Source organism: Ascaphus truei, chromosome 6 (genome assembly GCF_040206685.1).
Source record: "Ascaphus truei isolate aAscTru1 chromosome 6, aAscTru1.hap1, whole genome shotgun sequence".
Lineage (NCBI taxonomy): Eukaryota > Metazoa > Chordata > Amphibia > Anura > Ascaphidae > Ascaphus > Ascaphus truei.
Genome location: NC_134488.1, coordinates 40,110,670 through 40,182,758, shown reverse-complemented (window position 1 = coordinate 40,182,758; position 72,089 = coordinate 40,110,670). Strand labels below are relative to the sequence as shown.

Genomic DNA, 72,089 nt, shown 5'->3' with positions numbered 1-72,089 from the left:
TGTCCCCTCATCTGACTCCGTTCCTCCGGTATCTATTGCTCTACATACATTTAATGATTTCTGCACCTTGCAAGATATGAATGATCTTTTGTCTGAACAGACTTTTGATGATATTAGTATTCCTACTTTCTCAGAATGGAACTCGGGCCTAAAAAAGAGCTCTATCTTCTACCCCACTCATGTTAAGGGTCAATTTCTGACTATGTTTGAAAATCTGGTCATTAGGGACCTCCGTCTTCTAGCTCAGGGATTTTCCGTGGTAGACATTGTGTGTTTCGAATCATTGTCCTGGAAGAAACGGTGACCAGCTGAGAATTCACGTTTAATGTATTCATCAATCTCGGGAACTATTTGCTCTTGGAAAAATTCTTTATTTATGATTCCTGTAACAAGAAAGAAAAGTGCTCCAAATACTGTACAGTGCATAAGGTCATAGCATGTGACTTTGTGCATTATTTTACCTTCAAAGATGATGATGCATCCTGGTCCATGTCTAGAGATTGCACCCCACACATGCAGCTTCACTTGGTGCTTGGTACATGGCTTCAGAGCGTCCTTTTTTGTGGAATGCAAAAGTGGCAAATCTCTCAAGCGATACAGTTGACTCGTCAGTAAAGATGCAATCCTGAAAAGTCTCTCCACTTTCGTTCCATGCCGTGCCTGATCCACTCTTTTGATCTTGTTGGCTTCCCTTATCATAGGATATGCTCTGTGATGACAAGGAATAATTTTAGAGGTACTGTACAGTTAAACCACACTTTTACTTACTGTACCGTCTAGTACTAACCTTACACATCCATATTTCCATCCCAATTTGCGTCTCATGAGCCTGATGCTGGTCTCAGATGCGGTTATATTGTGATTTTTCTCAAGAGCGTTCTTGACACTTGTGGCACATCTCTCATCATTTTCTTCACTTATTTGGTCAACCAGAAGTGTTGTCACCCTACAGTGTAAAGGAAAACACAACAATTTGTTACAATAAGCCACAATTTCTCTAAAATAAACTGTTTAAACTGCTATTATTATAATTTCCTCTACTGTATTCTTTGTGAAGTGGTGAGTACACTTTTGGCGCTATATAAATATAACATTATAATAAAAAAAATTAAATAGGGACACAGTGTATAATAGGTGTGTGTGTCATACACAGTATATAAATATATATAAATATATATAAATATATATATATATATATATATATACAGTATATAGACATATAGACATATAGACATATAGACATAAACACACAAAAAGACTGAGACAATCCCCAAAATAGCACTCTAAATATACCACAGAATAACTAATCTAATATAAAGAAAAAACACTTGGATTCTGTGAAAGAATCATTGACAGGAGGGCTATGGAGAAGACAAAGGGTCTGGGGTTATTGGTCTTTCATCTTGTCTCCTCTATTGTATGTGTGTATGGTTGATAAGTGTTTATTGGTCATTCTTTATATATGTGATTGGGCAAGTTTGTTCTGAGATTATCCCAGATAAATCATGTACTCCCTAGAAATTTGGGAGAAACAAATTATGGAATGGTTGCAATGTGCAATGTGGAGCTTGTGGATTGGATGAAGGGATAATATATGCATATAAGATAAGGGTTAAATGTAATGTATAAATACTGAGACTGGGATGACCCCACCTCACATCACACTGAAACAGCTGGTTGAGGTGTCATCTCCTTGTGCACTCGTAAATAAAGATTCCTTGATACTCACTGAACCTGCCTGCAGTTCTTGGTACCAGGGGTACCCCAGAAAAGGCTGCAATTACAATTCTAAGTCAAAATAGAAAAAGGAAATGATTTAAATAACGAGCAATAAGACACACTAACATTAAAAACAAAAACACACTGTAGGCAGCATAACAAAAATAAAAAAGCTGCGACTAGAAAAATAATACATTTAATATCGCTGGAAGTAAAACCAAGAGTTTAAATATATCAAAAGTGTAATAATATACCTTTCAAAAATATGAGGTGATACAAATGAGCTAAAGGATTTCAACACCCCCTAAGGATCTAGCTACAAATAATATAACTAAACCCAAAAGAAAAAATAATTAAGTATATACAATGAATAAACTTATATACACAATAGTGAACATAAGAAAAAATAATATATCTTAAACCAAGGGGGAGACACAGGGGAAAATAAGATGAAAAGTACTTAAACCCTGTGCAGCAATAACCAAAAATAATAAAAATATCAAAAAACATGAGTGCAAAACATTCCTGTGGATTCTGACAAAAAGGCAAAACACATGGCTATATAAGATGAAAAATAAAGCCAGTACTGGATACTCAATCAAACAAGTGTTTGCCTACATCCCACAAAGGGGAAAGGACTCAAAGCTGCAGAGAAAGTGATACTCAGCTGTCCATAATTATGTATGAGTCAGTCCAAGGGAGAGTAATTCCAACATAGATTGCAGTCTCTCATATCGTCCACAGGAGTTGCATCATGAAGCAAAGGTCACGCTGTAGAAATCATGTATATTGCCGTCAGTGAACACTCTACGCGTTTCAGCCAAGGGGGCCTTCTTCCCGGAGTGGTATATATAATATAAATATATATATAAATAAACACACACAGTATACACTGTACTGTGTATACTATAGTGCCGAGGTGGGCAACCCTGTAGCCAATAGCCACAAGTGGCTAATTGACCATCAAAGTGTGGCTAATTGGAGTTTGCCAAAAAAAGCTTAAAAAAATGTGATATATATCTGATAAAACTAGCTGCTATTACAACGGACGGTGCACCAGCAATGATTGGAAAAAAAATCAGGATTTGTTTCTCGAATTGTTGATGTCAATTTGGAGGCAGAGATAAGAAGTGCATCGAGTACAGATAGTCAGCCAATGTTTCTGCAACTTCGCATTAACTTGTCTTGCATTTTTAATTTGAAGAATTGTCATCATTTGCGTCTCAAGCAGTTGTACCTGAGTAGTCAAAGTGTACATGTTTTGAATGAACTTGTTCAAACAGTGCGTGTTGTTTTAAATGTTCGTTTACTGTAAGTAGCCTTATTTCTCAAATTTTACATGGTGTGGCTTTTTTCACTTCTCATTCGCCACACCTGTGGATACATTGAAAAATAGGTTGCCCACCTAGGCTGTAGTGCATGGGGGATATAAGGCGCTATACAGTATTCTGTAAATATAACATTGTGTGGGGTAATTGAGGTACTGTGGGGTAAACTGAAGACTGTGACGTCACCCAATCTGCGCCGGATACACGAGAGGTACACGCAGTACCGGAACGGACTTTCAGTGACTGAGGCGGCTGTGTTGTGTGTGCTGGGCCGAGCACTTCTGTATTGTATTTATACTCACCTTCTCTTGTGAGTATTTTTATTTGTGTTTTTAGGAAGGCGTCATTAAAGTTTTTACTGTGCTGCGCAATCTTCTGTCCATTTTCTGTTCCCTAACGGAGAAAAAGGTGCAGGACTCCTTAAAGACCGGATTTGAAGAGACAGCTTTTCAGGACCTACGGAGGCCAAGGATACCACGAGGGGTTCGTGCCATAACCGAGGCTTCCGGGACCAGGACGGCTTAAAGAACAGTTTCTCTCCCCTGCATGTGATCTAGCCACTTCTAGTAAGTAGGCATTCTAGATAACTCAGCTTTTTGGAATAACCATTGTCTGTTCAAATACACTGCGCAATGTTTTCTCTCTCTGCTTGATATTTTATATATGCAGGATCAAGTTCATCCTATGAGAAGAACTGCTTGTTGCCCCTATGAACTGTGAACTGAGTTCGTTTCTCATCGACCACTCAAGGTTGTAAATTTGGAACTATCATTTCATCACAATTATTTGGGACTTTTTCACACATTTATGCGCCAGGTTATGTATCTATTTTTGTGTTTATACAGTAATTGACTTGATGGATGGAGAGGAGAGCGGGGATGCGTGAGTATGGTGTCATGGGTGTGTGTTTGAGATTTACTGTTAACAGTCAAAATTAAAATGTATTGATTTTAAGAATGTAAATCTTGATCAAATGTGAAAAACATGTATAGAAGACGTTATTATTCATACTTTACGGCAGAGGACAATAATTGCTAGGAAAAATGTACTGTTAAAAACACTGTGCTGATTTAAGAATATCCTGAAAACCTGGCCTGTTTGCGGCCCTCGAGGACTGGAGTTGTGCGGCCTGCACTAATGCATTTCATGAGTAAAAGGGTAATTACAGTACATACTGTACAGTAAAGGAAACAAAAATACTTACTCGGTAGTGGCAGTGGGGATCCGCTTGACACTTCTGGCCTTACCATGGGCATGATAGCTGATAGTGCTTGCTGCTAAAACGAGTCCTGAAGTATTTAACCAGCGTTGTATCTGTGAAATTTGGCGAGCGATCATGTTATGAGAACCGTGAGAGACTCAATCAATGGCCTTTTGAGGCATTTAAAGGCTCCTCCCTAGAAGGCCAGCCCGTTTGGGACCGACTTTGCTGTTTGATTGCACCGTGCTGTACAGTACAGTAGTTCAAAAGTTATAGAAAAATGTTTTTACTCAACAAAAAAAAAATAGGATTGTTTCATTGGTTCATGTTTTTAATGCTTGGTATGTCTGTATAATCATTTATTTCTATTTCTGCTTTGCATGTGCATGTCTGGAGGTAGGTGAAGATAAAGTGTAAGAAATCCCCCCCCCCCTTCCCACCTCCCCCCAATTCTGGCAGGTAAGACACTGTGCTCCAATATAGTGATACACTGTTAACGCAATGCCTAACAGCAAATGCCCTTTTAATGCACTCATTTTTGCTTTTCTTTTCAGAGCTGGCTGCTGCACTAAAAAAAACGAAGGAGTGGGGGGCATGTGTAAATGTATTGTACTGTGTGTACTGTATATTGTAGCAGTCTTTAATTTACACAACCCCCCCCTCTCTCAATGACAAAATAATTAAGAACTACTGTACAGACAGAATGCAAATCAGCCAGTACGAAGAAGATAAAGATTGAAAATTTGTATTATTCATGATTATATTTATTTTTCATTCTTCACAGATTATCCAGATGAAATAAAAAAAATTGTTAACTTTGCAAAAACATGATTCGTACTATGGTTAATTTAAATCAGTCCTTCAAAAAGGGATGTCATATTTATTTATTTATTTTAAACTTGAAAATCACTTTGAATGTGTGGTGGATTCTCCAAGAAGGGCTTATCAATCACAGATGAATTGCTTTGGGGAAGGTGTGGATAAGCATTTCTATTCACGTTGGTTTGTTAGGCTGTGTGTGAAGTGGTGGTGGGGAGAGGGTGGGGGGAGGTTCTACAATAGCAATGTGTGTGAGATTAGTGGTTGGTTCTGAGAAATCATTTTCCAGCAACTGCTGGCCAGCAGTTAAACTCATCCCATGTCGGGAAAAAACAAAAAAAACAAAGGAATGTCTGTGATCACACGTGCGCATGCATGTGTGGGGGTGAGTGAGAGTGCTGTATGATGGATTATTAGTTCAAAGAAATATTTTCAACAGGTCATCATAATGTTTTGAACCGCACACCCCCAAATAAAAATCACAGTATGCCACCCACCTCATAAAGTACAGTAAAGCTGGTGATTGATTCTCAGAAAAGCAAAAATTGTTATGCAAGCCCATGTTGAGAAACAAAACAAAAAAAGGTTTTTTTTCCACACTTGAAATTCACATTGAATGACAAGTGATTCTCGCCAAAGCCCCAAGAAAGTCTTTTCACACGTGCAGTATGCATGCACGTTTGAACCTGGGCGCAGGAAGATTACTCTAAGCCAAAAAGTCTCTAATTACAAATGAATGGTTTTGGGGGAGGTGTCGATAAGAAGTAGAAATACTTTAGCCGTGTGTGGGGGGAGGGGGCTGAGGGGGGAGGGCTGTATGCTGGATTATTAGTTCAAAAAATTATTTTCAACAGATCATCATAATGTTTTGAACCCCACACCCCCAAATAAAAATCACAGTATGCCACCCCACCTCATAAAATACAGTATAGTGTAAATGACTAGTGTAGAATTAAAAAGCTAGTGATTGATTCTCAGAATTGCAAAAATTGTTATGCAAGCCCCTGTCGAGAAATAAAACAAAAAAGGTTTTTTTCAGACTTGAAATTCACATTGATGAGAAGTCATACACGCATGCGTCTAAATGTGATGACACGCATATGCGTTTCAACAAGGTTCCAATGAGACTTACTGTACACGCATTCGCATAAAATAACAACAGTATGAAAACAAGAGAAAGCCTATCAAAAGTTGAAAGTATTGAATAATACATATAGAATAAAAGATATACATTTTTATTTTTGAGGTTTCTTAAAAGAGTTAATTAAACATGCAAGTGTATTGTAATTATACTGCAAAATACAATGTCAAACAGCAGTGATGATTACAGTACAAATAAAAAAATATTGAATATGAAAACAACAGCATACTGTTTAAGGTTTTCTACTTTATAAAGCTCACAATTATTCTATCCTAATCAATAAAAATTGCACTGTCACTAAATTGTTGCCTACAGTACTTGGATTTTTAAATCAGATTCACACTGTACAAGCAACGTTTCAAAAAAGCGATATTATACTGTACAGTAGATCCATCGAAATCCCTCCTTTTGCCTTTTTCCGCTTGATGTCAAAGTTTATTTTCTAGGGAAAAATAACATGATGCTATTATTTCCGGTATTGCGCATGCGTCAAGTCGAGTCATTGGGAATTAAAGCAGCAGTTCAAATAACTTCTGATAGGTTCTTGAGCCCCGCCCTCTCCCTAGCTGTCCACCAATTGTATCTACTCTAGTAACTGCTCTGTCAATCATATTGCAGGACAACATTTTCAATAATTAATTATGCAAGAATTAAATAACACTGGGCTAAGCGATTGATTAAAGGAGAACGGACCGGTCTGCAGCTTATTGTAACTAATCACTTGTCTGTGTGCATAATGTATTGATGCACATACTGTATGTACTGTACAGTACAGTACTTTAAAAAAAGAATATATTTTTTTTAAATACGGCAGTTTGAACTGCAGCTGTAAACTTAATACTGTACTGTATAGGGTAACACAGGTAGTAAATTATATTTATCTTCATTATAGACTTTGCCAAACGTGTGGTGATGAGCCACCATCAGTCCCGTAGTCTTCATTATACAGGTAGTTGACAGTTGACAGCGGGCCTGCTACACCTGTACTTGACAGCTGATGAAGCTGGAAATCTTTTTGGTACATGCAAGCTTGCTGGAAGTTTTGTACGTATTCTGGCGGGGACAGATAGCAAGGATTGCCGTTCACCAGGTTATCCCTGATGGTCGGATCGTTATTATAAGCCAGTGCAGGCTCCGGTGCATGCGCCATTGAATTGCTGGATTGGGATTGACAAATTTTACATGGATTCAATCCGGACTTTCTCCTTTTGAAGTTTTCATGCTCAAACACAATTGAAAAATCTGGTATAACACACCAAAAGCCTCTTTCATCTCTACGTGCCGGGTCAATACGAAAAAAAATGGATTGCTACTTATCTTTTTTCTAATCGCACGCTTCCACACATGAGGGGCAGGTGAACATTTGTTAAAATCATAGTTCGAAGTGAAATATTCATAAATTTCGGTAACAGCCGCCATGTTATCTGCTGGAGCATTAATTGCAGAACAAATTAAAAATGCATAAGTACAGTCAGGTCTTTTATACAGTGGTGTACTCATAGGGCCTTATTCAGAGAACATTCATAAAAAAAATCGCCAGGGAATGTAAAATGTTTATTTTTTGGGCGTTGCTATCACGGTATTCAGAAAGGCTCAAATACCAGTGATAGCAAAATGCCCACAACTGGCGAGTTGCTGCCAGCGAGAGCCTCGAGCCTCTGAAAAGGCAAAAACTAGCGATTCATTTCTGCTGCAGAGAGAGCGGCTTTGAGAGAGCCGCCTCTCCCAGCTGAAATGTCGCCCGAAATTTATTTATTTAAATATCAATTCCTTTAATAGTGTAGAGGTGCAGGGGGTGTCCGGAGCTGAACCACGTTGGTTTTATGTCCGGGGACCCCCTGCTTCCCGAGATACAGGCCTTTTTATGGGGTGCCGGTATCTCCTATGCAAGAAAATGTCCCGGTCACGTGACGCGGGACATTTCAATGCAGAGGGATGCCGGCACCCCATAATGGGGCCTGTATCTCGGGAAGCAGGGGGTCCCTGGACATAAAACCAACGTGGTTCAGCTCCGGAGACCCCCTGCACCTCTACACTATTAAAGTAATGGATATTTAAATAAATATTTTAAAACAGATCAATACACGCCCCCCACCTCTGCCCAAACCCATACACTACAGTAATGGGCAAAATAATTATTATCCAGATATGGATAATAGATTATTTGCCCATTATTAAACACTGCATTAGCATACATAAATAAAATAAATAAATACATTTATAATTACCACACAGCAGGTCCCTCTGTCCTCCGTTGCCAGAAAGCATATATAGAAAATAAATACATTCTAATTGCCCCTAACCCCTTAATCACCTTAGTGGTTACTAACCGCTACAGTCATTAAGGGGTTAACCCACCCTGACCCGGGAGGCCTAAGCACCCACCCCAGACTGACTATACCCACCCTGTACCCATTGAGTAGTATAGTGGTACATCATACCCATATAATAATAATAATATGGGCATGATAAGCCTCTGTAGCACTCAATGGGCACCCTAATAAAAATACAGTAATACACAAGACACACAGTAATAAAACCTAACTATACTCCCAATAAACACACTTCACTAAATAAAATCAGTAGCCAGCTAATCCAATCAATAGAAGCAATTACAACATCAACAATGAATTAATTAAACCATTACCCAATCAAACCAATTAATCCCTAAAGCAACTCAAAATGAATAGTAACACTAACCAATGTAAACAATGAATTAATCCTACATTAATTAATGTAACCATTAAAAGACAAATAAATACATTAAAACTATCTCTGAAGTATCCATAAAACACATTAGCTAACATAATACAACTTTAAGTACAAGCGAACACCAATCGCAAACCTTTTCTTACATTAACCATAAACAAACAATTACATCCAAATCAATAAATGCAATAACAAGCGAGAAATGCCCCCCAAATATTGCCATAATAATGTATTAATCTGTACCCTAAAGAGGTACCGATTAATATATTAGCAGTCAATGTGCCTCCCCCCCAAAAAAAAATCACATCCAAAGAATACACCTGTAAAAAGAGACATTTACAAACATTGAATATCTTACTTACCATTAGAAGCGGTGGACCTCTGACTCCCGGGGTAATAGGAAGCTCACGTACCTTGAAGGCCTCCAACAGCAACCGATGCTCCCGCCATCAGGATCCGGCTCAGGTACCCCAATCTTCTTTTTTCTTTCTTTACTCACCGTCTTCTATCTTCATCTGTAACCATTTCTTGTTGTTCTTTATCTTCTTTCTTCATCTGTCAATCCATAGAACCCCATGTTAAATCCCAGCCGATGCTGTCTCGTCGGCTTCTTGGGCTTAAATGAGGCGTCACGCCCTTAAATATGGCTTGTGACGTCACATTTACCCTCACAATGGTTAACAGCCACCTGATTGTTTACATTGTTTAGTGTTACTATTCATTTTGAGTTACTTTAGGGATTAATTGGTTTGATTGGGTAATGGTTTAATTAATTCATTGTTGATATTGTAATTGCTTCTATTGATTGGATGAGCTGGCTACTGATTTTATTTAGTGAAGTGTGTTTTTTGGGAGTATAGTTAGGTTTTATTACTGTGTGTCTTGTGTATTACTGTATTTTTATTAGGGTGCCCATTGAGTGCTACAGAGGCTTATCATGGCCATATTATTATTATATGGGTATGATGTACCACTATACTACTGAATGGGTATAGGGTGGGTATAGTCAGTCTGGGGTGGGTGCTTAGGCCTCACGGGTGAGTGAAGGGGGTATTAGCCCTAAGGATGGGTGTTTAGACCTTGCGGGGGGGTAGTGGTTGAGTAAAACCCTTTATTACCTTAGAGGTATTAACCGCAAAGGTAATGAAGGGGTTAACTCCCCCCGCAACCCCCCCCGCAACCCCCCGCAATGCCTAAACAGCCACTAAGGGCCAAAATTCCCCCTCACTCACCCCCGCTAGCCACAGTATTGCATTGTACTGTATGTTTATTACAGTAAGCCTGGCACGGATGTTTAACCCCTTCATTGCCTTAGTGGTTAGCCGCTAAGGTAATGAAGTTGCTGTACATGCATGTTTCCTGCCTCGGATGCATGCCGGGGGGGTCCGGTGCTGGTATTAATGGCTATCAGCTCCGGAGACCCCCGGCATCAATCCGAGGCAGGAAAGGTGCCTGATTTTTTCTAAGTCCCGACCCATCGCAGCTCATCGAGGCATTTCCCCACCAATTGTCCAACAATTTTGTGGGGAATTGGATTTGGGGAGAAAATCATTTTTTAGGGCTGCGATGGGCCGCAACACCCGACTCGCGGGTCTCTGAATAGTGGGAGTTTATCAACCCTCCGAAAATGGTCGATAAGGGCCTGATCGCTGCTTAGTCAGCGAATTTCGGACGGAGATAAAATTTTGTGTCGATACAGGCCGTTATCGAGCACTTATCGAGGCAATCTGAATACCAGTAGCCATTTTGGTCGATAAGTGCTCGATAAGGGCCTTATCGAGGCTTTCTGAATAAGGCCCATAGTGTCCAGTCTGCAATGATGCAGGAGAAAGAATGTAAGATAAAAAAAAAAAGACACAGAGCATTGAGTTTAAGAGTTTTAATTACGAAACGCCTAAAAACGCCTTGTATTCTCTTGCTTGCTTCATTTTCTCAACACCTATTCTCTTCTAGAGCTTCTACAATCTGTCTTCCGCACTGCTCTCTCCACGGAAACAGCCCTCACTAAAAAAACTGATGACCTCCATGCTGCCAAAAACAGAGGTCATTACACTATGCTCATATTACTCGACCTCATTGCCACATTTGACACCATGGACCACCCTCTTCTCCTTCACATTCTCCATACTCTTGGTATTCGCAAAAGAGCTCTATCCTGGATCTCCTCTTACCTCTCCCAGCGTACTTTGGGTGTCTCTTTTGCTAACACCTCCTCCTCCTCTATCGATCTCTCTGTGGGGGTACCACAGGGCTCTGTCCTGGGACTCCTTCACTTTTCTCTTTACACACTCTCTCTAGGTGATCTTATCACATCTTTTGGGTTTAAATATCACCTCTATGCTGACGACACACAAATTTACCTTTCAACCCCTGACCTTACACCTGCTATAGAGACCAAAGTTTCTGAATGTCTCTCTGGTATATCATCCTGGATGGCCATTTGCCGCCTTAAACTCAACATTCCAAAAACAGAACTCCTCATACTTCCTCCCAAATCTGGCCCTACTACCTCCTTTCACATTACTGTTGGAAGTATGATCATTCACCCAGTAGCCCAAGCACGCTGCTTAGGGGTCACACTCGATTCCTCTCTCACATTCTCCTCTCACATTCAAAACGTTTCTAAAACCTGTCGCTTTTTACTCCGCAATATCACTAAGATACGCCCATTCCTCTGTTGCTCGACTGCTAAAACTCTGACTCAGGCCCTCATGCTCTCCCATCATGATTACTGTAACCTCCTGCTGTCCAGCCTTCCTGCCTCTCACCAGTCTCCCCTACAATCTATCTTAAACGCTGCTGCCAAAATCGCTTTGCTCTTTCCTAAATCTGTCTCTGCATCTCCCCTCCTGAAATCCCTCTCCTGGCTTCCGATCAAATCCCATATCTCACACTCAATTCTCCTCCTCACTTTTAAAGTTTTACACTCTTCTGCCCCGCCTTACATCTCAGCCCTAATTTTTCGTTATGCACCATCCCAACTCTTGCGTTCTTCTCAATTATGTCTTCATTCTACCCTCTTTGTATCTAAAGCTCTCTCCCGCCTTAAACGTTTTCCACTGACTGCCCCGCACCTCTGGAATGCCCTTCCCTTTCAATACCCGACTAGCACCCACTCTATCCACCTTTAAGACCCACCTTAAGACACAGTTGCTTAAAGAAGCATATGAATAGCACTGTGGATAATACTGGTCACATGATACATAAAGCTTAGCCCCTGCAGACACACTTACCAGAACTCCCTCCTACTGTCTCTGTAATTCTCCCTACCTACCAATTAGACTGTAAGCTCCTCGGAGCAGGGACTCCTCTTCCTTAATGTTAATTTTATGTCTGAAGCACTTATTCCCGTGATCTGTTATTTATATTATCTGTTATTTATTTGATTACCACATGTATTACTACTGTGAAGCGCTATGTACATTAATGGCGCTATATAAATAAAGACATACAATACAATACAATACAGTACAGTATACCGTAGTTATACTGTAGTTTGACTGTAGTAACTGTGTAGTTCAATATAGTGATACAGTACAGTATACTCAAGATACTGTAACTTCTTCAAGGTCAATTCACAATGAACCACTGTGGCAGACATGGTTTTTATCTGTTTTTTAAAACACCTGCAAGTCGACACAGTACCGCAAGTACTGTACACATTAAAATTCATTACAATTAATTAATTTCTGCCACCTGGCAGATACGCTAAAAATTGCACTCAATTAAATCCGAAACCATTAAATTAAACAGACCAACCGCGGATCAGCTGGGCGGCGTGAATGCGGGATGAACGTAGGAATGCAAAAGTAATACTGTGTGGAATAATGAAGAGACAACGACAACGGCTGTGTGATCTTTTACAAATACGGCCGATACAGCTCTAGAAATCCCTGCTCTCTGAATGTTTTTCGGGCATTATTCATTTAGTAATCCCTGACATTAATAATAAAAAAAACTTCCTAATGTATAACTGCTAACAGTAAATACCCCCCCTTGTCCAGCTGCATCTCCGCTCAACTCCTTTCACCCAGCACAGCAGCATATGCAGGCTCTTTCACAGCTGCTAGGGCTGTCAGAAGCTGGTGGGTCCCAACTAGTAACTTTGTTACTTGCAACAAAGTAATGTTTCTTCCACAACTTGCATAGCTTTTGCAATTTTTATTTGTTTTTTTTTAAATGTAGATTGTAGTTAAAATCACTGTCACCTCCACTTCACTTCCCCATCTCCCTTAACCCACCTCTCCCTCTCCCATCTTCTCCCCTTCCACTCCCCCCCAAACCTCCAGTTCCCTACATAGCCTCACTTCTCCCTCTCTACCCTCTTTCTCCCCCCTCTCTCCCCTTTCTACCCCCTCTACCCTCTTTCAACCCCTCTCTACCCTCTTTCTCCCTCTCTCACTTCTTTCTCCCCCTCTCTCTCCTCTCCCCCCTCACATCTCTTACTCCCTCTCTTCCCCCTCTCCCCCTCACCTCTCTTTCTCCCCCTCTCTCTCCTCTCCCCCCTCACATCTCTTACTCCCTCTCTTCCCCCTCTCCCCCTCACCTCTCTTTCTCCCCCTCTCTCCCCCCTCACCTCTCTAACTCCCTCTCTCCCCCTCTCTTACCCCCTCTCTTCTTCCCCCTCCTTCACCTCTCTCCTTCCCCCTCACCTCTATCTTCTTCCCCCTCCCTCACCTCTCTCTTCTTCCCCCTCCCTCACCTCTCTTCTTCCCCCTCCCTCACCTCTCTCTTCTTCCCCCTCCCTCACCTCTCTATTCTTCCCCCTCCCTCACCTCTCTCTTCTCCCCCCACCTCAATCTCCTCCCCTCACTTCTCTTTCTCCTCCCCCTCACCACACTCTTGTCCCACCCCCTCATCTCTTTCTCCTCCAACCCCCTCATCTCTCTCTCTAGTCTCTCCCCTCACCTGTCTCCCCCCACTCCCTCACCTCACTTCCCCCACCCCCTCACCTTGTTCCCCCACCCCCTCACCTCCCACCACCCTCACCTCTCCATCCCCACTTCTCCCTCCACTCCTCACCCCTCTTCCTCCTCACCTCTCTTCCCCCCTCCTCCACCTTTCTCTCCCTCTATCTCAATCCCCATAACATATCTCTTCTACCCCACTCTCACCTTTCTCTCCTCCCCCTTACCTCTCTCTCCTCTCACCCTCTAATCTCTCTTTCTCTTCTCTGACCCCTTCTCCTCTCTCTCCGACCCCTTCTCCTCTCTCGCTCCTCCTTCCCCTTCACCTCTCTCCCCTCTCATTTGCTACTTTACTTCTTTTTCCTACACAGGTGCATCAGCATATTGCCGATTTATATACCTATACAAAAGTGTCTATTATTTTATGAAAAAAGCCTACATTTAGCCTATAAATGTAATAATCCCCTCAGAACAGGTTGTTACTGGATAATGCCCTGGCTGAATTAAAGTCCCTTGGCTTCCGCTCAGGCTTCAACTAAATATCTCTGATTAAGCAGTAGCGAAACTAGTTAGATTTGGACTTGCAAGCCACGGTAGCTCCCTGTGACATGTGACATATGACGTGTGGATTCCCCTTTGCTTTGCTGTTTGATCCATGGATACCCATGTGTGGATGTGTCACGCTGTGCAGCCAGCAGACCAGACCAGTCCCTTGTACTGAGGTGGGATGTAGAGTAAATGCACCGACAGCAGAGGGGGCATGTCTGGGATGTGGAGTAGTAGTGTAGCCAGGCCTGGATATAGATAAAGAATGGTCAAGTACTTGCCGAGACTGAGGATATAGAAAGTTCCGTAGTCAAAATCCATAGAAGAGTCTGAGAGTCTTAGAGGTTAGAGTAGTCTGTAGGAAAGCCGAGGTCAGGAGCCAGAGGGGTATTAAGATGAGCTGGGTCAGTAGCTGTAAGGAATAAACACAAGAGAGCACGACACAGGTTCCAGGCAACACAGGTAGCAAGGAGCTATGCAGAGCAAGGAAGTGAAGGCAAAGCAGGATATTTAAAGTGACAGTGACCTATCCGGATGAGGGGCATGGCGGAGGCGTGTCGAGGAGCTACTCGTGAGTGGCTGAGAGACCAGGAAATAGTTGGGCACAGCTGAGAGTCTGTAACACCAGTGCCAGAATCCAAGATGGCGGCGGCAGAGTTCAAGGTATGCACTGAGTGGCGGCATGGGTAGCAACGGGGGGGGGGCATGGGCACAAGCCGCTGCAGTACTGGTAGTGGGTAAGGAGGGGTCACGCCGCAAGGGATGTGGCCCCCGATTCCTTACAGGATGCTGCTGAGACACTGCTGTAACATCTTGACCGTGCGCAAAGCAAAGGGTTGCAAGCGAGGTGCAGTATCTCCCCTTATTAAAACTGAGGTGATCGACACAGGTGACACATCACTGAAGGTGGTTGTTGACTCCGTGAACTCTGGTGTGAGCAGGACTACATAACAGCGGAGAAGCCAACTACCACACGCTGGGACGCTATCCAAAACGCTGTTTTAATGCATATTGGCTGTAAGTGCAATATTGTTCTAACCAATCTCTTGTTAATAAATTTATTGTGCCATGATTCTTTTCTCTCTTTTTCACTTTTATCCATTGCCTACTCTGAATACATTGGAGACCTAGCATTTCCTGATTAACCCCTGCTACTCCGAATGGGAAGAAAAGCATCAGTACAGGCCATATCTTATTTACCTAGCCTTTCCTGATTAACTCCTGCAATTCTGGATGGGATGAAAATTATCAGTACAAGCCACATCTAATATGCAAGTGCAAGTACTTTATTATAAGTGCTTTAGTAGGTATATAACCTTTATTGATATATTGTTGTCTTCTTTTGGATTTATCTGGACTATCCTTATACTTGAGTCAACGCGCCGGAGGACACTTTTATCTTCTCTCCTCACATTTGGAGGGACGTGGAACTCCCTCCTGGACTCTGGCTGCTGGCTAATTAAGTATACTTATATTGGACTCTTTAATCTTCCTATATTTACACTTTTGTGTTATATTAACACTTGATTTTTTTATTGTTTAATAAATGATATTAGGATAGTGAGTATCACTACTTTTTCTTTTTTTAACATTGGATTCATGGATTAACTAAAGAAAAATCAGATTCAGCCAATATTAATAAGCAATATATTGAATAAACTCTGAAATATAATGAGAAACTCTGGTCACACAGTAACTGCAATGTTGGGACAGTAAATACTCCCAGTGCTAATAGCATGTGATTCCTCTACAGTCATCACAGCATCTTCAACCTGATGAGGAATTACCCAACATGGATGAGCTATCTCATGATATTGTAGAGAAGAGGAAGCAGGCACATGTCTTAATCAGCAGTGAAAAAGGTTTAATGTGCCAAGAAATCCAATGTTTCGGCAGTAATACTGCCTTTCTCAAGGTGTAGGCTCAGTATTACTGCCGAAACGTTTGATTTCTTGGCACATTAAACCCTTTTCACTGCTGATTAAGACCGTGTGCCTGCTTCTTCTTCTCTACTGGATTCTTTTGGGGACTTCAGGAGCTCCCCAGAACCAAAGCACCGGCAGCAAACTACCTCACTATCACCTGAATTTCTGTGCGTGCAAAACCCTCTTTGATATTGATACCCTGACATGATATTCACATGATACAAGCTAACTATTGTGATCAAGATGTGTCCAGGACTGTTAGCAGGACTGCTCAATTATCTTTAATCATAATATTATCTATTAACATTACAATAAAAATAAACTGGACCAGACCAATTATGTTTTGGTGAAACCAGAAGCAAATACAAAACACAATATTTTTTAGACACAAAACCACATCCAAAACAATGCAATTTTAATTTGCAAAATAATTAGTGCATATAGACTTGATGATTCATTGACCACAATAAATGCACAAACTTGTTATCGTGCAATGTCAGATGGATCATTTCAATAATCCTAATGACAAATCATTATTCAGCCTACAACATTAACAAACACGGATCAGCACCATCCCTCATGTATATTTGTACAGAAGCTTATCACATGCTCTGATAATTGCTGAAATACTGAGATGCCAACCGAGCTTCTTCTATTCTACCTTCTCAAGCTGCAACTTTAGGCTTCTACACATGCAACATAGAAGTAACAGGATCGTTACACCAAGGAGACGCACAATGGATTCCAGTCTCCACAAGCATTACCATGATAAAGAGTTTGATCCCAGATGGTTAATAGATACATATTGCTATAATGGAACTAATGATATGTTTGAGGAGACAATTGTATATCCGATTAAACAATTGAATAAATGTTTCTCTTCAGGTACGTTCATTTATAGTTGTTATTGAAGTTATTGTAAAATATTATCTACATTTTTGGGGAACTGCAGCATGTGAATAAGCTCTTATATTTTCTTCAATACTTTGCTAATTTGAAAAACAATATTATCCTATTTTCTAACCATTGAATGCAGGTCGTGTGAGAGGGGAAACCCTGCTCGATGCTACCATGGGACCACTCGCTTTCCATCTCTTAACCGCCTGTGATTTCTTCAAAGAGATCAATGTGATAGAATTTACTGACGCAAATATCAGGGAATTTGAAATGTGGAAGAACAAGGAGCCCGGAGCTGCTGACTGGTCTCACACTGCAAAAATAGTTTGTGATCTGGAAGGAAAGAGGTAAAGTATATTTCAGGAAAAATTATCATCTTCCAGGAGAGAAAAATTAGACCTCGAGGAAGCAGAAAAATCAAACTAAAGAATCTCAATGCTCAATATTAGGCATGAATGTGTTTAATATGTATTCAAGTTATAGAAAGACAAGAGAGACAATTCTACAAATGCCATGTTTGTTATGAAATTTTCATGTAAAACCACTGACAAATGTGACAAAGTGACGGTGTGAAAAGAAGGCGCTAAACACTAAATGTGGTCACTAACTATAAAATGACAATCAACAATAAACAACAATTTACATACTCTCGTGAAAGATAGTGACAATCAATGTGCAAAAACAGTGATGTGAGTTTATAAATGTTGCAACTCCCTGCTCAAACCCACTGGTAGGGTTTGTCTTCACTCGTCCCCAAAATGTAGAATTAGCTTCTCAAATTCCAGTGGGAGCATGTACTGTAGGGAGAAAAACAAGAAAACACAATGAACTAAGTGTAGACCACAATATTGTGTGGATAAAATTCTGTGCAATCTTGGCTCTCTTGTGCAGCCTACTCACAAAATATCAGTGGTTTTAGGGCAACTTCAGTATACTGTGGTGATTGTGTTCCTCTGAAGTGTGGAGATGCAAAGAAAAGAAATGCATCCATAGTGCAGATCAATATAGTAAAAAGTATAACATTTATATAGCACATCAAAAATGCACACTTACAGTACAATAAAACAGTCTAAAATCAGCATGTATCACTCAATGTGAAAGAAGAACAGATCGACCGGTGTTTGCCTTCCTCTGGGCGGTCTCACTCTACGTGTTTCACCAATAGAGTATGCGGCTTTCTCAGGAGTGTGATGCCCCCTCCCCAAATGTAGCTTTATATACCCAATCCAATTAAAACGTGATATACTCGTCTGTAAGGATGTTGGAAACTCCTGATCTAACTTTGTATTCACATTATTTGAAAAATCAATATAAATATATCTCTACTCCAAGGTCAATCCAATTGATTGATAAAGGGATAAGGGCACTTATAGTGCTATAGTAATTCTAATTAGTCTCTGTTTAATTAGCCAACTGACTTACAAAGATGCCTTTAGTATCGTCCAAAAAAGGAACCACTGCAGACATGGATAAAGGGGGAATAGATTAACTCAGTGATGTTTCAATGTTAGTGCAAAAAAATTATTATTAATGCAGACAACTTTCACTGGGATATATTAGCAAAAAAATGCTAAATAATGTGGATACAACTTCCAATTACCCTATTTCCTCAATTCTAAGACGCACCTTTTTTTCGATTTTCACATGTCTGAAATTGGGGTGCTTCTTAGAATCAATGTATTATTTATTTTTTACATGTTTTAGGAGAGATCCCATGTCAGCGGAGGACGAAGTGTGTGGCGGCAGCAGGAGAGGTCCCACGTCTGCAGATGGTTGAAGATGGACAGCGGGCAGCAGTGCGGTGGCAGCTTCAGGACAGGTCCCAAGTCTGCAAGTGAATGAAGATAAGAAGACAGCGGTCATGCGGTGGCAGAGGCAAATAGATCATAATAGCAGGAGCAGAGCGGCGTAGGGGAACGGCTTGGGAGGTGCACACTGTAACACCGGACGTTGACCGGTGTCTGACTTCCGGTTACAGTGTGCACCTCCCAAGCCGTTCCCTTATGCCGCTCTGCTCCTACTCAGCTCTCCTGCTATTATGATCTCCTGCCGCTGCACCCCACCGCACGTCCTCTGTCTTCTTATCTTCATTCACCTGCAGACTTTGGACCTGTCCTGCAGCCACCCACCCACCTGCTGTCCATCTTCAACCATCTGCAGACGTGGGACCTCTCCTGCCACCGCCGCCAGCTTCATCCTCTGCTGGCATGGGACCTCTCCTGAAACATGGTAAGTGAAAAAGTAATTTTCCTCGATTGTAAGGGCCAAATCGATGGTGCGTCTTACAATCGAAGGCGTCTTGCAATCGAGGAAATACGGTAGGTTCTTAGGTGCCTGTGCACCAATACAAATATCAGTTACACAATAACCAATTGTAAATAATAATGTGTTATAAATGACAACAAATCTATCCTATACACAAACATAATATACTGCAGCATCACACAAGGGGTGAGTATAGTTATACTGTATATGGGTTACTGCTTATAACATGATTATGCATCTGTGTAAACACAATACTAAATACCCTGTATGAGGCGGGAAGAAAAGAGCAAAAAGAGAGAGGCAAAAAATGTCAGAGATCATTGTTATTCCTGGGATTTTTAATTCTAGGTTTTAATAGATCCTCTCTGTTAACCAGCTCCATCTTTTGCATTGCCTCATCCAGTGTCTCTCTCCTATAGTTCTTCTCCAGAAATCTATCTTGTACTTTCTTAGCCTGAGAAATAAATATATTCCCATCACTACAATTTCTATTAATCCGATTAAACATGGAAATTGTAGTGATGGCAATAAATTTATCAGGCTAAGAAAGTACAAGATAGATAGGGGAGAGACACTGGACGAGGAAAAACTCGCATTCCTCACGAGTTATAGCAGAGAGGCAAATGATATCAAGAATATTATTAATAAACATTGGGGTAATCCGATTAATCGCATTTTGCCCCAAAATCCGCTTCATGGTGTAAAATCCTCAAACGGATTTGGTCGGTTTTAATCCGTGCAGATTCATAAAAATAATGCCATTGGATACAACCCCTGGATGGATTTGTAGAATCCAATACGCGGATTCTGCAATCCGTTGGCACATTCTTAAGAATTGGATTCTATAAATCCGTCCACGGGTTGCGGAAACCGCGGCGTGTATTGGTAATAATAATACAAAACCCGCAAAATGTGAATCGCCCTTTTTGAGGTTGATTCGCTAATTATACAAAACATTAATTAGAGATGTACAACACACTGTGTGTAAAAATTAGTATATTCAAGAATCTGATATTCCAAACCCACATACAGCCGTGGCATGCATTACAAGAGAATGGTTTGGGAGAGGTGTCGATAAGAAGTTGAAATCTTTAAGCCTTTAGTGTGTGCTGGGGGGGAGGGGGAGAGCGCTGTATGCTGGATTACTACAGTATTTCAAAGAAATATTTTCAACAGTTCACCATAATGTTTGATCCCCACATAACCAAATAAAAATCACAGTATGCCACCCACCTCATAAAATAAATACAGTACATGACAAGTGTAGAATTAAAAAGGAACAGTAGTGATTGATTCTCAGAATATCCAGAATTGTTATGCAAACCCATGTCGATAACCAAATTTATTTATTTTTTTTGCTTTTTTTAAAAACTTGAACTTCTAATTGAATGGGAAGTCATACACGCATGCGAATGTGATGCCATGCTCGGGAAGATTCAAGCCAGAAAGCCATCCATTACAAATGAATGGTGTGGGAGAGGTGTAGATTAGAAGCTGAAATACTTTAGCCTTATGTGTGCGGGGGCAAGGGAGAGAGCACTGTATGATGGATTATCAGTTCAAATAAATATATTCAAAAGGTCATAATGTTTAATGTGCAGAAATGTGATACTGTAACACGCCTATGTGTTTCAACAATGTTCCAATGAGACATACACGCATGCGCATAAAATAAAAACAGTATGAAAAGAAGAGCAAGCCTAGTAAAAGTATTGATTAATAAATAATACATATAGAAATGTGATAATGTTATTTTCGGAAGAAGACGCGACGTTATATTTTTGTAATTCTGTACTTCTTCTCCCAAAGGAGCCTCATACTACTACTGTATACAGTATGAACTCGGAACGTTAATTAATCTCTGCTTCAAATATAAATCTACCAATTTACAATTACTGCGCACGCACACACAGACCTGCAGAAATGTACAGCTGTACTGTAGGTTGAATTGCTATTAGACTTTTAAGACAACAGCTCGCGATCGCCCACCTGAGTTTCTAGACGGTATTGCAGTATTGCAGACCACACCAAAAAAAGTGCACTAAAATAATGAAAACCGCTCAGAAAAATAAGAAAACAGAGCGCGGCTGGCCGTGGTTATGAGAGCGGCGCGGCTTAGGCTGATTTTAGAATTTTTGAACCAGAACCAAAACCAGAATCGGCTCAATGTCTATAGTTTTCCTCACTATATATTTTAAGTTTTCAATTACATTATTTTTAGAGATTGGCGCACCTGTCAAAAGGTGATCCACAGATTTTCCATGGATTTTTTAACCAAAATGTATGTATTGTGACAGAAACCAGGGGATGGTAATAAATTCCATATATAGGGCTCCCAGGATACTGAACAGTTTCTATCCTGTCTGGCCTGGGAGTGCAGCCTTATAATACATGCACTCCATCCCACAGTTTTGGGCAAGCGCTGGAACTGAGGGATTTCTGTCACCTGTCATGCTAATTAGAAATCAGGTATGTAAGACTGATTTCCTGTTTGCTCTTGTCTCTTCTCCAGAGCCTGGAAGGCTGCTGAACACAGTGGGGAGAAGCCCCTTCCCCACACAGGTTCAATTGTTCTATTCATTTGGCTAACTCTGCAAAAGTACCTTGTTTTGTTGTTGGAAAGTGGAAAAGCCACTTCCACCCTGAGTTAGGGAAATCTAAGTTAAGTTATCGCTCAGGTGAGCAGCTTTTGTTTTGATGTGTTTTGTTGTATGCACTGTGGCAGTCTCAGTGCCTGGGACTGAATAAACCAGGCCCAGCCTGTTTAAAGGAACAGTACGTGACGCCTCCTCATTTAACCTACCCCAAAAGACCGTGTTCTAACCGTCCCGGACAAGCAGCGGAGCCCCGGAGTAAGCTGTTTGTCACATATGGTGGAGAATGCGGGCAGAACACTAAAAGGTCTGGGGGTTAAAGAACTTTAAAAAAAAAAAAAAAAAAAAAAAAAAAAGTTTTTTTTCTCTCTCTCCAAACAAGATGGAAGACGTGGTGAGTGCGCTGGTACGCAATGTCGCTGTCCAGAAAGACGCGAATGAAGCCCTGCAACAGGCGAGTGAAACCCAGCGACAGCTGTTAATAAACCAGCAAGAGACTAATGCAATCCTGCAACAGGCGAATGCAAACCAGCAAGAGACAAACCGCTTGCTGAGAGAGGAGCAACAGCGGTTCGCTCAGGGCTTACAGCAGGAACTCGAGATCCTGAGGGGGACTATCAGTAACCTTCCACTGGCAGCGGCAGCCCCAGTTCCGAAAATGACCAGGGCAAGCCACTACCTTCAGAAGATGGGACCCTCGGATGATGTGGAAGCCTATCTTCTCACGTTTGAACGCACGGCACAGAGAGAGGGATGGCCAGAAGCTGAGTGGGCTGGTCTAATCGCACCCTTCCTAAGCGGCGAACCCCAGAAGGCTTACTTTGATCTAGAGCCAGCCGAAGCTAACGTCTATGCAAAATTGAAGTTCGAGATCCTCGCCCGCCTCGGCGTAACCACGGCTGTTCGCGCCCAAAGGTTTCACGCATGGTCCTTCACGATGGATAAAGCCACCCGAAGCCAGATGTATGACCTCATCCACCTCGCCCGGAAGTGGCTACAACCCGAGATCAACTCAGCAAGCCACATCGTGGAACGGTTGGTCATGGACCAGTTCTTGAGGAAACTTCCCTCTGCCTTACGCCATTGGGTCAGTCGGAGTGACCCCCACAATGCGGATGAGCTTGTGGCCCTCGTAGAAAGGTACAATGCAGCAGGAGAGCACCCGCAACCCCCAGTCGTGGAGCAACCCCACTACCCGAGGTTCCAGGACTCTTCCAGAGACGGTAAAAGGGTACCGGGGTTAAGGGGAGCTGAAGAGCGGCGACCACCTTCACGCGGCACCAGCAACAGTGGTTCGCACACTAAGGGCAATAGCCAACATGGGGAGCCGGGAAAAGGCTCTAAGTGGGACACAGACTATGTACCTAAATGTGTAAATTGTCATGAGAGGGGCCACACAGCAAAAATCTGCCCACTAAATGATGAGCCCATGCAATGCAACAGCGTGGAACCTTATTCGCTGTTGTCCCAATGTATGCGCCCTAGCCCAGAGGACCCCTTGAATAACCATCTGTGGGCATTTGTAAAGGTTAATGGTAGGAGGGTTCGGGCACTTCTGGACTCTGGGAGCATGGTCACACTAGTGTCCGAATACCTCTTGCCCATTAAGAAGAAACAGGGAAACAGTTCACAAAGAATGGCAATTTGTTGTATACATGGTGATAATCATGAATATTCCACTGTTGATGTTTTTTTTGAAACAGAGTTTGGTTCTTTAGATTTCAAGGTGGGTATTGTACCCAAACTGGCACATGATGTGTTAATAGGGACCGACTTTCCCCATTTTCTAAAAATGTGGTCCCCTGCTCAGAATAGCGCCCAGAGTTCAATAGCGGACCATAACGAAGTATTAGAAGAAATAAATCCTTTCCCGTTTTCAGAAATGGAGGTTGACGAGGGCCCAAATAAGAAGGGGGAAAAGGAGGAGTGCTGTAAAATTCCCTTCCCCATCACTACTTTGGTAGGGAATACCCCAAATCAGGATGTTGATCAGACACTTACCACCCCAGAACCGGATAAGACCCTCGCTGACCTAGAGGTCAGTCCTGGGAGTTTTAAGAAGGCCCAGTGGGAGGACCCCACATTAGAGGTAGCAAGGGGAAATATACGGGACCTGAATAGTACTCTTGGCCAACCAGATAGGTCGCTTGCTTACCCCTACTTCGAGGTAGAGAACGACCTAGTATATTGGGTTGATAAAAGAAAATCAGTTACAACTAAACAATTGTTGGTACCACGGACATTCCGTAATGTAGTGTTACACCTCGCACATAGTCATCCATTGGGGGGACACCTAGGGGTGGAAAAGACAAAAGAAAAGGTTCTCCGAAGCTTCTATTGGCCTGGGGTTCTGGCAGAAATTACGAATTATTGTTCCTCATGCCCAGCATGTCAGATCACCGCCCCGTTCAAGGCGTACCGCAGCCCATTGGTACCCCTTCCCATAATAGAGGTACCATTTGACCGGATTGCTATGGATCTAGTAGGACCCCTAATAAAGTCTGCTAGGGGACATCAGCATATATTGGTAATATTAGATTATGCCACCCGATATCCGGAGGCAGTTCCCCTACGTAGCACCTCTGCCAAAAACATAGCAAAAGAGTTAGTAGTTCTGTTTTCCCGGGTTGGAATTCCTAAAGAGATTCTATCTGACCAGGGAACACCGTTTATGTCCCAAGTAACAAAAGAGTTATGTAAACTCCTAAAAATCAAGCATCTCAGAACCTCAGTCTATCATCCACAAACAGATGGTTTAGTGGAAAGGTTCAATAAAACCTTAAAGAGCATGTTACGGCGGGCGGTCGATAAAGATGGGAAAAACTGGGATTGTTTGTTACCGTACCTGTTATTTGCCATTAGGGAAGTTCCCCAATCATCCACAGGCTTCTCCCCGTTTGAACTATTGTATGGCCGACACCCAAGGGGCTTACTGGATATAGCCAAAGAGACTTGGGAACACGAGGTTACCCCTTACAGAAGTGTAATAGAGCATGTTGCCCAGATGCAGGACCGCATTGCTGCAGTCCTACCCATAGTGAGGGAACACATGGAGAAAGCTCAAGAAGCACAGAGGAATACGTATAATAAGGGTGCTAGGGTCAGAATTTTTTTTCCAGGTGATAGGGTACTAGTTCTGGTTCCCACCGTGGAAAGTAAATTCCTTGCTAAATGGCATGGGCCATATGAGGTCTTGGAAAGAGTGGGAGAAGTAAATTATAAGGTAAGACAGCCAGGTAGGAGGAAACCTGAGCAAATTTACCATATAAACCTACTCAAGCCCTGGAAAGATAGAGAAGTCTTGTCAACCCTAGTAACCCCAGGTCCGTCAGAGAGTCAAGAAACTGACCCAGAGGTTAGCATAGCTGAAACCCTGTCCGTTCATCAGAAACAAGAGGTTCAGAATTTAGTGAGCAGAAACAAAGAAATCTTCTCTACACAGCCAGGTAGAACTAGCGTAATTGAACATGACCTAGTCTCTGAACCGGGGGTCCGAGTTAACCTTAAACCGTACCGAATCCCAGAGGCCAAAAGAGAGGCTATAAGTTTAGAGGTTAAAAAAATGCTAAAACTAGGCGTAATTGAGGAATCCCAAAGTGGGTGGAACAGCCCTATAGTCTTAGTCCCAAAGCCAGATGGTACAACAAGGTTTTGTAATGACTACCGGAAACTAAACGCGGTGTCAAAATTTGATACTTACCCTATGCCCAGGGTGGATGAACTTGTAGAGAGACTGGGCAAAGCCCGATATCTCACAACCCTAGACCTAACAAAAGGGTACTGGCAGGTTCCCCTCACAGAAAGGGCAAAAGAAAAGACAGCCTTCTCAACCCCAGACGGCCTCTTTCAGTATAGGGTGCTGCCTTTTGGCTTACATGGAGCTCCCGCCACATTCCAAAGAATGATGGATAAAATTTTAAAACCACATGCTCGGTATGCTGCTGCCTACCTGGATGATGTGGTAATCCATAGTGAAGATTGGCAATCCCACCTTCCAAAGGTCCAAGCTGTGCTCGACGCAGTTCGGTCTGCTGGACTAACTGCTAACCCCGCTAAATGCACCATTGGTCTGGAGGAGGCCAAGTATCTGGGGTATTCTATTGGCAGAGGTTTACTCAAACCCCAAACACTCAAAGTGGAGGCGATACAAGGTTGGCCAAGGCCAGTTACAAAAAAACAAGTAAGGACCTTTTTGGGGTTAATTGGGTACTATAGAAGGTTTATTCCCAATTTTGCGACTAAGGCAACCCCACTAACCGACCTCACAAAAGCAAGAGGACCACTTATGGTAAAGTGGTCCCCCGAAACCGAACAGGCCTTTAGAAGCCTGAAAGAAGCTCTCTGTGCCCAACCAGTGTTGGTCACACCTGACTTCTCCAAAGAGTTCGTAGTCCAAACCGACGCATCTGAGGTAGGGCTGGGGGCGGTACTCTCCCAGGAGTCTCAAGGTGAGGAACACCCCATCCTTTATTTAAGTAGGAAACTAAATCCCCAGGAGAAAAATTACTCCATAGTAGAGAAAGAGTGTCTCGCAATAAAGTGGGCTGTAGAGACGCTCAAATACTACCTGTTGGGGAGAAAATTCCGGTTGGTCACAGATCATGCACCCCTTACCTGGATGTGTCAAAACAGGGAAAAGAATGCTAGAGTGACCAGGTGGTTCCTAAGCCTACAACCCTTTAAATTTTCTGTGGAACACAGGTCAGGGCACAAACATGGCAATGCTGACGGGTTGTCAAGGATGCACTCCCTAATATCCATGGTCGCTCATCCCTCAGGGTCTGAGCTGGGGGGGAGGATATGTGACAGAAACCAGGGGATGGTAATAAATTCCATATATAGGGCTCCCAGGATACTGAACAGTTTCTATCCTGTCTGGCCTGGGAGTGCAGCCTTATAATACATGCACTCCATCCCACAGTTTTGGGCAAGCGCTGGAACTGAGGGATTTCTGTCACCTGTCATGCTAATTAGAAATCAGGTATGTAAGACTGATTTCCTGTTTGCTCTTGTCTCTTCTCCAGAGCCTGGAAGGCTGCTGAACACAGTGGGGAGAAGCCCCTTCCCCACACAGGTTCAATTGTTCTATTCATTTGGCTAACTCTGCAAAAGTACCTTGTTTTGTTGTTGGAAAGTGGAAAAGCCACTTCCACCCTGAGTTAGGGAAATCTAAGTTAAGTTATCGCTCAGGTGAGCAGCTTTTGTTTTGATGTGTTTTGTTGTATGCACTGTGGCAGTCTCAGTGCCTGGGACTGAATAAACCAGGCCCAGCCTGTTTAAAGGAACAGTACGTGACGCCTCCTCATTTAACCTACCCCAAAAGACCGTGTTCTAACCGTCCCGGACAAGCAGCGGAGCCCCGGAGTAAGCTGTTTGTCACAGTATGTACATATTGTACAGTATGTCTTTACTTATATAGCGCCATTAATGTACATGGCGCTTCACAGCAGTAATACACGCGACAATCATATAACTAACAAATAATACAAATAACACATAATGGGAATGAGTGCTTCAGACATAAAAATAGCATTTCGGAAGAGAAGTCCCTGCTCCGAAGAGCTTACAATCTAATTGTAAGGTAGGAAGAACGCACAGAGAGAGTAGGATGGCATTCTGGTAAGTGCTTCTGCGGGGGGCCAAGCTTTATGTATCATGTGTATAGTATTAGCCACGGTGCTACTCATATGCTTCTTTAAGAAAGAGTGTCTTAAGGGGGTCTTAAAGGTGGATAGAGAGGGTGCTAGTCAAGTATTTTGTGGATGGGCATTCCAGAGGTATGGGGCAGTGAGTGAGAAAGGTTTAAGGTGGGAGAGGGCTTTAGATACAAAGGGTGTAGAGAACAGACATCCTTGAGCAGAACGCAAGAGTCGGGATTGTGCATAATGAGAAATTAGGGCTCAGATGTAAAGAGGGGCACAAGAGTGTAAAGCTTTAAAAGTGAGGAGGAGAATTGAGTGTGAGATGCAGAATTTGATAGGAAGCCAGGAAAGTGATTTCAGCAGGGGAGACGCTGAGACAGATTTAGGAAAGAGTAGAGTGATTCTTGCAGCAGTGTTTAGGATAGATAGTAGGGGAGGCAGGTGAGAGGAAGGAAGGATGGACAGCAGGAGGTTACAGTAATTGAGACGGGAGAGAATGAGGGCATTATTCAGAGCTTTAGCAGTCAAGCAACAGAAGAAAAAGTGTATTTAGTAATATTGCAGAGGATAAAGTGATATGTTTTAGATACATTTTGATTGTGAGAGGAGAATGTGAGAGAGGAATCGAGTGTGACCCCCTAGGCAGTATACTTGGGCTACTGGGTTAATGATAGTACTTCCAACAGTAATGTGGAAGGAGGTAGTGGGGCCAGGTTTGGGAGGAAGTATGAGGAGCTCTTTTTTTGCCATGTTAAGTTTAAGTCGGTAGAGGGCCATCCAAGATGATCTCGGAGAGACATTCAGAAACTTTGGTCTGTACAGCAGCTGTAAGTTCAGGGGTTGAAAGGTAAATGTGTGTGTTGTCAGCATAGAGGTCATATTTAAACCCAAGGGATGTGACTAGGTCAACTAGAGAAAGTGTGTACAGAGAAAAGAGAAGAGGTCCCAGGACAGAGCCCTGGGTATGCCACAGATAGATCGATAGCGGAGAAGGAAGTGTTAGCAGAAGAGACACTGAAAGTACAATGGGAGAGGTAAGATGAGATCCAGTATAGAGCTTTGTTACAAATACCAAGAGTATGGAGAAGGTGAAGGAGAAGAGGGTGGTCCACGGTATCAAATGCTGCAGAGAGGTCAAGTAATATGAGCAGAGTGTAATCACCTCTGTCTTTGGCAGCATGGAGGACATTAGTTATTTTAGTGAGGACTGTTTCAGTTGAGTGAGCAAAACAGGATCTGTGCATGAAAATCAAAGGTAGATTGGGCACTAAATTATGCTGTGACAGTGGTGCTAAATAGCAGCGTTTTGGGATTCCACAGTAATTATGCTGCGCCTGACACATTAATCTTTTTCTGACAAAGTGACTTATGCTTGTCGATATACAGTAGTTCTTGCTGATATCCTTTAAGGAAGTGTGGGCTGCAAGTCATTTAAATATACTTTAATATCCCAGTGTCTAAGGTTTTCTCCATTTTTAGGACAGGTGTCTCTACCTATGTTATTTGGAGGGAGGTTTAGGGGATATATATAGTGTTTGGGACTCTACCTAAAATAGGTCAGATGAGAAAAATACATAAGGAAAAGTGCATAATACATGAAATGCGTTGAAAGTACAGTATCTAATAAGGCTAATTAAAATTAATATCTTAAATACTCCTTAATTTGTGATTATGTGAAGGCTGTCATCTTTCAATGTCTCATTAAGAGTACCTTAAAATTATACTTGGTCAGTGAAAGAACTTTTGTTTCTGTGTGGAAGGTGTAAAATATGTCAGGAATTGGTACAACCTGATAACGTTAAAGTCCATTCTATACTGCACTGACAGATAGGGATATATTTACTAAGCAGTCTTTTGCTTATTTTCACTGCTTTATTGTTTTTGTCATTTGAGTGACACATGTATATTATTTTCTACATGTACCACTGTTTGCTCCAAAATTGCCATGTGATCCCTTTTTCATTTTGTCATTTCAGCGAGGAGTGGCCAGGAAAGGAAGACAAAGCAAGAAGAGCAGTGAAACGCATTGTCAAATGTGATTTAACCAAAGATAACCCTTTAGAGCCTGTAGTCTTGCCACAGATGGACTGTCTCCTCTGCATGTATGTCTTACTTATTGTTAGCAAGGACCACCAGGCTTTCCGTTGCAATCTGAAAAAACTAGCGTCAATGCTAAAAATTGGGGGACATATGTTACTGGTGGGGACATATAATCAATCCTTCTATACGATTGGTGAGCACAAGTTCTTCTGTCTGTCATGTGATGAGGAGTTTGTTAGAGAGGCCGTTTGTGATGCAGGGTTCATCATTGAAAATTTGGAAACATTGTCTAATAAATCTACCAGGGATTTAACAGATATGAAGCATGTTTTTTTTATAATAGCTCGCAAGGAGAGGGAGGTGTAGTCAAATAATTCTGAAAAAAGAAAGACATACAACAATTTATCTGATACTTTACATACTTAATGGAAAAGATGCAGCATAAACATCAGTGACTGCTTATATAATAAAATTAATTGCCAAATTTCTAGGAATTGTCATTTTTTTCAAACTTTGTTTACTTTGTGTTTTTTATGGGATACAAAAAGAAAGGTACAGGGAAGACACAGATGTGCAGTAAAATGCATTGTATAATAACTTTTTATTTATAGCCTTAAGGGGATGATGGGAGGGGGGAGGTATGGATGGAAAGAAATAAGACTTTAAGGAGAAGAAAACATATTGAAGAAAATTAAATCATTACTGGATCCATCAGCCCACTTGTGGCTCTACTACAACTTATATAAGGAACCAATTGCCCATATGCACATTGCTGCTGCTCACCATATAATACAGGGGTAGCCAACTCCAGTCCTCAAGAGCCACAAACAGGTCAGGTTTACAGTAAATCCCTGGTTCAGCACAGGTGCTACTGTCATAATGACTGAGCCACTTGTGCTGAAGCAGGGATATCCTGAAAACCTGACATGTTGGTGGCCTTTGAGGATTGGAGTTGGCCTCCCCTGGTCTAATACTGTATCTCATATCATCTAGGAATTGTAAACGTTTATGTGTAGCTGCAGTGACATAACAGGGATGTATGTGTTTATATTTGTGTACATACACTATATATGTACATGTATGACAAGACCTTTATTATGTATCCTTTACATTATCTTTACTAATATGTTAGAATTAGAATAAGGTTATACAGGTGAACCCCGTTATAACATGGTGCTCAGGGTCCACATAATGAGACTGCTTTATTACCGGGATCGAGGTATTAGCGGGATTGTGAAATGGCTGCCACGATCAGTGAGGACTTATTCGGCATCTGCAGCCCTTTCCTCTCCCTGCTTCACCATGCTGCGTCCCTTTGGTGATGTGTTATAGAAGCTAGAGAATTGCTACTAGCACATGAAGGGTCGTGGGTTCGATTTCTGCATATGTATTATATAAAATGTATTCACTGTTTGGCTTTTATTGGTCAGAGAAGGGTCATGTGCGATCGAAAATCAAATTGAAAGCCGCGCACATGGACGCAGTCTTTTGACTCAGGAAGAGGAGAGAGCCGCAGATACCGGGTAAGTCAATAGAGCATTGAATTTTATTAAAAAAAAACACACTTGGAAATTTTTATAAATCGGGAGCCACACATCCGTGTTATATGCGGATCCGCATTGTAGCGGATCGCGCTATAGCGGGTTTGAACTGTACTATAAAAATGTAACCCAAGCTAGCAATGAACTTAGAAAGAGTCAGCTGCAAGAAAAAGAAAAGGCTTAAGTCATCTTGTTATGATAAGGGTAATAAGGGGGACAAGATCCTAGTCAATAAACTTAGAGGGTTAGGGTCTAAAACACAGATTTCAGTGATTAAACTAAAGAATACTGAAATTACGTATTACGATAAATATCCTCAATCCAGACATTATGTTTAACCCCACACTGACTCACAAATTCTACTCTAAGATACTGGATATAATCTGGACTTGGCAGACCCAATGTTCAAACTCTCTAGCGCTGAGTTATTAATGGGCACATACAGTATTTGATGAAATGTAATCTACCAAAATTGTAAAAAGATGATCTTAAGACCCCAAATATTAAAATAAAAAAAAGAAAATTATTAGAAGTTATCAAGGCATTCAAATCCTTGAAGACCCCAGAACCTAATGGCTTATCAAATACTTACTACACAAAGTACATTAATATCCTTTCCCCAATCTTAATAGATCTTTTTAATACATTTTTGGAGGGAGTGCAGATCCCGGACCAGATGACTGGAACAAGCATTGTGATACTCCATAAAGATGGTAAAGTCCCAATGAGCTGTGGCAGGTACAGGATGATTTCCCTGCTTAACACAGGTCTTAACATATACACTGGCGACACACTTTATTCGAGCTCGGCTAGTCCCACGAATTCGGGTATACCCGGGTGTATTGAGGTTTGTGACTGTTTTCTGCCCGAGTGCATTGAGGTATTTTCCAAGCAGGGATTGAAGCATTTTATTCCCTCTGGCTGCAATACTGCACAGTATATAAATATATAATGCATTACAATTCAGGAATTTATGCCATCTGGTAGACACGCGAAGCATTGCAGCCTATTAAATCCTAATCATTATCATTTAACAGATCAGCCGCCCGTCAGCCAGGCATGAACCCAGGCTGGGAAGGCAAATGCAACGGGGCTTGTCAGAGGTGAGGAGTGGCGCATTCCAGGTATCTGCCAGGTACATACCGGGTATTTGCTCGAATAAAGTGTGTCGGTGCAGTACAGTATAGTAAGATCCTTGTCAATAGATTAAATCCAATCCTTCCACGTCTAATACACAATGAGCAGGTGGGGTTTATCAACGAGGAAAGGCGTTGAATAACATTAGGAAACTTATAAATATTTAAGATTATGTGAACTTCACTAGACTGAAAGCCATTCTATTAAGCCTAGACACAGAAAAGGCGTTGGATAGGATGAAATGGAGATTCCATAATAAGAGCTTTGAAGCATTCGACTTTGAAGAGTCATACCTTAAACTCCAAGGGGTGATTTTAATCAAATAAAAATCACTAATGGGGCAAGGCAGGGCTGTTCTCTTGGGGACTTGTTTACATAGTGCAACGTGCAGTCACAATCAGAGAGGGTACCAATATTCAAGGTATTAAGATAGGAGACGAGACATATAACCTACCACTGTTTGTGGATTATATAATTTTGACTATTTTGAAATCTGTTCACATGTCTCCAACCTACAAGCTGCACTTGCTGAATTTGGCAGTCTGTCATGGTACCAAATAAATATGGATATGACGGATGCTCAAAATGTAACCATTCTAAGTCACAAAATTCACTTCTTGAATTTCAATTACAAATGGAAGTAGACATTTAAAATACTTGGGCATATTCTTAACTAAAGACTATCAATCCCTATTGAGATAAGTATTCAGATCTAATCACCCAAACGAAGAGGGAGTTATAAATATGGAATAAATTACATATTATGGCTGTGTACCATAATCTCAGTAATAATGAATATTCTCCTTTCAAGACCTTACCAACTTAATTTCCACTTAAATATAAAACAAATATCCAGAATAAAATAGTGCGATTTATTTATCAGGATTTAAAAAAAAAAAAAAAAACAGAGATGCTAAGGCAGTCCTACTAGCACCAAAGACAAAATGGGTATTAGCAGTGCCTGACATTTGGCGATATTATCTAGTGGCACTCCTTAGCAGTGGCGTAACTAAATTTTTGTGCCATCCTACACAAACACACACAATTTCTTCTCACACACACACACTACATTGGGGACACGGCTTGAACACAACTTCCAGTGCCGTCCGGCACTGTGGTGTTTAGCAGCACGGTGGTTATGCCACTGCACCGGAGACAAATTACATGTTGGTATTTGGGAATGAGGCGTTGTCGTTGGGTAGACATAGAATCTGCATTTATTAACATTTGCATTAAAGACTTACCTGTGATTAGAAAATAATTAAAAAAAAATATCTTGGCTGCACTTTAATGTGGAGGTGATAACGTTTTCTCTCACAGTCCACGGGGAGCATATAGGGAGAAAAACACCAATACAAAGCAATCTAAGTGTAGATGATAATGCTTGTGTGAATGAATTCAGATGTTATCTTGGTATGATAAAAAGTATTTATGTAATAATCTCCAAAAATGCATACTTACAATATAACAAATTAAAACCGGCATGTATCACTAATGTGAAAGCAGAAGAGATCTCCCAATGCCGTTGCTCACCACACCCCCTCCGTTCGCATTCACCGGATGCTCTGCGTGCAGTCACCTGCCTCTTGATCAACTGCAGGGGCTCAGCTAGGTCGTGGTCTCCGGGATAGTATGTCACTTCCGGTTTGGTTTCCGTGGTTCGTCGGCAGCGCATTTCTCTGCCTCGCAGTGGTAGTCTGGGCAGTCCCACTCTACGCGTTTCGCCAATTGGATTTGCGGATTCCTCAGGAGTGCGACACTCCTCAGAATAGCAAAAATTGTTATGCAAGCCATGGGTGATATCTCCTGCTTTCACATTAGTGATACATGCTGGTTTTAATTTGTTATATTGTAAGTGCACATTTTTGGTGATTATTATATAAATACTTTTTATCATATTGATCTGCGCTATGGATTTATTTCTTCTCTTTGCATCTCTGTTCTTCCCTTCTTCGCCGAACAATGAGCTGAAATACATCCTACATGAACCTAGAGGAATTCATATACTGATGTTACCCTATTTACATATAAATGTTTTGAGTGGGCTATACAGAATAGCCAAGATAACATCTGAATTCATTCACACAAGCTTTTTCATCTACACTTAGATCGCTTTGTATTGTTGTTTTTCTCCCTATACGCTCCCCCTGGACTGTGAGAGAAAACGTTTCTACATACAACCTTTATTTATATCACACTGTTTTTGCACATTTGTTTTTGCACATTCATTTGGATTTGAATTCACTTATATTTGTGTTTTCACCTAATTAGTCACTTTATAGTCAGTGACCACTTTTAGTGTTTAGCGCCTTTCTATTTGAACCGTCACTTTGTCACATTTGAGGTGATAACGATAACATTGAAGATAGGAGATTTGTTCATCAAAATGAAGGATGATGTCATCCCCATCCAGACTTATTCACCTATTTCACAACCCAAATTTCACTCGGGATACAGCACTATTAAGTACAATGTTTGGAAAAAAAACAGGAATATTCTGGATAATGGAAACGTGCTATCTATGGGAAAATAATAAAAATTTGTGGCATTAATTTAGAAATATTCCCTAACAAACGCTGAATAATAGGTATCTTCAAATTAGACATTTCATCATCAACAGTTTTTTGGGGGGCTATGTAGAAATAAGAGCTACCAGAAAGGGATAATAATGTTATATGAGGAGTTAGTCCCCCTTGGGGACTGTCCAAGCCACAATTATGTGAGCAACTGAGAAACTGATCTCCAAACCGATATTTCAAATGAGTGAGAATGCATTAAAGGCCTCTATATGTACAGTACCACAGCTAGGGAGAACTTATACAAAGTAATATTCAGATGGTACCTTATGCCCAAAAGATTAAGGGCCTTATGCAGAGAGCAGCGAGAAGCTGTGTTTCGCCAGCTTGCAGCGAAATATTTCATCCAAAAGTAAAGAACTGGCGCAAATGAGGGGAAAAGAGAGAAAAGCGCAATTTTTTTTTGTTTGAAAAACGCGCCGCGCGGTTGGCGAGACCCTATATTTCTGCAGTCTTTAAACCGCCGTATGCAGAAAGACACGATCGCCATCTAGTGGCTGTTCACGCCATTAAAATGGAGAGAAATTGTACTATTTGCTCCGCCAAAAAAAGTTAGCTGGAAGCTGGAGCTCACCGGCGAGAGGGAAAAGAAGAGAAAAAAAACGCGTTTTTTTTCAAACATGTTTCCCCAGCGCGCATCTCGCCGGTTGAAAGTCTCCATAAGCACACATCATTTTAAATGCAGTTTTCGGGCCTTTCTGCATATGGAGATAAAATCACGCCATAACAGGTACAATTTATTAACATCTCCAATTTATTTTAGCGCTGCTCTCTGCATGAGGCCCTAAGCCAGATATTTACACATGCCATGGGTCGGTGCTGGAGGAACTGTGGTCAGATATTGTTCAAGACCCATTTGTGGAGGTTCTGTCCAGAGGTAAAGAGATACTGGGTTAAATTATTCTCCCATATCCTAATGGCAGCCAGATGCTATATTTCAGCGGCATGGAAAAAACCCTAGTTACTTTTCCAAAGGACGGCCACACAGAGAATCAATGTACAGCTAATGGAGAAACTCATATGTTTAAGAATTTCCATAAAGTTTGGGACCCCTCGGTCAATAGATGAAAAAGCACCAAGAGGTTTTAGCCTCATACAGTAGTTCTGCTGGGGACACACTAGTTGTGAAATGGGGACACAAGATTTGGCCGGATTGTTAAAAACCTTGCATTGGTCATTCACTGTGTTATCCTAATCTATATTATTAATGTTTTATAACTGGACATCTGGTAGGTGGGGGTTACCCTCCTCCCCCCCCTTCTGTTTTTTGGTTCCCCGTTTATCTCATTCTTGAAAAAGTCATTAAAAAATAAGTAATAAAAAAAAGAATAAGGTTATATAAATATGTGTCATATTATTTTACTTTATAATAAGGTGTTTGCAGGTTATTATTGGCTAAAGCTGTAAAATGCCAGGCATTCTAGAAATCCCTGCTCTCTGATTGTTTACAATTTCGGGCATTATTCATTCAGTAATCCCCAGCATTAATAAATAAAAAACCTTTCAAATGTAAAACTGCTAACAGTAAATACCTCTCCTGGTCCAAGCTCCAACTGCATCTTCGTTCCTCTCTGTTCCCTCCCCCCCTCTTCTCCCCCCTCTCCTCACTCTTCTTTAAACCACTCATCTCTCTCTCCCACCCCCTCTTCTCCCCCCCACCTCCCTCTTCTCCCCCACCCCCTACCTCTCTTTCCACCCCCCATACCTCTCTCTCCCCTCTCATTTGCTACTTTACTTCTTTTTCCTACACAGGTGCATCAACGTAGTTCCGATTTATATATTTAGACAAAAGTGTCTATTAGTTTATGAACAAAATAATGCCCTGGCTGGGTTAAAGTCAATCTGCAATTGGCCAATAATGCCCTGTTTGTCGGGGATTATTACATAATTATAATACTTTCATGATAGTACTAATACTAATCTTTATTAAAGTACTATAGGTAAAAGTTTGCAGAGGGAACAATATCGGAACTGCTAGAGGTATATTATACAAGCTTGGAGAATGGGAAACATAAGATGTTTTTTGTAATAAGCCCATCAGGCATGGTATAAGGGCTGCACACAGTACTGCAAATATCTATTGTCCTAACCAAGAAAATCCTCTTGAATGTTTCACCATTCCACAAACTACTTAAAACTTAAACTACTTCATAAGAACCATTTCTCCTCCTTTGCTCCAGGCTGTTAGTAGGGACTTGTTCTGTAAAAATGGACCACACACCATGTAACCATTAAGAACTGTGATTATACATGAATTGACAATTTCAGTATTTATGGTAGGACAGATTATAGGAGAAAACCAAAATGGCAAAAAGAAGAATAAGTAAAGACACAAATAAGCCACAAAGTCAACAGTTGTTATACATTAATCGATGTGCTAATAATGTGTTAATTAAAGGTTTAAGAGCCAGACCCTAAGCTTCAACTTCACCCATACTGTAAGTAAATGTATTTCATCCAGCACCACAAAAGATTACACCAAGCACATACCCCTCTTGCTCCTCGAAGGATTACAAAGGAGCAATAATATGTCCTGCCACCAACATTACATGCAGGGGTTAACTAAAGAATCATCAGATTCAGCCAATATTAATAAGCAATATATTGAATAAACTCTGAAATATAATGAGAAACTATAGTCATCCTGTAACTGCAATGTTGGGACGGTAAATATTCCCAGGGCTAAAAGCATGGGATTCCTCTACAGTCAGCATAGCATCTTCTAACCTGGTGATGACTAATTTAACATGGATGAGATATCTCATTATATTGACATTATAAAAGCTAACTATTGTGATCAAAATGTGTCAAGGGCTGTTGGCAGGACTGTTAAATGATCTTTGATCATAATATAATCTATTAATATTACAATAAAAATAAACTAAACCAGACCAATTATGTTTTGATAAGCAAACACAAAACACAAGCAAATACAAAACACAATATTTTTTAGGCAAAAACCACACCCAAAAGAATTAGTGTATATAGATTTGATGATTCATAGACCACAATAAATGCACAAACGCTCTTCCCTCTTTCTCCCCCTCTCTCCCCCCTCTCCCACCTCACCTCTCTTTCTCCCTCTTTCCCCCTCACCTCTCTTACTCCCTCTCTTACCCCCTTCTTCCCCCCTCTTCTTCTCCCTCTTCTTCCCCCTCCCTCACCTCTCTCTTCTTCCCCCTCCCTCACCTCTCTCTTCTTCCCCCTCCCTCACCTCTCTCCTCTTTCACCTCCCTCACCTCTCTCTTCTTCCCCTCCCTCACTTCTCTCTTCTTCCCCCTCCCTCACCTCTCTCTTCCCCTCGCTTCTCTTCTCTTCCCCCTCACCTCTCTCTTGTCCAGCCCTCATATCTTTCTCCTCCAACCCCCTCATCTCTCTCTCTAGTCTCACTCCTCACCTCTCTCCCCCACTCTCTCACCTCACTTCCCCCACCCCCTCACCTCCCCCCCACTTCACACCCCACTCCTCACCCCTCTTCCTCCTCACCTCTCTTCCCCCTTTCTATCCCTCTATCTCAATCCCCATCACATATCTCTTCTCCCCCCACTCTCACCTTTCTCTCCTCCCCCTTTCCTCTTCCCCCTCACCTCTCTCTCCTCTCACCCCCTTATCTCTCTCCTCTCACCCTCTAATCTCTTTCTCTCCTCTAACCCCTTCACCTCTCTCTCCGAACCCCTCAACTCTCTCGCTCCTCCTTCCCCTTCACCTCTCTCTTAGCCCCCCTCACTTCTCTCCCCTCTCATTTGCTACTTTACTTCTTTTTCCTACACAGGTGCATCAGCGTAGTGCCGATTTATATACCTATACAAAAGTGTCTATTATTTTATGAAAAAAACCTACATTTAGCCTATAAAAGTAATTATCCCCTCAGAACAGGTGTTTACTGGCCAATAATGCCCTGGCTGAATTAAAGTCCCTCGGCTTCCGCTCAGGCTTCAAATAAATATCTCTGATGAAGCAGTAGCGAAACTAGTTAGATTTGGACTTGCAAGCCACAGTAGCTCCTGTGACATGTGACGCATGATGTGTGGATTCCCCTTTGCTTTGCTGTTTGATCCGTGGATACCATGTGTGGATGTGTCACGCTGTGCAGCCAGCAGACCAGACCAGTCCACTGTACTGAGGTGGGATGTAAAGTTTACGCACCGACAGCAGAGGGAGCGTGTCCGGGATGTGGTGTAGTAGCGTAGCCATGCCTCGATGTAAATAAAGAATGGTCAAGTACTTGCCGAGTCCGAAGATATAGAATGTTCCGTAGTCAAAATCCATAGCAGATTCCGAGGGTCTTAGAGGTTAGAGTAGTCTGAAGGAAAGCCGAGTTCAGGAACCCGAGGGGGTATTCAGATGAACCGGGTCAGTAGCTGTAACGAATAAACACAAGCGAGCACGACACAGGTTCCAGGCAACACAGCTAGCAAGGAGCTATGCAGAGCAAGCAAGTGAAGGCCAAGCAGGATACTTAAAGCGACAGTGACCAATCAGGATGAGGGGAATGGCGGAGGCGTGTCCAGGAGCTACTCGTGAGTGGCTGAGAGACCAGGAAATAGTAGAGTACAGCTGAGAGTCTGTAACACCAGTGCCAGAATCCAAGATGGTGGCGGCAGAGTTCAAGGTATGCACTGGGCGGCGGCATGGGTAGCGACAGGGGGCGGCGGCACAAGCCGCTGCAGTTGTAGGTAAGGAGGGGTCACGCCGCAAGGGACATGGCCCCCAATTCCTTACAGGATGCTGCCGAGACACTGCTGTAACATCTTGACCGTGCGCAAGGCACAGGGTTGCAAGCGAGGTGCAGTATCTCCCCTTTTTAAAAACTGAGGTGATGGACACAGCTGACACATCACTGAAGGGGGTTGTGGACTCCATGTACTCTGGTGTCAGCAGGACTACATAACAGCGGAGAAGCCAACAACCACACGCTGGGAAGCTATCCAAAACGCTGTTTTAATGCATATTGGCTGTAAGTGCAATATTGTTCTAACCAATCTCTTGTTAATAAATTTATTGTGCCATGACCTTTTCTCACTTTTTCTCTTTTTTCCATTGCATACTCTGAATACAGTAGAGACCTAGCCTTTCCTGATTAACCCCTGCTACTCCGAATGGGAAGAAAAGCATCAGTACAGGCCAAATCTTATTTACCTATCCTATCCTGATTAACTCCTGCAATTCCGGATGGGATGAAAATTATCAGTACAAGCCACATCTAATATGCAAGTGCAAGTACTTTATTATAAGTGCTTTAGTAGGTATATAACCTTTATTGATATATTGTTGTCTTCTTTTGGATTTATCTGGACTATCCTTATACCTGAGTCAGCGCGCCGGAGGACACTTTTTTTCTTCTCTCCTCACATTTGGAGGGATGTGGAACTCCCTCCTGGACTCTTGCTGCTGGACTTAAGTATACTTATATTGGACTCTTTAATCTTCCTCTATTTACACATTTGTGTTATATTAACACTTGATTTTTTTATTGTTTAATTAAAGATATTAGGATAGTGAATAGCGCTACTTTTTCTTTTTTTAACATTGGATACATGGATTAACTAAAGAACCATCAGATTCAGCCAGATTAAGCAATATATTGAATAAACTCTGAAATATAATGAGAAACTCTGGTCACACAGTAACTGCAATGTTGGGACAGTAAATACTCCCAGGGTTAATAGCATGTGATTCCTCTACAGTCATCACAGCATCTTCTAACCTGATGAGGAATGACCCAACATGAAGAAGCAGGCACACAGTCTTAATCAGCAGTGAAAAAGGTTTAATGTGCTGTGACAGAGTGAAGTCAACTCCTATCAGTTACGCCTGGGAGACATATGTCTGAGTGCTTCATCCAGCACTCATAAGGGTTAACTTAGGTAGTCAGGAAGTAAGCTGACACCTGAGAGCCAGAAAGGTAGAAAAGGATCTTGTTACCAGCAGTAGCTGGCTCTCTCAGACAAGAGCACATGGATAGATGTGCTGCTAGCCAGAAGGATACAACACTACTTACTGCAGCCAAAGTAAGATTTGTTTCATTTGCTTTCATGACTGCTTAAAAGACTCTGAAGGTTTGGTTATGGTTTAGCCAGCCAGCCTGCTAGATAGGTCTGCTGTGTTAGTCAGTTTTTCTCCCATCATGGAGCAGGATTTATGTTGTTAAAAGGGACAGTGTACCCGCATGTTATGTTACTGTGGAGAAATAAAGCCATTGAACATTTTTCATTATCCTGAAACTACACATGTGGACTGTTCCCTGACCTCGGCTACAGGCCATCCTGCCACAAGTGGTGTCAGAAGTGGGACGTCGGACGGCCCCTGTATCTGAAGGGCCACACAGAAAAAAAAAATGGAGACATTTTTTTCTCAGTTCCTTGAGCAACAGCTCCAGCTAGCAGAGAAACAAGCTGAGCAACAGGCCCAGCAAAAACAATGGCAGGCCAAGCAAGCAGAACATCAAGCCCAGCAAGCTGAGCGACAAGCCCAGCAAGATGAGCGACAGGCCCAGCAAGATGAGCAACAGGCCTGGCGGGAAGAAAAGCTACTCCAACTGCTAGTTGAAGGCCCAGCCCCAGGCAGACCAGCTATTCCAAATAACCCACCGGTGATGCTGCATAAAATGAAGCCAACCGAAGACCCAGAGGCATTTCTCCTCACTTTTGAAAGGGTAGCCACGGCCCACGGGTGGACAGTTGATCGCTGGGTAATGACTCTGGCTCCACTCCTCATAGGGGAAGCTCAGGCAGCCTACCAGGCTATTCAAGCAGACGAGGCCATGGACTAACAGAAACTAAAGGCTGCTATTCTGGATCGCCTAGGCCTCACTCCAGAGACCTACCGACAGCGGTTCCGGACAGTCAAATATGCAAACAAAGACAGACTCCGGGTCATAGCCCACCGCTTAGTAGACTTATGTACCAGGTGGATACAACCGGAGAAGCATACCAAGGAAGAGATCATTGAACAGTTTGTGCTCGAGCAGTTCATACAGATACTGCCCCCCTCCTCCCGCTCCTGGGTAAAAAGACACGCTGCATTTTCCCTGGATTCAGCGGTCCGCTTGGTGGAAAACTTCCTGGGCGACGACACCCAACAGGATAGCTGGAAACGGCCGGTGCAAACACCAGTTGCTTCCGGTGATGCTAGAGTCAGGAGAGCAGACAATCGAGGGGTCTACAACCCGCCAGCTCGGGAGATCCAATCAACCCGATCGGAAGACCCTTTCCAATCTCGGAGGGTTCCTGGTACAAACTCCCGCAGAGACGCCCAACCTGGGTCCGAGGCCACTGGATCACTCAAGGGAGGCCGCCACCCACAGTATTCCCCGAGAACCTGGACTCCTGTCACCCACCCGGTGGAGAGGATAACCCCACCAACCAGAAGGGAGGACCCCATCCAACAGCGGAGAGGTCCAAACACCGAGCCCCGTCGAGAGCTTCCGCGGACGACCGAGTTTACGGACTCAGGAGATGAGGAGATGGACTGTTCATATGGCAGAACCACTGCCACAGCTTGTCTCCGAGGGGACCACAATCCGTGGTTAGTGCCAGCATCTCTTGAGGGGACAAAAGTAAATGCCATGCTGGACTTGGGCTCTGGAAAAACCCTGATCCTAGAGGGCCTAATTCCAAGCAATAGACTATCTTATGACTCTCCTTGGAATATCGAGTGTATCCATGGGGATACAAAGAGATACCCGACGGAGAACGTTCTACTACAGTACGTATCCAGGATCAAGAGGCTAGCCTACTAGTGGGAGTTGCTCCCTGGCTACCTGCTCCTGTTCTACTTGGCCGAGACTGGCCCTACCTTGAAACATTGTTGGCCCCTACTCCTAAAGAGACTATTTCTCTGGTACCGGAGAAGCCCGGAGACTTGTTTCCTTTTTCCCCAGAGATTTTCCCCCGTAGATACCATGTCCCAAAGACACGTAAACAGAGACGTGCGGAAAAAGAGGACTGGTTAAGAAAGGCTGGGACTTTTGGTAACATTAGTCAGCCCAAAGGACTGCAGGTCATGGCCGGGGATGACCAGGGTAGGGAACAGATAGATACGGGAGTGTTGCCAGCCCTGGATCTTCCTGACTTTTGTCAGAGGCAGAGGGAGGACACCAGCACTGGCTAGACAATATGAGAAGGTGGTACAGGTCAACAACAAGATAATAGATGAACAAGGTGTAAAAGTGTATCCACATTTTGAACTGTTGAATGACATACTATATCGTGTGAATAAGGTTACACAAACAGGGGAGGTCATTCGACAGATGCTAGTCCCTAAAGGGTTGATTAAAACAGTGTTCACCCTAGCCCATACTCTCCCATGGGGTGGTCATTTGGGCAGAGATAAGACCACGGACCACATCTCATCCCGGTTTTACTGGCCAGGCATACATAGTGACATCATGAAACTATGTGAGACATGTCCTCAATGCCAGTTAACTAGCCAAAAAGGACAGAAGCCGGCTCCCTTGGTTCCTCTGCCCTTGGTAACCATCCCATTCCAGAGAATTGGGGTAGATCTGGTCGGACCTTTAGAACCCTCTGTGAAGGGACATACATTTATACTTGTTGTTGTTGATTATGCCACCAGATATCCTGAGGCCTTCCCTCTGAGATCAGCCACTGCTAAAAAGGTTGCTCACAGGCTGTTAGAACTGTTTTCTAGGGTAGGACTAATGTAAACTGACCAGAGAACAAATTTCATGGCAAAGTTAATGCAGGATGTCCTGAAGTTATTGGAGGTAAAATCCGTCCGGACCTCGGTCTACCATCCTCAGACTAATGGATTGATAGAGAGGTTTAACCGTACTTTAAAAACTATGCTTAGGAAGTTTGTGGACACTGAAAAGCGAGCTTGGGATGAACTTCTCCCTTTCCTGTTGGTTGCGGTACGAGAAGTTCCCCAATCATCCACAGGCTTCTCCCCGTTTTGAGCTCCTATATGGACGCTAACCTCGGGGTATTCTCGACCTACTGAAGGAATCCTGGGAGGAGGAGCCCTCCCCCTCCAAGAATACCCTTCAGTATGTCATAGACCTTAGAAACCGCCTAGACATGATAGGTCGGTTTGCGAAGGAAAACCTCAAATCTGCTCAAGAACGTCAAGAGAGGCAGTACAACCAAAATGCTCGCTTGAGGGTCTTCCAACCTGGGGACCAAGTGATGCTACTACACAGGCGGCACACTTTATTCGAGTACGGCTCATTCCGCAAGCCGGGATATGTCCCGGCTTGCGAGCCGCACTCCCTCAGCGTGCCGCGCATCACCGATGCACGGTCACGCGTCATCGGGTGCCTGTGCCGCCTGTACGCGTGCCCAGGGCTCCCCGAGGGAGCCCTGGTGTCGCGCGGATGTGAGGACGGCGGCGGGATGTTCCGGGGGACCCGGCGGACCCGGTGAGGAGAGGGGGAAGCCCCGATTGGCGGGCCTCTCCTCCGAGGCTTCGGCGCGCGCCCGGCACCCTCCGGCGCGCGCCAGGTTACTGCTGCGGCCGAGAACGGGCAAATGCTCAAATAAACTCGGCCGCAGCAGTACTACCGACATCAGAGAGTAAACTCCTTGCAAAGTGGCAGGGTCCTTTGCAAGTTCTCCGCCGCACCGGGGAGGTGAACTATGAGATCTCTCAACCAGGGTCCAGGAAGGGTAAACAAATCTACCACATAAACCTCCTGAAACCTGGAAAACTATGAGATCGCTGTTCATTCACCCTCAGGAAGGAGAGACGGATTTGGGTCCAAAGCTTCCAAAGGGTAGTACGTACACTGACCATCAGGTTCCCATGGGAGAGCAGTTAACAACAGAACAAAGGTCAGACCTACTTGATGTATGTGACCAGTTCTCAGATATTATTTCTGAGCTGCCAGGGCAGACTGATTTAGTGTCCCATAGGATTGAGACAGAACCTGGCGTAAAAGTACGGTCCCGTTCCTATAGATTGCCAGAGGGCCGAAAAGACCTGGTAGAGAGGGAGATAATAGACATGTTGGAATTGGGCGTGATCGAGGAGTCCCACAGCGAATGGTGTAGCCCTATCGTGTTGGTCCCTAAACCAGATGGGAAGGTGAGGTTTTGCGTAGATCTGGGAAAGGTAAATGCTGTATCCAGATATGATGCATTCCAATGCCTAGGGTGGATGAATTGCTTGATTCGCTTGGTAAAGCAGAGTATATCTCCACCCTAGATCTCACGAAAGGATATTGGCAGATACCTCTAGCGGAAGAATCCAAATGCAAAACTGCCTTCGCCACCCCTCTTGGTTTATACCAATTCGTCACTATGCCATTTGGGTTACATGGGGCTTCAGCCACGTTCCAAAGGTTAATGGACAAGGTACTATGACCCCATAGGGCATATGCCGCGGCCTACTTGGATGACATTGTCATCTATAGCAGACACTGGCAGTCTCATATAAAAAGGTTAAGGGCAGTCCTAACATCCTTAAGAGAAGCAGGGCTCACTGCAAATCCCAAAAAATGTGCCCTGGGTAAATCCACTACAAAGTACTTGGGCTATGCCATTGGGGGAGGCATAGTAAGGCCACTAGCTAGCAAGGTGGCCGCCATAAAGGAAGTCCCCACCCCACAGACAAAGACACAGGTCCGCTCCCTTTTGGGGTTAGCAGGGTATTACCGGCGGTTTATCCCCAATTTTTTGGAAATTTCTGCACCCCTAACAGATCTGACAAGAAAGAGTGCCCCAACTCAAGTTAAATGGTCTTGGAAGTGCCAAGACGCCTTTGGGATGCTAAAAAAGTGCCTGTCAGAAAGCCCCGCTCTTCGGAGCCCAGATTTTAAAGAGCCCTTCATCATCCAGACGGATGCCTCAGAGGTAGGACTGGGAGCAGTGCTGTCTCAGCAATTTGATGGTGTTGAGCACCCCATACTGTTCATCAGCCGGAAGCTGTTCCCAAGGGAAGTGAGGTATTCGGTTATTGAGAAGGAGTGCCTCGCTGTAAAATGGGCAATTGAGGCCTTGAGACATTATGTCGCCGGAGTACACTTCACCCTGGTCACTGACCATGTGCCCTTGAAGTGGTTAAACACCATGAAGGACACAAATCCAAGGTTTACCAGGTGGTATATTGCCCTCCAACCCTTCTCGTTTGATATTCAGCATAGACCTGGAAAGGACCATGGAAATGCTGATTTTTTGTCAAGGGAAGGAGTAGAGGGTCAGGCTTCAGCCGTGTGGGACACTAGCCACACACAAACAGGGGAGGTATGTGACAGAGTGAAGTCAACTCCTATCAGTTACGCCTGGGAGACATATGTCTGAATGCTTCATCCAGCACTCATAAGGGTTAACTTAGGTAGTCAGGAAGTAAGCTGACACCTGAGAGCCAGAAAGGTAGAAAAGGATCTTGTTACCAGCAGTAGCTGGCTCTCTCAGACAAGAGCACATGGATAGATGTGCTGCTAGCCAGAAGGATACAACACTACTTACTGCAGCCAAAGTAAGATTTGTTTCATTTGCTTTCATGACTGCTTAAAAGACTCTGAAGGTTTGGTTATGGTTTAGCCAGCCAGCCTGCTTGATAGGTCTGTTGTGTTAGTCAGTTATTCTCCCATCATGGAGCAGGATTTATTTTGTTAAAAGGGACAGTGTACCCGCATGTTATGTTACTGTGGAGAAATAAAGCCATTGAACATTTTTCATCATCCTGAAACTACACGTGTGGACTGTTCCCTGACCTCGGCTACAGGCCGTCCTGCCACATGTGCCAAGAAATTCAATGTTTCGGCAGTAATAGTGCCTTTCTTAAGGTGTAGGCTCAGTATTACTGCCGAAACATTGGATTTCTTGGCACATTAAACCCTTTTAACTGCTGATTAAGACTGTGTGCCTGCTTCTTCTTCTCTATTGGATCATTTTGGGCACTTCAGGAGCTCCCCAGAACCAGAGCACCGGAAGCTAACTACCTCACTATACCTGGATGTCTGTGTGTGCAAAACCCTCTTATTATTACATGATATTCACATGATAAAAGCTAAATATTGTGATCAATATGTGTCCAGGACTGTTAGCAGGACTGCTCAATTATCTTTGATCATAATATTATCTATTAACATGACAATAAAAAGAAACTGGACCAGACCAATTATGTTTTGTTGAAACCAGAAGCAAAAACAAAACACAATATTTTTTAGACACAAAACCGTATCCAAAACAATGCAATTTTTATTAGCAAAATAATTAGTGCATATAGACTTGATGATTCATTGACCACAATAAATGCACAAACTTATTATCTTGTCATGTCAGATGGATTATTTCAATAATCCTATTGACAAATCATTATTCAGCCTACAAAATTAACAAACACGTATCAGCACCATCCCACGTGAATGTTTGTACAGAAGCTTATCACATGCTCTGATAATTGCTGAAATACTGCAATGCCAACCAAGCTTCTTCTATTCTACCTTCTCAAGCTGCAACTTAAGGCTTCTACACGTGCAACATAGAAGTAACAGGATCGTTACACCAAGGAGACGCACAATGGATTCCAGTCTCCACAAGCAATACCATGATGAAGAGTTTGATCCCAGAGGGTTAATAGATACATATTGCTATAATGGAACTAATGATATGTTTGAGGAGACGGTTGTATATCCGATTAAACAATTGTTTAAATGTTTCTCTTCAGGTACGTTCATTTATAGTTGATATTGATTTTACTGTAAAATATTATCTACATTTTTGGGGAACTGAAGCATGTGAATAAGCACTTATATTTTCTTCAATACTTTGCTAATGTGAAAAACAATATTATCCTATTTTCTAACCGTTGGGTGCAGGTCGTGTGAGAGGGGAAACACTGCTCGATGTTACATCTGGACCACTCGCTTTCCATCTCTTAACTGCCTGTGATTACTTCAAAGAGATCAATGTGATAGAATTTACTGATGCAAATATCAGGGAATTTGAAATGTGGAAGAACAAGGAGCCCGGAGCTGCTGACTGGTCTCACACTGCAAAAATAGTTTGTGATCTGGAAGGAAAGAGGTAAAGTATATTTCAGGAAAAATTATCATCTTCCAGGTGAGAAAAATCAAATTAAGAATCTCAATGCTCAATATTAGGCATGAATGTGTTTAATATGTATTCAAGTTATAGAAAGACAAGAGAGACAATTCTACAAATGCCATGTTTGTTATGAAATTTACATGTAAAACCACCGACAAATGTGACAGTGTGAAAAGAAGGCGCTAAACACTAAAAGTGGTCACTAACTATAAAATGACAATCAACAATAAACAACAATTTACATACTCTCGTGAAAGATAGTGACAATCAATGTGCAAAAACAGTGATGTGAATATATAAATGTTGTAACCCCCTGCTCAAAACCACTGGTAGTGTTTGTCTTCACTCATCCCCAAAATGTAGAATTAGCTTCTCAAATTACAGTGGGAGCATGTAGGGAGAAAAACAACAAAACACAATGAACTAAGTGTAGACCATAATATTGTGTGGATAAAATTATGTGCAATTTTGGCTCTCTTGTGCAGCCTACTCACAAAATATCAGTGATTTTAGGGCAACTTCGGTATACTGTGGTGAGTGTGTTCCTCTGGACTCAGGTTAGGATGTACTCCGTATTAATTTCCGATGAAGTGTGGAGATGCAAAGAAAAGAAATGCATTAATAGTGTAGATCAATATAGTAAAAGGTATAAAATCAATATAATTATATCTCAACTCCAATGTCAATCCAATTGATTGATAAAGGGATAAGGGCACTTATAGTGCTATAGTAATTCTAATTAGTCTCTGTTTAATTAGCCAACTGACTTACAAAGATGCCTTTAGTATCGTCCAAAAAAGGAACCACTGCTGACATGGAAAAAGGGGGAATAGATTAACTCAGTGATGTCTCAATGTTAGTGCAAAAACCTTATTATTAATGCAGACAACTTTCACTGGGATATATTAGCAAAAAATGCTAAATATTGTGGATACAACTTCCAATTAGGTTCTTATGTGCCTGTGCACCAATACAAATATCAGTAACACAATAATCAATTGTAAATAATAATGTGTTATATATTACAACAAATCTATCCTACTGTATACACAAACATAATATACTGCACCATCACACAAGGGGTTAGTATAGTTATATACGGGTTACTGCTTATAACATGATTATGCATCTTTGTAAACACATTACTAAATACCCTGTATGAGGCGGGAAGAAAAGAGCAAAAAGAGAGAGGCAAAAAAATGTCAGAGATCATTGTTATTCCTGGGATTTTTAATTCTAGGTTTTAATGGATTCTCTCTGTTAACCAGCTACACCTTTCGCATTGCCTCGTCCAGTGTCTCTCCCCTATAGTTCTTCTCCACAAATCTATCTTGTACTTTCTTAGCCTGAGAAATAAATATATTCCCATCACTACAATTTCTTTTAATTTTATTAAACATGGAAATTGTAGTGATGGGAATATATTTCTCAGGCTAAGAAAGTACAAGATAGATAGGGGAGAGACACTGGATGAGGCAAAACTCGCATTCCTCACGAGTTACAGCAGAGAGGCAAATGATATCAAGAATATTATTAATAAACATTGGGGTAATCCGATTAAAAGAAATTGTTGTGATGGAAATATATTTATTTAAGTCCGTTCTGTACTGCACTGACACAGATAGGGATATACTTACTGAGAAGCCTTCTGCTCATTTTGAATTTTAATTGTCTTAGTAATTACAGATGGATAAATCCACCCAAATCCGTTTCCCGGATTATCTCGCATTTTGCCCCAAAATCCGCTTCATGGTGTAAAATCTTCTAAAGAATTGGATTCTACAAATCCGTCCATGGGTTGCGGAAACCGCGGTGTGTATCGGTAATAATAATACAAAACCCGCAAAACGTGAATCGCCCTTTTTGAGGTTGATCCACTGAATTTTACAAAACATTAATTAGAGATGTACAACACACGGTGTGTAAAAATTGGAATTTTCAAGAACCTGATATTCCAAACCCACATACAGCTGCGGCATGCATTACTACAGAATGGTTTGGGAGAGGTGTCGATATGAAGTGGAAATCCTTGAGCCTTGTGTGTGTGCGGGGGGAGGGGGAGAGCGCTGTATGCTGGATTACTACAGGAGTTCAAAGAAATATTTTCAACAGGTCACATAATGTTTAGATCCCCAAACCGCCAAATAAAAATCACAGTATGCCACACACCTCATAAAATAAGTACAGTACAGTACAGTACATGACTAGTGTATAATTAAAAAGCAACAGTAGTGATTGATTCTCAGAATATCCAGAAATGTTATGCAAGCCCATGTCGATAACCAATTTTTTTTTTTTAAACTTGAACTTCTAATTGAATGGGAAGTCATACACGCATGGGAATGTGATGCCATACTCGGGAAGATTCAAGCCAGAAAGCCATCCATTACAAATGAATGGTGTGGGAGAGGTGTAGATAAGAAGTTGAAATACTTTAGCCTTGTGTGTGCGGGGGCGAGGGGGAGAGCACTGTATGATGGATTATCAGTTCAAATAAATATATTCAAAAGGTTATAATAATGTTTAATGCACAGAAATGTGGTACTGTAACACGCCTATGTGTTTCAACAATGTTCCAATGAGACATACACGCATGCGCATAAAATAAAAACCGTATGAGAAGAAGAGCAAGCCTAGTAAAAGTATTGATTAATAAATAATACATATAGAAATGTGATCATGTTATTTTCGGAAGAAGACGCAACATTATATTTTTGTAATACTGTACTTCTCCCTAAGGAGCCTTATACTACTACTGTATACAGTATGAACTCGGAACGTTAATTAATCTCTGCTTCAAATATAAATCTTCCAATTTACAATTACTGCACGCACACATACAGACCTTCAGAAATGTATGGCTGTACTGTAGGTTGAATTGCTATTAGATTTTTAAGACAACAGCTCGCGATGACCCACCTGAGTTTCTAGACGGTTTTGCAGTATTGCAGACCACACCAAAAAAAGTGAGCACTAAAAAAATGAAAACCGCTCGGAAAAATAAGATAACAGAGCGCGTCTGGCCACGGTTATGAGAGCGGCGTGGCTTAGGCTGGTTTAGAAGAAAGGCTGGCACAGCTGTAGAAAACACATTTAGAATATTTGAACCAGAACCAGAACAGGCCCAATGTCTATAGTGTTCCTCACTATATATTTTATGATTGTTTGGGAGAGGGCTTTAGGTACAAAAGTTGTAGAGAACAGACATCCTTGAGCAGAACGCAAGAGTCGGGATTGTGCATAATGAGAAATTAGGGCGCAGATGTAAGGAGGGGCAGAAGAGTGTAAAGCTTTAAAAGTGAGGAGGAGGTTTGAGTGCGAGATGCAGAATTTGATAGGAAGCCAGAAAAGTGATTTCAGCAGGGGAGACGCTGAGACAGATTTAGGAAAGAGTAGAGTGATTCTTGCAGCAGTATTTAGGATAGAATGTAGGTGAGGCAGGTGAGAGGATGGTGAGAGGAAGAAAGGCCGAACAGCAGGAGGTTACACTAATTGAGACGGGAGAAAATGAGGGCATTAGTCAGAGCTTTAGCAGTCAAGCACCAGAGGAATGGGTGTATTTTGTAATATTGCAGAGGAAAAAGTGATATGTTTTAGATATGTTTTGAATGTGAGAGGAGAATGACAAAGGAGTCGAGTGTGACCCCTAGGCAGTATACTTGTGCTACTGGGTGAATGATAGTACTTCCAACAGTAATGTGGAAGGAGGTAGTGGGGCCAGGTTTGGGAGGAAGTATGAAGAGCTCTGTTTTTGCCATGTTAAGTTTAAGTCGACAGAGGGCCATCCAAGATGATCTCGCAGAGACATTCAGAAATATTGGTCTGTACAGCAGGTGTATGTTCAGGGGTTGAAAGGTAAATGTGTGTGTTGTCAGCATAGAGGTCATATTTAAACCCAAGGGATGTGATTAGGTCACTTAGAGAAAGTGTGTACAGAGAAAAGAGAAGAGGTCCCAGGACAAAGCCCTGGGTATGCCACAGATAGATCGATAGCGGAGAAGGAGGTGTTTACAGAAGAGACACTGAAAGTACAATGGGAGAGGTAAGATGAGATCCAGTATAGATCTTTGTTATGAATACCAAGAGTATGGAGAATGTGAAGGAGAAGAGGGTGGTCCACGGTATCAAATGCTGCAGAGAGGTCAAGTAATACGAGCAGAGTGTAATCACCTCTGTCTTTGGCAGCATGAAGGACATTAGTTATTTCAGTGAGGACTGTTTCAGTTGAGTGAGCAAAATAGGATCCGTGAATGAAAATCAAAGGTAGATTGGGCACTAAAGTATGATGTGACAGTGGTGCTACCCAGTAGCTGTTTTAGCTCCCAATACTAGCTAATGTGCTAAATAGCAGCGTTTTGGAATTCTACAGTAATTATGTTGTGTCTGACACCATTAACCTTTTTCTGACAAAGTGCCTTATGCTTGTCGATATACAGTAGTTCTTGTTGATATCCTTTAAGGAAGTGTGGGATGCAAGTCATTTAAATGTACTTTAATATCCTAGTGTCTAAGGTTTTCTCCATTTTTAGGACAAGTGTCTCTCCCTATGCTATTTGGAGGGAGGTTTAGGGGATATATATATAGTGTTTGGGACTCTACCTAAAATAGGTTAGAAGAGAAAAATACATACAGTATAAGGAAAGGTGCATAATACATGAAATGCGTTGAAAGTACAGTATCTAATAAGGATAATTAAAATTCATTTCTTAAATACTCCTTAATTTGTGATCATGTGAAGGCTGACATCTTTCAATGTCTCATTAAGAGTACCTTAAAATTATACTTGGTCAGTGAAAGAACTTTTGTTTCTGTGTGGAAGGTGTAAAAGATGTCAGGAATTGGTACAACCTGATAACGGTTAAAGTCCATTCTGTATTGCACTGACAGATAGGGATATATTTACTAAGCAGTCTTTCGCTTATTTTGACTGTTTAATTGTTTTAGGCATTTGAGTGACACGTGTATATTATTTTCTACATGTACCACTGTTTTCTCGAAAACTGCCATGTGATCCCTTTTTCATTTTGTCATTTCAGCGAGGAGTGGCCAGGAAAGGAAGACAAAGCAAGAAGAGCAGTGAAACGAATTGTCAAATGTGATTTAACCAAAGATAACCCTTTAGAGCCTGTAGTCCTACCACAGATGGACTGTCTCCTCTGCATGTATGTCTTACTTGTTGTTAGCAAGGACCACCAGGCTTACAGAAGCAATCTGAAAAAACTAGCGTCAATGCTAAAAATTGGGGGACATATGTTACTTGTGGGGACATATAATCAATCCTTCTATATGATTGGTGAGCACAAGTTCTTCTGTCTGTCATGTGATGAGGAGTTTGTTAGAGAGGCCGTTTGTGATGCAGGGTTCATCATTGAAAATTTGGAAACATTGTCTAATAAATCTACCAGGGATTTAACAGATATTAAGCATGTTTTTTTTATAATAGCACGCAAGGAGAGGGAGGTGCAGTCAAATAATTCTGAAAATAGAAAGACATACAGCAATTTATCTGATACTTTATATACTTAATGGAAAAGATGCAGCATAAATATCAGTGACTGCTTATATAATAAAATTAATTGCCAAATTTCTAGGAATTGTCATTTTTTTCCAATTTTGTTTACTTTATGTTTTTTTTTATGGGATACAAAACGAAAGGTACAGGGAAGACACAGATGTGCAGTAAAATGCATTGTATAATAACTTTTTATTTATAGCCTTAAGGGGATGGTGGGAGGGGCGAGGTATGGAGGGAAAGAAATAAGACTTTAAGGAGAAGAAAACATATTGAAGAAAATTAAATCATTACTGGATCCATCAGCCCACTTATGGCTCTACTACAACTTATATAAGGAACCAATTGCCCATATGCACATTGCTGCTGCTCACCATATAATACAAGGGTTGCCAACTCCAGTCCTCAAAAGCCACAACTCCAGTCCTCAAGACCTACTGTCATAATGACTGAGCCACTTGTGCTGAAGCAGGGATATCCTGAAAACCTGACATGTTGGTGGCCTTTGAGGATTGGAGTTGGCCTCCCCTGGTCTAATACTGTATCTCATATTATCTAGGAATTGTAAACATTTATGTGTAGCTGCAGTGACATAACAGGGATTATGTGTATATATTTGTGTACATACACTATATATGTACATGTATGACAAGACCTTTATTATGTATCCTTTACATTATCTTTACTAATATGTTAGAATTAGAATAAGGTTATACAGCATATCCCCGTTATAACATGGTCCACATAATGAGACTGCTTTATTACCGGGATCGAGGTATAACCGGGATTGTGAAATGGCTGCCACGATTATTGAGGACTTATTCGGCATCTGCAGCTCTTTCCTCTCCCTGCTTCACCATGCTGCGTCCCTGTGGTTCTGTGGTGTAGCAGCTAGAGAATTGCTACTACCATATAAAGGGTCATGGGTTCGATTTCTGAATGTGTATTATATAAAATGTATTCACTGTTTGGCTGTTATTGGTCAGGGGTCATGTGACCCTCCTCTGCACTCTAAAGTCAAATTGAAAGCCGCGCACATGGACGCAGTCTATTGACTCAGGGAGAGGAGAGAGCTGCAAACAGGAGAAAGTCGCAGATGCCGGGTATGTCAATAAAGCATTGAATGTTATTAAAAAAAAACACACTTGGAAATTTTTATAAATCAGGAGCCACACATGGACCGTGTTATAAGCAGATCCGCATTGTAGCGGATCGCGCTATAACGGGGTTGAACTCTACTATAAAAATGTAACTGAAGCTAGCGATGAACTAAGAAAGAGTCAGCTGGAAGACACAGAAAACACTTAAGTCATCTTGTTATGATAAGGGTAATAAGGGGGGCAAGATCCTAGTCTATAAACTTAGAGGGTTCGGGTCTAAAACACAGATTTCAGTTTTTAAACTAAAGAATGGGGAAATTACGTATTACGATAAATATCCTCAAGCCAGACATTATGTTTAACCCCACACTGACTCACACATTCTACTCTAAGCTACTGTACTGCACGACACACTTTATTCGAGCAAATACCCAGTATGTACCTGGCAGATACCTGGAATGCGCCGCTCCTCACCTCTGACAAGCCCCATTGCATTTGCGTTCCCAGCCTGGGTTCATGCCTGGCTGACGGGCGGCTGATCTGTTAAATGATAATGATTAGGATTTAATAGGCTGCAATGCTTTGCGTGTCTACCAGATGGCATACATTCATGAATTGTAATGCAGTTTATTTATATACTGTGCAGTATTGCAGCCAGTGGGAATAAAATGCTTCAATCCCTGCCTGGAAAATAACCCAATGCACTCGGGCAGAAAACAATCACAAACCTCAATACACCCGGGTATACCCGAATTCGTGGGACTAGCTGAGCTCGAATAAAGTGTGTCGCCAGTGTATGTAGCCATGTTTAAAAATGATATACAGTTCTCTCTCATGCTGGCAGTAAGCATTCTTTATTGCATCAGTATGGAAGCTGCCCCACAGAGAGGAGCTCCATGTGTAATAACAGATACAGTGAAAGGATAGCAACCGCAATAATGGAGGATCCGCGCGGCACGGAAATTCCAATGGCGGACGGAGACAGAGGGAGGGAGCGCACGTGGTTTGCATTCCACTGAAGAGCAAGCTGCCAAAGTGACGTTGGCGAGCATGCTGTGGAGTGGTGCCAAGGCTGTGGCCGTGCCATTTTGGTCCTGTTTGGAACCGCGGGGTACTAACCCAGAGGACAGTATTAAGGACATTGTGGTGGTGTGTGGTGGAGATGGAGAATCTGCTTGCCAGACGACGAGCGCTATACAAAAAACTGTGGCCGCGCCCTCACGGAAAGTGACAGGCTCAGCCCCAGTGCTGGGTCACCCCGTGAACTTGTGGGATCCTCCCCTAATCTCAACCAGGGGGAGTTGTTTCCAGCTGTGCCAATTAAGAATGGAGCTAGAGGAGGGAGGAGTTACTAAACCAGTCCCTGCCCTTCAGTAGCGAGCAGCTGGCAAACAGGAAAGACCTCTGCAAAAAGTGTCTCCTGTCGTCAGTATGGCTAGCAGAACAGATGAAGATTTGGACATCTCTGCTCACTCCTATTCGGCCTCCTGGTGCACAAGGCGGGCGGTAAAGAGACTGTCAAATGTCTGTGTCACGGCAGAGTGGAGTCTCATGTCACCGGTGCAGAGGCAACCGGAGCGGAGGAGGCCCACGGCCATGGTGACTGGCGGAATCGACGGCGGAGAAGGAACCATCCCGAGCCGATGGAGTGGTAAGCAACATCCTTACCCTCCCCAGGCACAGGTGGTGGCGACGGCGGAGAAAGGCCTAGTCCGGGCCCGAGCGGAGCGGAGAGCAGAACCATCAAATCTGGCGGCTGACGTCGTTCTGGAAGAAGAGGTTCCGGTCGGGAGCCCAACCCAAGATGGCGGCAGCGAGTCCCGCGAGATTGATGACATCACTTCTGGCGGACACTGCGGAACCGGATGGAAAATGGCCGCTTCCTCGCGACCACCTAGCTGTATCATATCGCCTGGATCCTGGATGAGCTGGTAGGCCCTGCAGAAGCCTGGGAGCAGCGAGACGGGAGAACCGGAAGGCCAGTCCGATGGCACCGGGAAAGGTAGCGAGAAGTTGCAGGTTGTAGCCCCGTGGATGCCGGCTGTGTTTCACTATGCCCAACCCCCGGCCATAGTTAAAGCCCCTGCCCCTGTCACTTTTTCCTATGGGTCCCAATCCATCCAAGGGTTGTCTGGCGAGTCCCGAGCCACTTCGGAAGAACGGACTGGGGTAAACTTGGACAGTTGCGAATGTTTTACGTCGGAAGATGGGTCGGGAGGGGGAGTGTACACACACAAGTGTCTGGGTCCAGCGAGTGTACCAGTATTGCAAGTGTCCCCAGTAGGCCCAAAAGGTTAGGGTCCAACTCCAGATCTACTGGCACCTCGGGGATATCCTCTGGCGGGGAGTTAGAGGACAATGAGGGCACTGTAGCGGTACTAGCGAGTGCCGCAGAGAGAGGGACCAGGTGGTGGGTGCCCAAATTCAAAGGGTATGAGGCCTGGCTGGATCGCACCCGTTTCATATTATACCGGGAAGGGGTGGTGGTTTACTGGTGGGGAGTAAGGGAGTTCACAGAGGAATAACAGCTTGAAGAGCTTAGGCTAAGGTGGCATGACATCAATATGGGGGTAGTGGATCCCAAAGGGTTAGGTAGATTCAGGGACCCCGTAGAACCATATGAACCTTTGTCATGGGTGTTGCCAGGCAGAGCAGGCAACGCCAGGCTGATCAGGACTAGCAGGGCTGAAAGGGTCATAATTACAAAGTATAAGAAATCCCACGGGTTGGAGTACCCTTATGTCATGGAGCCATTAATGCAGGAGATAAAGGACCAGAGGCATGGATGGTTACGGGAAACCATTGAGGAATACATCATAACCAAAGGTGGTGGGTATGCTGGGTTCAAAACAGAGGAGAGGATAACTCAATTAATGAGGGTATGGAGCATTGGGCGCAATGTCTTCATGCACAGGGTAGAATATAGGCCAGCGATTGCGCTACCCAGGGAATATAGTGTGACGGTTAAGGATATCGCTGGCCGGGAAGTAAAGAAGCCAGATCCCAGGCACTATTATTAGGAAGATACTGGGGGATACTCTCTAGAAGCAGTGCTGTCTGCTGGTCAGCAGGCACTGGTTGAGACTGTTATTATGTAAAATATCATGAGAACTGTATATGTGAAATTTGTATCATGTGTTGTTATGTTTTGCAGTGCTGCCTGGAAAAAGATCTGACAAATTTAGGTCCCAGATGGGCCGTTGGGATTCACCAGGGGGAGAATGTAGCCAATTTTAAAAATGGTATACAGTTCTCTCTCATGCTGGCAGTAAGCCTGGAAAATATACAGGATTGCCAGCATCAATCATGGAGGTTTGCCTTCACACCCTGGTGAGGTGTCATATGTACATCAGGGGAGTGGTAACATACCCTGTGTCCACTGTTAGTTACACAGGAGGTGGAGCTATTCCCTTTGTTATTTAAGACACAGCACTGCTCAAAGTTAGTGGTTGACAGTGGTTCAAGTTCAAGAGTATGGTTCTATAGTAAGCAGTGAGACTGACAGGCCAAGAGAGCGCCTACACTGTGTTCAGGGACTTGCGCGGGTGGTAATCTCCCTGAGGGGAGAGGTGATCAACTCAATTGGGAGGGCAGATTTTTCTGAAAGACAGGCTGTAGAAGAATGAGCGGCTGAGCTGTTTGCTGCGAGTGGCAGTCTGCCTGAACCATCAATAAAGATGCCCTTATTCATCAACACCCTCATGTGTGAGTCTGGAATTACTCATCAGAGGAAGGCACCACGGAGGAGGTCCTCATCAGAACCAACCATTCCCCTGTGGACGCAGGAATCCTGATGAGGTGGAGGCACTGCACCAACAGTAGGTAGGACTCAAGTACACTACCTCAGCTGCCTGTCTGTCTGACATTCCTCATACTAACATCATGCGGGAGACTCAGGAGTCCTGTTGCCAACAGGTGCACAACCAGACACGACCATGTAATGGGGACCGGTTAGACCACAGGGGCCAATCTGAGATTGGGTGGGTCAGGATGGTCCAGAAAAACCGTTACATGTATATAATCTGGACTTGGCAAACCCAATGTCCAAACTCTCTAGAGCTGAGTTATTAATGGGCACATACAGTATTTGAAGAAATGTAATCTACCAAAATTGTAAAAAGATGATCTTAAGACCACAAATATTAAAATAAAAAAACTAAAATTATTAGAAGTTATTAAAATCCTTGAAGACCCCAGAAACTAATGGCTTATCAAATACTTACTACAAAAATTACATTAATATCCTATCCCCAATCTTAATAGATCTTTTTAATACATTTTTGGAGGGAGTGCAGATCCCGGACCAGATGACTGGAACAAGCATTGTGATACTCCATAAAGATGGTAAGACCAAGTGAGCTGTGGCAGGTACAGGATGATTTCCCTGCTTAACACAGGTCTTAACATATACAGTATAGTAAGATCCTTGTCAATAGATGAAATCTAATCCTTCCACGTCTAATACAAAATGAGCAGGAGGGGTTTATCAGCGAGGGAAAGGCGTAGAATAACATTAGGAAAATTATAAATATTCAAGATTATGTGAACTACACTAGACTGAAAGCCATTTAACTAAGCCTATACACAGAAAAGGCGTTGGATAGGATGACATGGAGATTCCATAATAAGAGCTTGGAAGCATTCGAATTTGAAGAGTCATACCTTAAACTCCCTGGGGGTGATTTTAATCAAATAAAAATCACTAATGGGGCAAGGCAGGGCTGTTCTCTTGGGGACCTGTTTACATAGTGCAACGTGCAGTCACAATAAGAGAGAGTCCAATATTCAAGGTATTAAGATAGGAGACGAGACATATAACCTACCACTGTTTGTGGATTATATCATTTTGACTATTTTGAAATCTGTTCACATGTCTCCAACCTACAAGCTGCACTTGCTGAATTTGGCAGTCTATCATGGTACCAAATAAATATGGATATGACGGAAGCCCAAAATTTAACCATTCTAAGTCACAAAATTCACTTCTTGAATTTCAATTACAAATGGAAGTAGACAGTTAAAATACTTGGGCATATTCTTTACTAAAGACTATCAATCCCTATTGAGATAAATATTCAGATCTAATCACCCAAACGAAGAGGGAGTTACAAATATGGAATAAATGACATATTATGGATGTGTACCATAATCTCAGTAATGATAAATATTCTCCCTTCAAGACCTTACCAACTTAATTTCCACTTAAATATAAAACATATATGCAGAATAAAATAGTGCGATTTATTTATCAGGATTTAAAAAAAATAAAAAATAAAAAAAACAGAGTTGCTAAGCCAGTCCTACTAGCACCAAGGACAAAATTGGTATTGCAGTGCCTGACATTTGGCGATATTATCTAGTGGCACTCATGAGCAGTGACGTAACTAAATTTTTCTGCCCCCCTGCAAAAATTGACAGGGCCCCCTAAACAAAATGTTGCTTCCACTAGGGTCCTCGTGTGAGCGGCCTTCTGAGTCCCCCCTTTCTTACTCTTCTCCCAATCACTCTTCCCCCGTCCTCTGTCCCTCCTACAGCCCACTCCTCACACCCCCCCCCCTTCAAACACACACACACACACACACACAGCACGGTGGTTACGCCACTGCACCAGAGACAAATTACATGTTGGTATTCGGGAATGAGGCGTTGTGGTTGGGTAGACATAGAATCTGCATTTATTAACAATTGCATTAAAAACTTACCTGTGATTAGAAAAGGATTAAAAAAAAAATATCTTGGCTACACTTTAATGTGGAGTGAAACGTTTTCTTTCACAGTCCACGGGGAGCATATAGGGAGAAAAACAACAATACAAAGCGATCTAAGTGTAGATGATAATGCTTGTGTGAATGAATACAGATGTTATCTTGGTATGATAAAAAGTATTTATGCAATAATCTCCAAAAATGCACACTTACAATATAACAAATTAAAACCGGCATGTATCACTAATGTGAAAGCAGGAGAGATCCCCCAATGCTGTTGCTCACCACACCGCCTCCGTTTGCATTTACCGGATGCTCCGCGTGCAGTCGCCTGCCTCTCGATTAACTGCAGGGGCTCAGCTACGTCGTGGTCTCCAGGATAGTATGTCACTTCCGGTTTGGCTTCCGTGGTTCGTCGGCAGCGCGTTTCTCCGCCTCTCAGTGGTATTCTGGGCAGTCCCACTTTACGCATTTCGCCAATTGGATTTGCGGATTCCTCAGTAGTGTGACACTCCTCAGAATAGCAAAAATTGTTATGCAAGCCATGGGTGATCTCTCCTGCTTTCACATTAGTGATACATGCTGGTTTTAATTTGTTATATTGTAAGTGCGCATTTTTGGTGATTATTATATAAATACTTTTTATCATTTTGATCTGCGCAATGGATACATTTCTTCTCTTTGCATCTCCCTTCTTCTTCCCTTCTTCGCCGAACAGTGACCTGAAATACATCCTACATAAACCTAGAGGAATTCATATACTGATGTTGCCCTATTTACACATAAATCTTTTGAGTAGGCTATACAGAATAGCCAAGATAACATCTGAATTCATTCACACAAACATTATCATCTACACTTAGATCGCTTTGTATTGTTGTTTTTCTCCCTATATGCTCCCCCTGGACTGTGAGAGAAAACGTTTCTACATCTGGGGACGAGTGAAGACAAGCCCTATCAGAGGGTCGGAGAAGGGAGTCACAACCTTTATTTATATCACACTGTTTTTGCACATTTGTTTTTGCACATTCATTTGGATTTGAATTCACTTATATTTGTGTTTTCACCTAATTAGTCACTTTATAATCAGTGACCACTTTTATTGTTTAGCGCCTTTCTATTTGAACCATCACTTTGTCACATTTGAGGTGATAACGTTAACATTGAAGATAGGATTTATTCATCAAAATGTAGGATGATGTCATCCCCATCCAGACTTATTCACTTATTTCACAACACAAATTTCACTCGGGATACAGCACTATTAAGTACAATGTTTGGAAAAACAGGAATATTCTGGATAATGGACACGTGCTATCTATGGGAAAATAATAAAAATTTGAGGCATTAATCTAGAAATATTCCCTAACAAACGCTGAATATTAGGTATCTTCAAATTAGACATTTCATCATCAACAGTTTTTTGGGGGGCTATGTAGAAATAAGAGCTACCAGAAAGGGATAATAATGTTATATGAGGAGTTAGTCCCCCTTGGGGACCGTCCAAGCCACAATTATGTGAGGAACTGAGAAACTGATCTCCAAACCGATATTTCAAATGAGTACATCTGTGAGAATGCATTAAAGGCCTCTATATGTACCACAGCTAGGGAGAACTTTTACAAATATTCAGATGGTACCTTATGCCCAAAAGATTAAGCCAGATATTTACACATGCCATGGGTCGGTGCTGGAGGAACTGTGGCCATATATTGGTCAAGACCCATATGTGGAGGTTCTGTCCAGAGGTTAAAATATACTGGGTTAAATTAATCTCCCATATCCTAATGGCAGCCAGATGCTATATTTCAACGGCATGGAAAAAACCCTAGTTATTTTTCCAATGGACGGCCACACAGAGAATCAATGTACATCAAATGGAGAAACTCATATGTTTAAGTATTTCCATACAGTTTGGGACCCCTCGGTCAATAGATGAAAAAGCACCAAGAAGTTTTAGCCTCATACAGTACAGTAGTTCTGCTGGGGACACACTGGTTGTGAAATGGGGACACAGGATTTGGCCGGATTGTTAAAAACCTTGCATTGGCCATTCTCTGTGTTATCATAATCTATATTATTACCGTTATATACCTGGATATCTGTTATTTGGGGGTTACCCCTGTTTCCCACCCCCTTCTGTTTTTTGGTTCCCCATTCATCTCATTCTTGAAAAAGTAATTAAAAAATAAGTAATCAAAAAAGAATAAGGTTATTTAAATATGTGTCATATTATTTTACTTTATAATAAGGTGTTTGTAGGTTATTATTGGCTAAAGCTGTAAAATGCCAGGCATTCTAGAAATCCCTGCTCTCTGATTGTTTACAATTTCGGGCATTATTCATTCAGTAATCCCCAGCATTAATAAATAAAAAACCTTTCAAATGTAAAACTGCTAACAGTAAATACCTCTCCTGGTCCAAGGTCCAGCTGCATCTCCGTTCCTCTCTGTTCCCTCCCCCCTATTCTATCTCTTCTCCCCCCTCACCTCACTCTTCTTTCCACCACTCATCTCTTTCTCCCACCCCTCACCCCTCTTTTCTCCCCACCACCTCTCTCTTCTCCCCCCCAATCTCTCTTCTCCCCCCCCCACATCTCTCTTCTCCCCCCCACCTCTCTCTTCTCCACCCCCACATCTCTCTTCTCCCCCCACCTCTCTCTTCTCCCCCCACACCTCTCTCTTCTCCCCCCCACCGCTTTCTTCTCCCCCCCACCTCTCTCTTCTCCCTCCCCACCTCTCTCTTCTCCCCCCCACCTCTCTCTCCCCCCCCTACCTCTACACCCCCATACCTCTCTCTCCACCCCCCCTCACCTCTCTCCCCTCTCATTTGATACTTTACTTCTTTTTCCTACAGAGGTGCATCAACGTAGTTCCAATTTATATATTTAGACAAAAGTGTCTATTAGCTAATGAAAAAATAATGCCCTGGCTGGGTTAAAGTCACTCTGCGATGCCTCAGGCCTTCAACGCTTCCAGCCAGGACATTATTGGCCAATAATGCCCTGTTTTACGGGGATTATTAAATAATTATAATACTTTCATGATAGTACTAATACTAATCTTTATTAAAGTACTATAGGTAAAAATTTGCAAAGGGAACAATATCGGAACTGCTAGAGGTATATTATACAAGCTTGGAGAATGGGAAACATAAGATGTTTTTTGTAATAAGACCATCAGACATGGTATAAGGGCAGCACACAGAACTGCAAATATCTATCGCCCTAAGCAAGAAAATCCTCTTGAATATTTCACCATTCCACAAACTACTTAAAACTTAAACTACTTCATAAGAACCCTTTCTCCTCCTTAGCTCCAGGCTGTTAGTAGGGACTGGTTCTGTAGAAATGGACCACACCATGTAACCTTTAGGAACTGTGATTATACATTAATTGACAATTTCAGTATTTATGGTAGGACAGATTATAGGTGAAAAACAAAATGGCAAAAAGAAGAATAATAAAGACACAAAAAAGCCACAAAGTCAACAGTTGTTATACATTAATCGATGTGCTAATAATGTGTTAATTAAAGGTTTAAGAGCCAGATCCTAAGTTTCAACTTCACCCATACTGTAAATAAATGTATTTCATCCAGCACCACTAAAGATTACACAAAGCACATACCCCTCTTGCTCCCCTGAGGATTACAAAGGAGCATTAATATGTCCTGCCACCAACATTACACTGGCGACACAGTTTATTACACTGCGGCCAGATCCGCAAGCCGGGAGATTTCCCGGCTTGCTAGTGGCCGCCCCTCGGCGTGCCGCGCGTCATAGACGCGCGGTCACGTGTCTTCGGGAGCGTGCGCCCCCTGCACGCGCGTCCAGGGGCTCCCCGAGGGAGCCCTGGTGTCCCGCGATCGCGGGACAGCGGCAGGGGGTTCCGGGGGACCCGGCGGACCCGGCAGCGGTAGGGAGAGCGCCCCGATCGGAGGGCGCTCTTCCGCTGCTTCGGCGCGCGCCCGTCACTCTCGGGCGCGCGCCAGGCTACTGCTGCGGCACAGAATGGGCAAATGCTCGAATAAACTGTGCCGCAGCAGTACATGCATGGGTTAACTAAAGAATCATCAGATTCAGCCAATATTAATAAGCAATATCTTATTATATATTAGTGAAAGCACTGCATGCCTGTCTGCATCTTCCTGTGTCCCTAGGGGAAATCTCATTGGTCCCTTGGGCCGCCCGCCCCCACACCTCTCATTGGCCTGAGGCGGAGTGACGAAACACACACACACACACACACACACACACACACACACACACACACACACACACACACACACACACACACACACACACACACACACACACACACACACACACACACACACACACACACTCACACACACACACACACACACACGCGCGCACACGCACACAAACACGCACACACACACGCACACACACAAAGTGTCACACACACACACACACCTCTCTCTCTGTCCTCTCCCCCCATCACACTCACCTCCCCCGCTCCCCGGTGCTCCACTCATCTCCCCTCCACTCACCTCCTGCTCCACTCACCTCCCTCCCGCTCCACTCCCCACTCACCTCCCTCCCGCTCCACTCCCTCCCGCTCCACTCACCTCCCTCCACCTCCCTCCCGCTCCACTCACCTCCCTCCCCTCTCCCCTCCCCACTCACCTCCCTCCCGCTCCACTCACCTCCCGCTCCACTCACCTCCTGCTCCACTCACCTCCCTCCCGCTCCACTCACCTGCCTCCCGCTCCACTCACCTCCCTCCCCACTCCCCTCACCACTCACCTCCCTCCTGCTCCTCTCACCTCCATCCCGCTCCATTCCCTCCCGCTCCACTCACCTCCTGCTCCACTCACCTCCCTACCGATCCACTCACCTCCCTCCTGCTCCACTCACATCCCGCTCCACTCACCTCCCTCCCCACTCACATCCTGCTCCACTTACCTCCCACTCCACTCACCTCCCGCTCCACTCATCTCCCTCCCGCTCCACTCCCTCCCGCTCCACACACCTCCCTCCCCACTCACCTCCCTCCTGCTCCACTCCCTCCCGCTCAACTCACCTCCCGCTCCACTCACCTCCCTCCCCACTCACCTCCCTCCCGCTCCCTCCCGCTCCACTCGCCTCCCGCTCCACTCACCTCCCGCTCCTCTCACCTCCCTCCCGCTCCACTCCCTCCCGCTCCACTCACCTCCCTCCCTGGCAGGCAGTGGGCAGGGCAGCCTGCCGCTGCCATGCCACGCGGCGCCTAAGATGGCGGCGGATGGAAGGACCCCCTTCCTCCCTCGCGGAGTAACTAAGATGGCGGCGGCCGGAATGAGAGGCGACGTGTGTGTGTGTGTGTGTGTGTGCTACGTGAACCTGGAACCTGGTCCCCATCGCCGTTCCTCGTTTCTGCAAGTAATGACTTCCCTCGTACCAGAAAAAGTTGTGCTGTAGAATAAACATAATTGCATCTATAATGAAATTCGCTTGTACATCTGCAAGGTCTGCATCCTTCAATAAAAATCTTTTTATGGCTCTGCATCCTTTTGTATGATCAATTGATGTGTATAGCGACACAACATCGCATGTCGCCATTATGAATTGTTTTTCCCATCTCACCTTACTCAGAGTGTTCAATAAATCTGTAGTATCCTTTAAGTAGGCCTTTTGTTGTGTAACATATTTCTGGAGGAATATGTCTATGTACAGTGACAAATTGGCTGTTAGTGAGTCAATCCCCGAGACTATAGGTCTGCCTGGGGGATTGACCTCACTCTTGTGAATTTTTGGCAGTTGGTAAAATACCGGTACTTTTGATTTGTCACTGTACAGAAACTTATACTCCCCCTCATCCAGCACCTCCATGTTCCTACCCTTCTCCAACAGACACCTCAACTCCTCTGTGAATTCATTTATTGGATTCTTTTTCAATTTAGTGTATGTTTCTTCATCCCCCAGTAGTCTTAAAGATTCCTGGTTGTATTTATCCCTGTCCATCAGGACAGTTCCTCCCCCCTTGTCAGCCTGTTTTATCACTAATTCCTCATTATCTATGATTTCTTTCAAGGCTGTTTTTTCTTGTTTAGTGAGATTTTCTCTTAGTTTTTGTTTATGTGCCGCCAGGTTTTCAAAATCAGTATTGATCATCTGGAAAAAAGTTTGAACATGTTGCGGGCCACTGGCGGGGGGGAGATCGCAATCTGGAACTCGTGAGAAGGGAAACTTTCTGGAGTCATAGGTTGCGGACTCTCTCCCCCAGGGGCCTTAATATGGAAATTGAGATAGCACCTTTCTTGTAAACCATGTAGATACATAAGATTTTGTATTGTTGGATTGAACTAACCAGTTCCTCTGTTTTCTCCATCTGCTGTTCTCTCTTCTGTTTTTTTCTCTTCCACAGCACGCATGAGTTATCTGTTTTTTAGGTAAAATAAGTGGAATTATGTCACTGTATGTCACTGAAGCTCAGTTTCCCCAGGTTATGCACTTAACCAAGGATTTTATTACATTTGTATAAAATTGTAATGAATATATAAAAATATCTACTTGTGCTATGCTGAAAAATAGAAATATGTCAATGTATACTACTGTACTTAGCGTATTACATCCAGGTTTTGCACTGTACTCAGGACTTTATTGCATTTGTATAAGAGTTATAATGAATATAAACATTCAGTTGTGCTATGCTGCAGAATATTATGTTTTGTATTTCCCATCAGAAAAGGTACTTCCATGCCTAACAAAGGTCAGAGTAAAAATAAGATTATAGATTATGAAACCAGCCCCTCTTGAATATGTATGTGTATCCCTACAAATGTATTAAGTTGTTTACATGATGGAGCTCTCCCATATATTAATATATATATTTTTTATATATTTTTTTATATATTTTTTATTAACATTTTTTCATACATTGAAGAACATGAGGTAAAATTTGTTTATTAATAATCTAAGCCCACTTGTGAGAATAAGTAACATCTCCCCTATTATGGAAACAATGATAAGACACAATTTAACCCCTTCCCTGCTAGATAGAAATATGCTAATGTAATCATATACAGCATGAAAATATTCTGATTCAACCCTATATTACCACAGTTAATCCCTATTATATTACACTGTTTCCAATTTTTTGGGACAAAATTTAGATTCCATAGAATCACCCTCCTGACGATCAGATTACCCATAAAAAAAGCTATGAGTATTATCCGTTTTATCACCTCATATTGCGGTTCCAGAAAGTAACAGGTTAATCCTGTCATGAGTCAGAGGTTTTTTTCCCTATTTGGAAGCGCTCCTTCATGCATACAAAGGCACAGATGGTAATTAGTGCAGACCAGTTTTTTATGCACAAGTGTTCCAGATCAAATTCCAATTAAGGAAGGTATATAATGTCACCTTAGAGTAGGGGGCGGTACACTCCTGAGGAAGCCACACACCCTTTTTTGGCGAAACGCGTAGAGTGGTAGCCGCCAAGAGAGGAGAGAAAAGAGAGGAGAAATTTACTGACAGATACTCACAGAACCGCGACCGGAAGTGACGTATCGGTACGGAGCGGAAGTGACGCATCGGTGTGCGAGTGAAGCTGAAACATCCATCCGAGAGACTGTATCCCAGTGGAGAACTCCACAGTGCCTGCGGGCAGCTGTTATGGGAAGGTGATCGACCTACAGAAGAGGGAACCCACGAGGGGAGAGAGACCTGGATCAATGCGCCCACCGCTGGAGGTACAAAGTCCCTGAGAGTGGTGGTCCACACCAAGTCACACCGGAGGAGACGGGTGAGCCTGTAGTGTAAACCAAAAAATCTTCTCTCTTTGATCACAATGATTGTGGTACATGCCTGAAATACTTGTTTTTATTGTAAGTGTTCATTTTTTAAACCCAATAAAGTCTAGTTTTTTTACATTATACTGGTCTGCACTATGGTTTGTATTTCTTTTACATACACTTTGCTGCGGAGCTGAGAGCTGGAGACCCTATCACCTGGTGAGAATACCTGCACAGCAGAGACCATTGAGTGTCAAACCCGCTTGATTTTGACTTACATCTTGTAAGTAGACATCACATATGAGCCAAGAAAGAACGCAGAATTTATATCACTTGAATTTTATTGTCTGCACTTAGATTGTTTTTCTTGTTTTATGTTCTTTTCCCTTCATGCTCCCCCTGGATTACAACTGGTGTGTGTGTGTGTGTGTGTGTGTGTGTGTGACACTGTGTGTGTGTGTGTGTGTGTGTGTGACACTGGGTGTGTGTGTGTTACACTCTGTGTGTGTGTGACACTGTGTGTGTGTGTGTGTGTGTGTGTGTGTGTGTGTGTGTGTTTGTGTGTGTGTGTGTGTGTGGACACTGTGTGTGTGTGTGTGTGTGTGTGTGTGTGTGTGTGTGTGTGTGTGTGTGTGTGTGTGTGTGTGTGTGTGTGTGTGTGTGTGTGTGTGTGTGTGTGTGTGTGTGTGTGTGTGACACTGTGTGTGTGTGGGACACAGTGTGTGTGTGTGTGTGTGTGTGTGTGTGTGTGTGTGTGTGTGTGTGTGTGTGTGTGTGTGTGTGTGTGTGTGTGTGTGTGTGTGTGTGTGTGTGTGTGTGTGTGGGGGGGGGCAGTGTGTGTGTGTGTGTGTGTGTGTGTATGTGGGACACAGTGTGTGTGTGTGTGGGGGACGGGACACTGTGTGTGTGTGGGACAAAGTGTGTGTGTGTGTGTGTGTGTGGGACACTGTGTGTGTGTCAGACACGCTAGGGTGGGGACCGGAGCTATGCATGGGGGGGGCGGGGGGGCAGGAGCGGAGAGAGAGGGGGGAGCAGAGAAACATACAGGGGGAGTGGAGAGGAGGGACCTGTAAATTTTAAGAACCCCCCCCCTCCTGTCCACTGTCCCCCCTCCTGTCCACTGCCCCCCTCATCGCAGAGGGCGATGATCGAATGCTTCAGCTGTAGAAAACAGGAAAGGAAGGGTCTTACACCCCCCCCTCCTGTCCACTGTCCCACCCGCCCCCTCCTGTCCACTGTCCCACCCCTTCTGTCCACTGTCACCCCCCTCCTGTCCACTGTCACCCCCCTCCTGTCCACTCTTCCCCCCCTGTCCACTCTCCCCCCCTGTCCACTCTCCCCCCACTCCTGTCCACTCTCCTCCCCCTCCTGTCCACTGTCACCCCCCTCCTGTCCACTGTCCCCCCCCCTCCTGTCCACTGTCCCCCCCCCTGTCCACTGTCCCCCCCCCTGTCCACTGTCCCCCTCGTGTCCACTGTCCCCCTCGTGTCCACTTTCCCCCTCCTGTCCACTGTCCCCCTCCTGTCCACTGTCCCCCTCCTGTCCACTGTCCACCTTCTGTCCACTGTCCCCCTCCTGTCCACTGTCCCCGTCCCCTCCTGTCCACTGTGTTGTCCCCTCCAGTCCACTGTCCCGTCCCCTCCTGTCCACTGTCCCGTCCCCTCCTGTTCACTGTCCCGTCCCCTCCTGTCCACTGTCCCGTCCACTCCTGTCCACTGTCCCATCCCCTCCTGTCCACTGTCCCCTCCCCTCCTGTCCACTGTCCTGTCCCCTCCTGTCCACTGTCCCCGACCCCTCCTGTCCAATGTCCCCATCCCCTTCTGTCCACTGTCCCCATCCCCTCCTGTCCACTGTCCCCGTCCCCTCCTGTCCTCTGTCCCTGTCCCCTCCTGTCCAATGTCCCCGTCCCCTCCTGTCCAATGTCCCCGTCCCCTCCTGTCCAATGTCCCCGTCCCCTCCTGTCCACTGTCCCTGTCCATTGTCCCCGTCCCCTCCTGTCCACTGTCCCATCCCCTCCTGTCCACTCTCACCCCCCCTCCTGTCCACTCTCCCCCCTCCTGTCCACTGTCACCCCCCTCCTGTCCACTGTCACCCCCCTCCTGTCCACTGTCACCCCCCCTGTCCACTCTCCCCCCCTCCTGTCCACTATCCTCCCCCTCCTGTCTACTATCCTCCCCCTCCTGTCCACTGTCACCCCCCTCCAGTCCACTGTCACCCCCCTCCTGTCCACTGTCACCCCCCTCCTGTCCACTCTCCCCCCTCCTGTCCACTCTCCTCCCCCTCCTGTCCACTGTCCCATCCCTCCCCTCCTCCTGTCCACTGTCCCTCCCCCCTCCCCATCTCCTGTCCACTGTCCCACCCCTTCTGTCCACTGTCCCACCCTTCCTGTCAATTGTCCCCCCCTCCTGTCCACTCCCCCCCCTCCTGTCCAATGCCCCCACCTCCTGTCCACTGTCCCCCCCTCCTGTCCACTCTCACCCCCCTCCTGTCCACTGTCACCCCACCCTCCTGTCCACTCTCACCCCCCCGCCTGTCCACTCTCACCCCCCCTCCTGTCCACTCTCACCCCCTCCTGTCCACTCTCCCCCCCTCCTGTCCACTATCCCCCTCTCCTGTCCACTCTCCCCCCTCCTGGTCACTCTCCCCCCCTCCTGTCCACTCTCCCCCCCCTCCTGTCCACTCTCCCCCCCTCCTGACCACTCTCCCCCCTCCTGTCCACTCTCCCCCCTCCTCTCCACTGTCACCCCCCTCCTGTCCACTGTCACCCCCCTCCTGTCCACTCTCCCCCTGTCCACTCTTCCTCCCCTGTCCACTCTCCCCCCACTCCTATCCACTCTCCTCCCCTTCCTGTCCATTGTCACCCCCCTCCTGTCCACTGTCACCCCCCTCTTGTCCACTGTCACCCCCCGTCCACTGTCCCCCCTCCTGTCCACTGTCCCCCTCCTGTCCACTGTCCCCCTCCTGTCCACTGTCCCCCTTGTGTCCACTGTCCCCCTCCTGTCCACTGTCCCCCTCCTGTCCACTGTCCCCCTCCTGTCCACTGTCCCCCTCCTGTCCACTGTCCCCCTCATGTCCACTGTCCCCGTCCCCTACTTTCCACTGTCCCCATCCCCTCCAGTCCACTGTCCCGTCCCCTCCTGTCCACTGTCTGTCCCCTCCTGTCCACTGTCCCCGACCTCTCCTGTCCACTGTCCCCGTCCGCTCATGTCCACTGTCCCTGTCCCCTCCTGTCCACTGTCCCCGTCCCCTCCTGTCCAATGTCCCTGTCCCCTCCTGTCCAATGTCCCCATCCCCTCCTGTCCACTGTCCCTGTCCACTGTTCCCATCCCCTCCTGTCCACTGTCCCCGTCCCCTCCTGTCCACTCTCACCCCCCCTCCTGTCCACTCTCCCCCACCCCCTCCTGTCCACTCTCCCCCTTCCTGTCCAATGTCACCCCCCTCCTGTCCACTGTCACCCCCCTCTCCTATCCACTATCCGCCCCTTCCTGTCCATTGTCACCCCCCTCCTGTCCACTGTCACCCCCTCCTGTCTACTGTCACCCCCTCCTGTCCACTGTCACCCCCCTCCTGTCCAATGTCACCCCCCTCCTGTTCCACTGTCACCCCCCTCCTGTCCACTGTCACCCCCCTCCTGTCCACTCTCCTCCCCCTCCTGTCCACTGCCCCCCCTCCTGTCCACTGTCGTCCCCCCTCCTGTCTACTGTCCCCCCCCTCCTGTCCACTGTCGTCCCCCCTCCTGACCACTTTCCCCCGTCCACTGCCCCCCTCCTGTTCACTGCCCCCCCTCCTGTCCACTGCCCCCCCCTCCTGTCCACTGTCCCCACCTCCTGTCCACTGTCCCCATCCCCTCCTTTCCACTGTCCCCATCCCTCCCCTCCTCCTGTCCACTGTCCCTCCCCATCTCCTGTCCACTGTCCCTCCCCCCACCTTTTCCTAGCGGGAAATTTCACTCACGGGCAACGCCGGGTCTCTCAGCTAGTATTGAATAAACTCTGAAATATAATGAGAAACTATAGTCACCCTGTAACTGCAA

The 72,089-nt window shown here is 43.8% G+C and overlaps 2 protein-coding genes across 2 annotated transcripts; both read left to right on the top strand.

Annotated features, from left to right (window-relative positions):
• The first annotated feature begins 15,132 nt into the window (after nucleotides 1-15,132).
• On the top strand, nucleotides 15,133-30,099 carry LOC142498057 (indolethylamine N-methyltransferase-like). Its single transcript, XM_075606564.1, has 4 exons — nucleotides 15,133-15,303; nucleotides 16,124-16,232; nucleotides 17,332-17,539; nucleotides 29,670-30,099. The coding sequence occupies exons 1-4, from the start codon at nucleotides 15,133-15,135 to the stop codon at nucleotides 30,097-30,099; spliced, it is 918 nt and encodes a 305-aa protein (XP_075462679.1).
• Nucleotides 30,100-47,472: 17,373 nt separating this feature from the next.
• LOC142498056 (nicotinamide N-methyltransferase-like) lies at nucleotides 47,473-53,526 on the top strand. Its single transcript, XM_075606563.1, has 3 exons — nucleotides 47,473-47,620; nucleotides 47,772-47,979; nucleotides 53,037-53,526. The coding sequence occupies exons 1-3, from the start codon at nucleotides 47,473-47,475 to the stop codon at nucleotides 53,524-53,526; spliced, it is 846 nt and encodes a 281-aa protein (XP_075462678.1).
• The last annotated feature ends 18,563 nt before the right edge of the window (nucleotides 53,527-72,089 follow it).

Bases quoted from the DNA above. Each gene is read 5' to 3' on its own strand.
- LOC142498057 (XM_075606564.1), top strand. From the start codon at position 15,133: ATGTGGCCCCCGATTCCTTACAGGATGCTGCTGAGACACTGCTGTAAC. The intron at 15,304-16,123 runs GTGAGCAGGACT...ATTCCTCTACAG, and splicing joins TTGACTCCGTGAACTCTGGT to TCATCACAGCATCTTCAACC. The intron at 16,233-17,331 runs GTTTAATGTGCC...CATTGAATGCAG, and splicing joins CTTAATCAGCAGTGAAAAAG to GTCGTGTGAGAGGGGAAACC.
- LOC142498056 (XM_075606563.1), top strand. From the start codon at position 47,473: ATGGATTCCAGTCTCCACAAGCAATACCATGATGAAGAGTTTGATCCC. The intron at 47,621-47,771 runs GTACGTTCATTT...CGTTGGGTGCAG, and splicing joins GTTTAAATGTTTCTCTTCAG to GTCGTGTGAGAGGGGAAACA. The intron at 47,980-53,036 runs GTAAAGTATATT...TTGTCATTTCAG, and splicing joins TGTGATCTGGAAGGAAAGAG to CGAGGAGTGGCCAGGAAAGG.